General features: G+C 42.1%; 3 protein-coding genes across 5 annotated transcripts; 2 read left to right on the top strand and 1 right to left on the bottom strand.

Moving 5' to 3' along the window:
- Nucleotides 1-19,404: 19,404 nt before the first annotated feature.
- On the top strand, nt 19,405-30,583 carry ANTKMT (adenine nucleotide translocase lysine methyltransferase). 3 transcript variants are annotated; one of them, XM_075179109.1, is made up of 6 exons: nt 19,405-19,476; nt 26,826-27,051; nt 27,514-27,618; nt 27,699-27,839; nt 29,268-29,318; nt 29,596-30,583. In XM_075179109.1, exons 1-6 carry the CDS (start codon nt 19,454-19,456, stop codon nt 29,782-29,784), a joined length of 735 nt encoding a protein of 244 aa, XP_075035210.1. In that variant the 5' UTR covers nt 19,405-19,453; the 3' UTR covers nt 29,785-30,583. The 3 variants fall into 3 exon arrangements, with proteins under 3 accessions (XP_075035210.1, XP_075035211.1, XP_075035212.1); XM_075179110.1 differs by lacking the exon at nt 19,405-19,476 and adding an exon at nt 23,938-24,002; XM_075179111.1 differs by lacking the exon at nt 19,405-19,476 and adding an exon at nt 24,119-24,172.
- Nucleotides 30,584-32,033: 1,450 nt separating this feature from the next.
- Nucleotides 32,034-41,086, bottom strand: CCDC78 (coiled-coil domain containing 78). Its single transcript, XM_075179107.1, has 15 exons — nt 40,823-41,086; nt 39,632-39,763; nt 38,960-39,046; nt 38,538-38,717; nt 38,129-38,287; nt 36,567-36,617; nt 36,006-36,094; nt 35,485-35,563; nt 35,195-35,320; nt 34,538-34,740; nt 33,617-33,791; nt 33,452-33,486; nt 32,856-32,937; nt 32,476-32,576; nt 32,034-32,301 (listed from the first exon to the last, which is right to left on the bottom strand). The coding sequence occupies exons 1-15, from the start codon at nt 40,886-40,888 to the stop codon at nt 32,178-32,180; spliced, it is 1,689 nt and encodes a 562-aa protein (XP_075035208.1). The 5' UTR covers nt 40,889-41,086; the 3' UTR covers nt 32,034-32,177.
- Nucleotides 41,087-48,979: 7,893 nt separating this feature from the next.
- Nucleotides 48,980-55,307, top strand: IGFALS (insulin like growth factor binding protein acid labile subunit). Its single transcript, XM_075179106.1, has 2 exons — nt 48,980-49,107; nt 52,090-55,307. Exons 1-2 carry the CDS (start codon nt 49,089-49,091, stop codon nt 53,904-53,906), a joined length of 1,836 nt encoding a protein of 611 aa, XP_075035207.1. The 5' UTR covers nt 48,980-49,088; the 3' UTR covers nt 53,907-55,307.
- The last annotated feature ends 1,105 nt before the right edge of the window (nt 55,308-56,412 follow it).

Raw genomic sequence — 56,412 nt, 5'->3', positions numbered from 1 at the left:
GTGACCAGAGTTTTGAAGACCTACTTTCCCCCGTCTTCTCTAGAACTCACTTGTGGGAATCAGTCTATCTAGACGCTTCGGGTCATGTCAGATGCTGCTTGCGCTTCATGTTTGACAGCCCCTTAATTCTTCAACAATCGTCTCCTTCTATAGAAAAGCTGATTCCCGGAAGTGGGATTCAGAGAGGAACTTCCTGGACATCATCCGTAACCAGGGAACCAGTCAGTGCCTCCATTGTTTGTTTCCAAGGCTGCAGATAATGCAGAGAGAGCTATTCACCGCATATCTGTCAAACGGCAGCAACAGAGCAATTTCAGGCAGGAACCCGACTTCAAGTATCAGGGGTTATCCCGGTTAAGTTGCCCGACACAGCCTAAAAACCTTAATTAGGCAAAATCATTTTTAAGTGGTGTTACCCTGTAAGTTCTCAGCAGTGGTGGGGACGTGCAAGAAGGATGCACATGGATTATTTGGCATGCTTATGAAAAGAACTTGGGTGATCTTGAGCTACAACAGGGATGTAGGTATTGCACATTATGGATTTTGATATATTGTTTCACTATTATGAAACATTTTTATGGAATGAGTAAAAGTTAAACTGTAGTTTACAGTGACCTGACTAGAAGACTTCTTCGATGTGCATTTAAAGCGGAAAGTCCCTGATCGCAAATTGCAATATTTGTCTCAGCCATTGGCAGGGGGTGATGCCTCTCTTCCACCCCGTTTAAACTATCTTTTTACTACGAATTGTCATCTGTGCACTAGATTCATTGCAAACAATGATGTATAGAAATAAAATAATACAGGGTTTCCCAAGCCCAGTCCTCAGGGCTCACCAACAGTGCAGGTTTTCCATATCTCCTTGCTGGAGCACAGGTGTATTCATTAGTGACTGACACATTGTAACAGATCCACAGGTGGTCCTAATTATGTCACATGTGATCCAGAAAACCTGCACTGGGTTTGGGAAACCCTGAATTAATACATAATGGATCACTTAACCTAAAACACATTTTACCATATATTAAAGAGCCGATGATATCATACACAAGTATCTATGTAAGCGTTTTAGAAGTTTATTTTTAGAACTGAAGGTATTCAAGGTAGAGTTGGTGTTCCTGTCAATCATCTTAATGCAGGACAAATGCAGCCAGTCTCTTTTATCCCCCCTCAAAAGATGGACACCAAAGAACAATAGCTTGCACTTAGCACATACTTGCCTACTTTCGGCAAGTGTAGTCCGGGAGAGGGGCGTGACCAGAGAGCGGGAGGGGGTGGGGCGGCCAAACGCGATTCACCGCAAATCGCATCATTTAGGCTAAGCAGTTGCGGGATGCGGGAGACTTGCCTACTCTCCCGGGAGTCTGTGAGACCGACCCGAATCTCGGGAGTCTCCCGGACATTCTGGGAGAGTTGGCGAGTATGACTTAGCAGCATAGCAAATTTAAACATAATGTAAAATATCTCAAGGTATGGGAACATGTATATTTGTGAATACTATTAGTGTTCTTAAGGGAACTAGTAATTTAAGCCTGGTGGTTTTTAACAACTGAGCTTTTACCAGTTTATTTCAGGAATAATCTGTAAAATATATAATTGATAGAAAATAGGAAACAGCTATGTCCACGGAGCTTCTTAAGTATAACTTTTGATGAGAGTGACTTAAATAATTCTACTTGACATAAAACACAACCAGAGTTGACCGTGACTGAGGTCACAAACAAACGTTTGCAGATTTTTGGGTTAATTTACTGTCTCGGAGGCCAGGATTTGCAGCATTACACTGGGACATATTTGCACAGATATGTATTTCTGTTCATATTTCATAGACAATTTTTGGGAACTCGATACGCAGATGTAATCCAGCGAAGGTTAACGAGAGAGACAGCCAGGATTGTGGACCAGGTCATGTTGAACTCATACTTGGCAGAGAGAGATAAGATGGATGATGTGAAAGAGACAGATACCAGATATTACAGACAGACACACACACACACACACACGGGGTCCTGGGGGACCCCCTCCGAGGAAGAAGGAAAAGGGAGGTGAGAGGCACACAGTGTTAGAAAGAGATGGACAGTGGTAGATGAGATATATTAAGGTGATTTAGGAATTATCGATGGGCCCTGTTCTCTGGCAACAAGGCAATTTATAAAAAAATATATCATGGGGACGGCTGAGTGATCTGGCTCGGAGCGGTTATAGGGTTAAGTTACCCTTTCGCCGGGCTAATCTCTATAGATTTGTCTCTGCGTCAGCCGGCTAGGCACAGTGGAGCGGAAAGACTGGGGTTAAAAAAATAGTTTAACAATAGATAAAATATATTTTAAAAGTGAAAAAAAAAATATTTCAAATCCTCTGAGATTAAATATTGCCTTAGTTATAGCAGGGGCAAACGCAGGATTTGTAGAGGGGGATCTCCACACCACGCCGCCAGTGGGCGTGACCAGCATGCATGGGGGCGTAGCTATAATTTTAGAGAGTACTTGGCTGCACGCCAACTCTTCCTATCTCCATAATATACATAGGCAATGCTGCATGCACCAGTTAGGTGCACGCAGCACTCTCTTTTCGAGCAGAGCCGTGTGAAGTGGGGGCAGGGTCCAGCCACCTCAATTATACAGTGCCCCAGGCTTGGAGGGGGGTTTCCAGGCACTAGGAACCCCCCCCCCCCCCCTTGGTTTGCCTATGTATAGAATATGCATTTTTGAATGATTTGCATCTGTTATTGCTAGATAAAAAGGGTCAAACACACAAAACGGGGGCAGGTGATAAAATAGTCCCTTGTTCCCTCACTCTCGTGATTGTTTAAGAAATAAAGGCTAAATGGAGAAGTATTTTAGGAGATAAACATATGTGTTACATACTTGCCCACTTTTTGTACTTTCCCTTTCAAAAAGCGATAACGCGATTCTTATAATCAGGCCCCACCCACCACTTCGAAATGACACATATCAGGTCCCTGGCAAGTGGAGGCGGGGCCTGATGCCGCAAGATGCCGCCCACTACGTCACAATAAAGAGCAATGGGATCCAGGAGGGTGGGAGACCGGCACGGGAGTTCGGGAGGGATCCTCGAAATTCATGATTCTCCCGGGGCATTCTGGGAGAGCAGGCAAGTATGACATGTGGGGTGGTCCTAAAGAGGCAGTGGGGGCAATTTGTTGTCACATTTCTGGAGTATGTTTAAACACACAAATATAGGCGCACTGCCCTTTTACAGGATTATTTGTGAAGACCAGCAAGTGGGCGGGTACCTAATGCAATGGAACCAATCAGCACGCAGCGTGCTTGCCCCCCTGCCCACTTTCCTGCTGGGGCCATACCGGCTGGGAATAAGTACATTATTGCGATCAGTCTTATTGCTCGGTACATTCTCAGACAAGACGCTCCCAACTCTCCTTTAAAATTGTATTTTTTTAAAAAAAATGCAGGGATGGGCGAGTTATTATCCAGGGTATATTGTCACTCCTCCAGTATTAACATCATCTACAGACTCACAAGCTAGCTGGGCTGGAAGAACACCTAGGGCTAGATTTACTAAACTGCGGGTTTGAAAAAATGGAGATGTTGCCTATAGCAACCAATCAGATTCTAGCTGTCATTTATTTAGTGCATTCTACAAAATGACAGCTGGAATCTGATTGGTTGCTATAGGCAACATCTCCACTTTTTCAAACCCGCAGTTTAGTAAATAAACCCCCTAGAGAGCTGAAATTTATATATTCTGTGTTTATGTGAACAGATTCGATGTGTGAATTAAGAACTGTGCGTCACACAATGGTACACAAGTATTCCGGTAACACAGTTACCGATTGTACCTGCACTTTGGTTCGTTCTCATTTTCCCGTACTACAGTATAAACTCTTCTCTCCGTATTACATCTCATTTCTCTGTCTTTATAGTTTAACACAATGAAGATAATACAAGGATATAAGATGTAATGTAGACAGAAGAGCTTACACTCTAAAACAAGGGTATTAGATGTAATATAGAGAGAATGTACACTTTAATACAAACAAATGAGATTGAATACGGAAAGAGCTTAAGCTATAATACAGGAGAATGCTATGTAATAGAGAGAGAAGAACTAATACTGTAAGACAGGGAAATGAGATGTAATAGAGAGAGAAGAACTAATACTGTAATACAGGGAAATGAGATGTAATAGAGAGAGAAGAGTTTATACCGTAATATGGGGACATGAGATGTAATAGAAAGAGAAGAGCTAATACCGTAATGCAGGGAAATGAGATGTAATAGAGAGAGAAGAGTTTATACTGTAATACGGGGACATGAGATGTAATACAGAGAGAAGGGTTTATACTGTAATACAGGGAAATGAGATGTAATAGAGAGAGAAGAGTTTATACTGTAATACGGGGACATGAGATGTAATACAGAGAGAAGAGTTTATACTGTAATACAGGGAAATGAGATGTAATACAGAGAGAGGAGTTTATACTGTAATACGGGGACATGAGATGTAATACAGAGAGAAGGGTTTATACTGTAATACAGGGAAATGAGATGTAATACAGAGAGAGGAGTTTATACTCTAATACGGGGACATGAGATGTAATACAGAGAGAGGAGGTCATACTGTAATACGGGGACATGAGATGTAATACAGAGAGAAGAGTTTATACTGTAATAACAGGGAAATGAGATGTAATACAGAGAGAGGAGTTTATACTGTAATACGGGGACATGAGATGTAATATAGAGAGAAGAGTTTATACTGTAATACAGGGAAATGAGATGTAATACAGAGAGAAGAGTTTATACTGTAATACAGGGACATGAGATGTAATACAGAGAGAAGAGTTTATACTGTAATACAGGGAAATGAGATGTAATACAGAGAGAGGAGTTTATACTGTAATACGGGGACATGAGATGTAATACAGAGAGGAGTTTATGATGTAATACAGGGAAATGAGATGTAATACAGAGAGAGGAGGTCCTACTGTAATACAGTTAAATGAGATTTAATACAGAGAGAAGGGTTTATGATGTAATATGGGGACATGAGATGTAATACAGAGAGAGGAGTTTATGATGTAATACGGGGACATGAGATGTAATACAGGGAGAGGAGTTTATGATGTAATACGGGGACACGAGATGTAATACAGAGAGAGGAGGTCATACTGTAATACAGGGACATGAGATGTAATACAGAGAGAAGAGTTTATACTGTAATACAGGGACATGAGATGTAATACAGAGAGAGGAGTTTATGATGTAATACGGGGACATGAGATGTAATACAGGGAGAGGAGGTCATACTGTAATACGGGGACATGAGATGTAATACAGAGAGAGGAGGTCATACTGTAATACAGGGACATGAGATGTAATACAGAGAGAGGAGGTCATACTGTAATACGGGGACATGAGATGTAATACAGAGAGAAGGGTTTATGATGTAATATGGGGACATGAGATGTAATACAGAGAGAAGAGTTTATACTGTAATACAGGGACATGAGATGTAATACAGAGAGAGGAGTTTATACTGTAATACGGGGACACGAGATGTAATACAGAGAGAGGAGGTTATACTGTAATACGGGGACATGAGATGTAATACAGAGAGAGGAGTTTATACTGTAATACAGGGACATGAGATGTAATACAGAGAGAGGAGTTTATACTGTAATACGGGGACACGAGATGTAATACAGAGAGAGGAGGTTATACTGTAATACAGGGACATGAGATGTAATACAGAGAGAGGAGGTCATACTGTAATACAGGGAAATGAGATGTAATACAGAGAGAGGAGTTTATACTGTAATACGGGGACATGAGATGTAATACAGAGAGAGGAGTTTATACTGTAATACGGGGACATGAGATGTAATACAGAGAGAGGAGGTTATACTGTAATACGGGGACATGAGATGTAATACAGAGAGAGGAGTTTATACTGTAATACAGGGACATGAGATGTAATACAGAGAGAGGAGTTTATACTGTAATACGGGGACACGAGATGTAATACAGAGAGAGGAGGTCATACTGTAATACAGGGAAATGAGATGTAATACAGAGAGAGGAGGTCATACTGTAATACAGGGAAATGAGATGTAATACAGAGAGAGGAGGTCATACTGTAATACAGGGAAATGAGATGTAATACAGAGAGAGGAGTTTATAGTCCCGGCTGATTCTTGAGCAGAGCTCCCTCCATGTCTGGGGGAAGTGGTGGCTGCCGACAGCTGGAGACAAACCACAGTTCCCAACGGAAAGTGACAAATTCTTTGCATTCACTGGTACTTAACAGCCTCAGAGGGCCCAGAGCCCATTATCCCAGCAGCCCCGTACATGACTCTGTCATTACAACATATTACACCCTGGATGGTTTCATCCTCCACCTGCTGCAAAGCCACAGACCCAATTATATCCGCTTCTTATAGCAAAGGGGGCACAGGGGGGCTGCGTCCAGACAGGAGGGGTGGGCTGTACCCATATACACCCCCTTACTGTATATGACATATCTCCTGCACAAGAAATATTATTATCACAAGCAGCAAAATTACATCATCGTTGTGACGTCATCACCAAGTCGTCATGACGATACAAGTGCTTTCAACAACTTTATAATACACAAAACTGACAAAATATGCACAATTGTCTTACCATCTTTAATTCTTTTAGTGATGGCAGGATGGACTGGGCATGGAAGTGAGTCAATATTCCCCTGACATCATCACCGCACCACTGTAAAGTTCCAATGTATTGTAAATATTTATGTTCCAGTTTATGCAAAAAGACTAAGAACATATTTTTAAGAATTACACCCAGGATACAGAACAGGAGAAGTGGTACTGGGGCATTTGCTATATGAAGTGACTTTATGCATTTGTCCATACATAGAGATTAAGAAAAATATACTGAGAATTGTATCCAGGATTAGAGAAGTGATAATGTGAAGTTGTCCAATAAAAAAAGCAGCAGCAAATATTTAAAACCCCAAGTCTATTGCTGAAAGTAACAGCTTTTATCTATAAGCATCCTGGTACTCTTGTGCTGATCAGTGCCTCTCAGATAAGGGGTCTGTTAAATAAACTGACCTATTCCCATACTTGCCAACTCTCCCGGAATGTCCAGGAGACTCCCGAAATTCGGGTCAGTCTCTCAGACTCCCGGGAGAGCAGGCAAGTCTCCCACATCTTCCTAGGCTAAATCACATGATTCGCGGAGAATCGAGTCATTTTGGCCCCACCCCCACAACAAAACTTCATTTCCGCCATGGGGGGGCGGGACCAAAATGAAGCGTTTGGCCACGCCCTGCCCTCTGGTCATGCCCCTCTCCCGGATTACACTTGCCGAAAGTAGACAAGAATGCCTATTCCTAATTCAGCAACCTACAATTTGTAGAGGTAAAAAACAAAAAAAAAAAGACTCAATCATGAAGTTTATATCTCATGCCCAATCTTGAAGACGTAATAGATTGTAAGTTCTTGGAGACAGTAAAGTTAATGACTCCTGGTTTTTACCCACAAGTGTGGAGACCTCAATGGAAGCTTAGAAAGATTTGTTCTGTAGGGCTCTGTCTCACCAACCCCTCTCAGCGGGATAATCATTTACATCACTGGAAATGAATAACTTTGTAAGGCATTAAGCTGAGCAGTAGTTCCACTGTACCTGGAAGTATCGTCATTTGGACATATTAAAAGTCTGAACAGTAATACTCAGGACCCCGTCTTTCTAGTATGAAAGCTGGAAACATGATTTAAATAAAAAACATGACTTCTAGAGAGAAAAGACATTTTATAATACAGTAATTCTCTGCTGCTATGAAATACTAACAGGTCAGAACACCAGGCTATGCCTACTTGTATTGGGAATTTCTAACAATAGTTAGACCATATGTTTGGTCCACCTAACAGTTATTTACCCCCTGTTCCATGTTTTCAGGAATTCCTTAAATCTTGCAAGTGAATTACTTGAATGGATCAAACTCTTCATGCATGCTCACACACAGGTAAATCGAAATGGAAGCATGTCCTGTTAGGAGATTCGTGAAAAGAGAGTTGGGAAATTCTGTTTTTACAGACACGTGACATCCAATCAGACCCAGCTTGCAGTTCGGGTGTAAGAGGACAGGATCCCAGGGGACAGAGGAAGGGGTGTAAGAGGACAGGATACCAGGGGACAGAGGAAGGGGTGTAAAAGGACAGTATCCCAGGGAAGAGAGGAAGGGTATAAGAGGACAGGATCCCAGGGAAGAGAGGAAGGGGTGTAAGAGGACAGGATCCCAGGGAAGAAAGGAGGGGGTGTAAGAGGACAGGATCCCAGGGGACAGAGGAAGGGGTGTAAGAGGACAGGATCCCAGGGGACAGAGGAAGGGGTGTAAGAGTACAGGATTCCAGGGAAGAGAGGAGGTGGTGTAAGAGGACAGGATCTCAGGGGACAGAGGAAGGGGTGTAAAAGGACAGTATCCCAGGGGACAGAGGAAGGGTGTAAGAGGACAGGATCCCAGGGAAGAGAGGAAGGGGTGTAAGAGGACAGGATCCCAGGGAAGAGAGGAGGGGGTGTAAGAGGACAGGATCCCAGGGGACAGAGGAAGGGGTGTAAGAGGACAAGATCCCAGGGGACAGAGGAAGGGGTGTAAGAGAGCAGGATCCCAGGGAATAGAGGAAGGAGTGTAAGAGTATAAGATCTCAGGGGAAAGAGGAAGGGGTGTAAGAGAACAGGATCCCAGGGGACAGAGGAAGGGGTTTAAGAGGACAGGATCCCAGGGAATAGAGAAAAGGGTGTAAGAGGACAGGATGTCAGGGGAAAGAGGAAGGGGTGTATGAGAACTGGATCCCAGGGAAGAGAGGAAGGGGTGTAAGAGGACAGGATCCCATGGAAGAGAGTAAGGAGTGTAAGAGGACAGGATCCCAGGGAAGAGAGGAAGGGGTGTAAGAGGACAGGATCCCAGGGAAGAGAGGAAGGAGTGTAAGAGGACAGGATCCCAGGGAAGAGAGGAAGGGGTGTAAGAAGACAGGATCCCAGGGGACAGAGGAAGGGGTGTAAGAGGACAGGATCCCAGGAAAGAGAGGAAGGGGTGTCAGGGGACAGGATCCCAGGGGGCAGAGGAGGGGGTGTCAGGGTACAGGTTCCCAGGGGACAGAGGAAGGGGTGTAAGAGGACAAGAGCCCAGGGGGTGTAAGGTGGCAGTATGCCAGGGGGAAGTGGGCTTTCCTGGCATATTCAGTTAAAACTAAAACCTGAAATCTCTACTTATAACCACGTCCAGCCAGCTGGTAGGCGTCTGACATTACACTACGTGCCTACTGGCTGCATACAGCAGCTCCCCAGCAGACAGACAGATGTGTTGGGCAGAGGATTATGGGTAAAACAGTCTTTAGTAACTCCTTCATTGCCAGGTCTGTTATTATTATGGTTTATATAACTGCTGTGCTCTGTCTGCCAGCTGCCTTGTCCTTGAGGTACCACCTTCAGATCCATGCACCTGTTGGCTGAGAGGAACACAGCAGCCGCCTCTGCATCCTGCACCTGTTGGCTGAGCTGTCTACATCCAGAGGTGTGGGAAAAAATCCAACCGCTATCATAAAGAGCAGACAGCCAGGCTGGGAGGTGAATCCATTCCCCTCGCCCTCTTCACTCTCGGACCCCCCTCTTCAGTCAGACCCACCTTTGTCTTCGTTCATAACTTTCCCACAACCCCTGGGCCCCTCTCTGAGAATGGCTTTCATCAGCCCAGGAATCTGGGCTGAGAAGAGACCAGCGGGAGGTGCGAGTCACAGGCCCACTCACTGCACACATACATTCACTGCACATACATGCATACAGTGCACATACATACACTGCACATACATACACTGCACAAACATACACTGCACATATATCCACCGCACACATATATACACTGCACATACATACAGTGCACATACACTCACTGCACACATACATTCACTACACATACATTCACTGCACACATATATACACTGCACATATACACAGCGCACATAAATATATACACTGCACACATATATACAGTGCACATACATTCACTGCACACATACATACACTGCACATACATATATACACTGCACAAATATATACCGTGCACATACAAATATACAGTGCACATACATTCACTGCACACATATATACACTGCACACACATATATACACTGCACACATATATACACTGCCCACATATATATACACTGCACATACATACAGTGCACATACATGCACTGTACATACATATAGCACATACATACGCTGCACACATATATACACTGCACATACATGCATTGCACACATACATGCACTGTACATACATATACCACATACATACCCTGCACACATATATACACTGCGCACATTCACTGCACACATACATATATATATATATATATATATATATATATATATATATATATATATACTGTCCACACATACATGCACTGCACACATATATACACTGCACATACATATACCACATACATACATACATTGCACACATATATGCACTGCACACAGATTCAATGCATTGTATTACAGAGCACATAGATACACTGCACATATATATTCAGTGCACACAAGTACAGTGTACACATATATGCACTGCACACAGCTACAGTGCACACATAATTACAGTACACACATATGTAGTGCATGCACATATATAGATTGCTGCACTCAAGTACAATGTGCACAATACTTATCAATTAATAAAATATATAATACCTTTCCAGAATGCCCGGCAGCTGCTGTACCCAGGAAGAGGGCGAAGAAGATGTGCCCCGAGGAAGTGCCCGTTAAGAGGGTGAAGAGAGAAGAGATTAAAAACTACTCACAGGTCCTACGTTCCAGCTGTGAGTACTCCTCTTCTTTTCCTGCAGGTCCCAGCAGAAGAGGGCGACTGAGCCAATCAGGGCTCACCTTCCCCTGCTGGCCAATTGACTGTCGGATATGTGAGCCAATCCTGGCTCACCTCCGGCCATTTGAACTGTTGTCGCCGTGGAGAGCCAATCAGGGCTTGTGGTGACACCGAGGGACGTCAGCCCGCCAGCAGCTATTTAAGCTCCGCCAATTTCAGTTCAGTGCAGCAGTGGAGCCAACGGAAAAGGAAGTCGTGGGACGTCCAGAAGCAAAGAAAACGTAGACGCCGGCGTAAGTGGTAGGGAGCCCTTGTAAGGGCTAGGAGCTTCCCTGCCACGAGAAGACAGCGCAGCAAAAAAAGAAGACAACGTGCAAGTCAGAAGACACTGAGATAAAGGATAAGAAGAAATCTTCGGTGGGGAGCCCTTTTAAGGGCTAAGAGCGCCCCCGCCAAGAAGACAGCGGGGAGCAGCTCGCTGAAGAGGAGAAGAGGCGCCACCGGTTGGAGGGCCTGGAAGACCCGAAGATGCTGGGGCAAGTGGAGTATCTTGCACGGAGCAGATGAGTATAGAATACTCTGTTAGGTTGGGCACAAGGCTTATGGCACCATAGTGGGCATAAGGCCCTGGCACAGTTAGGGTATAGGTAAGCCCATAGTTAGGTAAGGGGGCACAAGGCCCTTAGTTTAGACTGTGCACAAGGCCCTAAGAGTGAGGCAGGGCACAAGACCCTTAGTCAGTTTAGGGTACAAGACCCATTAGTTTCAGGGCAAAAGGTCCTTTAGTTAGTTCATAGGACACAAGGCCCTTAGTCAATTTAGGGCACAAGGTCCTTAGCGTAGAGGATGCTAGGTCCTGTATTGTTATGAGGCGCTAGACCCTGACAAGGTAGAAGGACATTAGACCCTTGCGGGTAGAGGTCAGTAGGTCCCGGCTGGTAGCAGGGCAGTAGGCCCTTATAGTTGATAGAAGGCAAAAGATCTTGGTTTAGCAGGGCGCTAGGTCCTTGGTAGTGTAGAGGACACTTGATCCCTTGATAGTTAAATGTTTAAGTTGCTGAGAGTGGCATATAAGGCCCCTCTACCTGTCCGAAAGGGCACCTAAAGTCCTGAGCCCCAAGCAAGGTGGGCTTAACAGCCGGGGTTCAGGCCGTGGGTGGAAGCTTGCGGAACGGCTGAGTTCGAGCGGACCCGTGTGATCTAGGATGTGTGCGCAGGTGTGAGGGGTGGACTCCGTTCGAGGAGAGGAAAGGTACAGTGCGTCTTATAGTGGTCCCTCAGGATCGGGTGAGAGCTCCCACATTCACTTACTCCTTGGAGCTTCACTGCATGATCTCCCAGAGCAGATCTGGACAAAATTGACAAGTATGAGATATATAATTCACTGTGTCATCTTATAACGCATTACTTTTATTGCATACAGGGCATCACTCCAGTCGGAGTTATCCTTAGATTAAACTTGCAGAGCAAAACACGATCACCTCCTTCTACAACCCATCTACTACTCAATTTGTTTATCCACTTGACCCTTTGTCAGTCATACTTTACCACACTGTTTGGTTAACTCTTTCTTTCTTCCTGGTCTCTCCATAACTCTTATATTGCTTAACTTCCATGTTCTCCTTGCTGTATTTCCCCTAATCTCACTCACAGTTCAGTTAGTCTTGGCAATTAATAAGTCACAGTCACAGAGAGCATCCATAGACGTGACCTTTCTTGGTGTTTGCCGATTGACCTAATACTCTAGTCTGAATCGGCAGAATCAATTCATCTACCTCTTACCCCGCAGCTGGCAGTGTTTAATTTCTTCAAAAAAGATCTCCAGGTCCGTGACCTTCCGGCATGACTTTGAAGTGCAATTGCTTGCAGCCATAATAAAAACAATAGCTACATTATACGTCCTGCTTATTGCAAACCCCAGGTTTCTAGATACTCCACATTTAATTATAAACTAGCCCCTTATTTTAACAGTCCAGTTACAGTCATACCCTCTCTAGCAGACAACCTATGTCTCTCCAGCTGTTGTAGAACTTGCGCCTAAGCCTGCTCAGAATCGCATGAAACCACAAAGGGCTGGACACCAGCCACACTCCTAAAACAATGAAAGAAGTTGGGATTACAGACTAGGGATAGGGGATATTGCTCTAAATAAGCTTGGACCAACATCCCCCAGCTGCTGTCCATCACGGTGCTCCTCTGCAGTGATCTCTATTGTGAAGAGCCGCTGGGCCCTGTGGAAAGGTCATTAAGCCTAGGAGTATGGCAGTAGAACTACATATTGCTCCATCTCAAGCTTTCATTGCCAGTTTACAGTGTTTTATTTAAAAAAGAAAAATCACAATGCTGGTTACCAAACTCATGGCCATTCTCATGGACACTACACCCCCAACATGACCTGACCACTGGATATGATCATAATACAATTCTATTACACTGTATACAGACATAGGACACTACACCCCCAACATGACCTGACCACTGGACATGATCATAATACAATTCTATTACACTGTATACAGACATAGGACACTACACCCCAACATGACCTGACCACTGGACATGATCATAATACAATTCTATTACACTGTATACAGACATAGGACACTACACCCCCAACATGACCTGATCACTGGACATGATCATAATACAATTCTATTACACTGTATACAGACATAGGACACTACACCTCCAACATGACCTGACCACTGGACATGATCATAATACAATTCTATTACACTGTATACAGACATAGGACACTACACCCCAACATGACCTGACCACTGGACATGATCATATACAATTCTATTACACTCTATACAGACATAGGACAATACACCCCCAACATGACCTGACCACTGGACATGATCATAATACAATTCTATTACACTGTATACAGACATAGGACACTACACCCCCAACATGACCTGACCACTGGACATAATCATAATACAATTCTATTACACTGTATACAGACATAGGACACTACACCTCCAACATGACCTGACCACTAGACATGATCATAATACAATTCTATTACACTATATACAGACATAGGACACTACACCTCCAACATGACCTGACCACTGGACATGATCATAATACAATTCTATTACACTCTATACAGACATAGGACACTACACCCCCAACATGACCTGACCACTGGACATGATCATAATACAATTCTATCACACTCTACACAGACATAGGACACTACACCCCAACATGACCTGACCACTGGACATGATCATAATACAATTCTATTACACTGTATACAGACATAGGACACTACACCCCCAACATGACCTGATCACTGGACATGATCATAATACAATTCTATTACACTGTATACAGACATAGGACACTACACCCCCAACATGACCTGACCACTAGACATGATCATAATACAATTCTATTACACTATATACAGACATAGGACACTACACCCCCAACATGACCTGACCACTGGACATGATCATAATACAATTCTATTACACTCTATACAGACATAGGACACTACACCCCAACATGACCTGACCACTGGACATGATCATAATACAATTCTATTACACTCTATACAGACATAGGACACTACACCTCCAACATGACCTGACCACTGGACATGATCATAATACAATTCTATTACACTCTATACAGACATAGGACACTACACCTCCAACATGACCTGACCACTGGACATGATCATAATACAATTCTATTACACTCTATACAGACATAGGACACTACACTCCCAACATGACCTGACCACTGGACATGATCATAATACAATTCTATTACACTCTATACAGACATAGGACACTACACCCCCAACATGACCTGACCACTGGACATGATCATAATACAATTCTATTACACTATATACAGACATAGGACACTGCACCCCCAACATGACCTGACCACTGGACATGATCATAATACAATTCTATTACACTCTATACAGACATAGGACACTACACCCCCAACATGACCTGACCACTGGACATGATCATAATACAATTCTATTACACTATATACAGACATAGGACACTACACCCCCAACATGACCTGACCACTAGACATGATCATAATACAATTCTATTACACTATATACAGACATAGGACACTGCACCCCCAACATGACCTGATCACTGGACATGATCATAATACAATTCTATTACACTGTATACAGACATAGGACACTACACCCCAACATGACCTGACCACTGGACATGATCATAATACAATTCTATTACACTCTACACAGACATAGGACACTACACCCCAACATGACCTGACCACTGGACATGATCATAATACAATTCTATTACACTGTATACAGACATAGGACACTACACCCCCAACATGACCTGACCACTGGACATGATCATAATACAATTCTATTACACTCTATACAGACATAGGACACTACACCCCAACATGACCTGACCACTGGACATGATCATAATACAATTCTATTACACTCTACAGACATAGGACACTACACCCCAACATGACCTGACCACTGGACATGATCATAATACAACTCTATTACACTCTATACAGACATAGGACACTACAACCCCAACATGACCTGATCACTGGACATGATCATAATACAATACTATTACACTGTATACAGACATAGGACACTACACCTCCAACATGACCTGACCACTGGACATGATCATAATACAATTCTATTATACTCTATACAGACATAGGACACTACACCTCCAACATGACCTGACCACTGGACATGATCATAATACAATTCTATTATACTCTATACAGACATAGGACACTACACCTCCAACATGACCTGACCACTGGACATGATCATAATACAATTCTATTACACTCTATACAGACATAGGACACTACACCTCCAACATGACCTGACCACTGGACATGATCATAATACAATTCTATTACACTCTACAGACATAGGACACTACACCCCAACATGACCTGACCACTGGACATGATCATAATACAATTCTATTACACTGTATACAGACATAGGACACTACACCCCCAACATGACCTGACCACTGGACATGATCATAATACAATTCTATTACACTGTATACAGACATAGGACACTACACCCCAACATGACCTGACCACTGGACATGATCATAATACAATTCTATTACACTGTATACAGACATAGGACACTACACCCCCAACATGACCTGACCACTGGACATAATCATAATACAATTCTATTATACTCTATACAGACATAGGACACTACACCCCCAACATGACCTGACCACTGGACATAATCATAATACAATTCTATTACACTGTATACAGACATAGGACACTACACCTCCAACATGACCTGACCACTGGGCATGATCATAATACAATTCTATTACACTGTATACAGACATAGGACACTACACCCCCAACATGACCTGACCACTGGACATGATCATAATACAATTCTATTACATAGACATAGAACACTAGACCCCGGAACTTGACCGCTATTTAAGTATACTATCTCCTGACATTACGTTTTATACAGACATATGACATTACACCTACATAGTAGGAATTATCTGTGCTATTGCTTCTTGATTGCGTAACAAGGATAATTTGTTAGGAGAAGAAATCACGGTTTGGTCTTTATCGCCACCCGGTGGTCATACTCCTGAAGTGTAGTAGGATTACAAAAAGTTTACTTGAAATATAAATTCACTGCATAATAAATCCCTTAGAAATAGAAGCCGACAATTCTCCGACTCTCTTACAGAAATGAACCTGCTGAAGTAATAATTGTGCAGATATTTCTGGTGACACAATCATACATACCCTGAATGGGAAGAGAAGTGAATGATTTGTTTGAATATCGCAATTATTAATTATAAATATAACCGTATAAACCTTCAATTTAGAATTTTAAGCCCAAATCTACTCAATGAGTTACTTGTCTGTTGTTCCAGAGTTTGTGTCATTATAAAGGATGTGTGACAAAATGACACAACTGTGAGAAGCAACTAACATTGAAGTTATAACACCTAATAAAGGTCATGAAGCCAGGGCTTGGTAATGTTGGGCAGACAAGCTGGACACCAAGGACTTCTCTCCAGGTGATGGTCAGACATGTCCCTACTTGTCTCCTCTCAGTGGGCAGATGGTCATGTAAAGTCAGTTAATCTGCATTATCTCTTTCAGATGTTAATGTTCTGTTGACTTAGTGGTTTCCAAGCCCAGTTCCCAGTCAGCCAGGTAGAAGGTTACAGGACCAGACTTAAGTACTCACTGTTAATATACTGGAGAACTTACACAATGGCCAGAGAGAGAATTAGTATCATGCACACTAAAATAATTATTCCGCTACCTTATGTATCAAGTGTTCCCCAGACCTATTACATACTTGCCAATTCTCCCGAAATGCCCGGGAGACTCCCGAATTCTGGGTAGGTCTCCCGGACCTCCGGGAGAGCTGACAATTCTCCCGTACCTGCCAACCTCCATCATCATTTATTTATATAGCGCCATTGATTCCGCAGCGCTGTACAGAGAACTCATTCACATCAGTCCCTGCCCCATTGGAGCTTACAGTCTAAATTCCCTAATATACACACACACAGACAGAGAAAGAGAGACTAGGGTCAATTTTAATAGCAGCCAATTAACCTACTAATATGTTTTTGGAATGTGGGAGGAATCCGGAGCACCCGGAGGAAACCCATGCAAACACAGGGAGAACATACAAACTCCACACAGATAAGGCCATGGTCGGGAATTGAACTCATGACCCCAATGCTGAGACAGAAGTGCTAACCACTTAGCCACTGTGCTGCCCGGAATTGCATCATTTTGGCCCGCCCCCATGCTAAAATTACGCATTTGCGTCATTATGTCACAGGGAGCGGGTCCAAAATGACGCAATTCATAGAAACCCCGTCCCCTTATGCCCACCTCTACACCGAGACTCCCGGAGGCCAATTGCTAAAGGTTGGCAACTATGACCTATTAGATTGTAAGCTCATATGGGTAGAACCATCTTTACCTTCTGTTTGCAATTTGTATGAAATTTTATTTATATATGTATGTATGTATGTATGTATGTATGTACAGCAAAGCATAATATGCAAGTGCTTTATATAATAATAATAATATTAATAATAATACTACACATTGTGGAATCCTTCATTGTCAATTTCTTTGGCTCGGTTGAGATGGGACATTTCTTTTGACCATACCTTAGGTCGATTTGATGCTTCAGCAACATTTGAGACGCTCCTAAACGTAGCTTTAAAAATAACAATTGAATGTTTATGAAAACTGCACCCTTTTGCTTACAATGAATTGCCCAAGCGTGCCTTTATCAGACATAAGGATATAACTTTATTTAAAACATAGTGGGCCTGATTCATTAAGGAAAGTAAAGCAAAAAAAATGAGTAACTTTGCACCTTGGCAAAACCATGTTGCATTGGAGGGGGAGGTAAATTTAAAATGTGATGGCAGATTTATGTTTGGGGTAAGGCATGTCCTAGATCAACTTTAAATTTCAGTGAACAAGTAAAGTTATCATGTATTTGTGTGCTATATAAAAAAACAGCCAACATTTAACTTATGTGCAAAATAATAAACTAATTTGCACCCCTTGCATTGTAACATGGTTTGTCCAGGAGAAAACTGAACAATAAAACACATAATATTGAGGGTAGGATTATATTATATTAAATTTAGAAGCCAGAAACACATGTTTTGGTCCTTGCTACCAAAGATGGCTACTATTGGTATTGCTGTACAGTATGCAATACAACACAAATATAGCCAGTTTAAAGATCATAAGACCACCTAACCAGATACAAACCACTAATTTAGACTTTTTTTTAAGAACAAAATTAGTATTGTTGTCATTTAATTACTTATAAGATGCTATTTAAGGCGTCTGGCTTGTGGTAGACATAGCCCTGTCTACATGAGTCGCTCCATCAAACTGATATGTGGAGCAGTTTGGGCAGCAAGGTGGCTCAGTGGTCAGCACTTCTGCCTCACAGCACCGTAGTACTGGTCACATTATATATCACTGGTATTATAATTTACACACGTGCAATAAATGACATTTTGCTGCTGCTCTGGAATTCCAGTAGTCTTGTGAAGCACCCACTAGCTGACCATAATATATGGGATAATACACTATTGTAAATTATAGGGATATTAATAGTCACAGAAGAGAGCTGTGACCATATAAAACTTATAGTCCAAGTGTTTTTATACAACTCACAGAACTCGGAGGTGACATCTAACATTCACAATCATTAAAAAACTATATAAGTGACTAGAGGTATGGGCCAGACTTTTATGGTACCATGTCAAGGTGCGCAGAACAACAACAGATTATTATTTCTTAGTAAATAGAGCTGTTCTGCAATACACAGAAGGCCATATGTTACTGCTATTCATCGACAGCTACTACTAAACAGGAAATTCTTTTTGTGGGTTCGGCTACACTCTAAATACACCTGTTCATTATGTCTGTCTGAAATTTCAAAATGGCTTCTCCCATGCAGCGTCACTTCAAAGAACTCGCTGGCAAATATTTGTCAACAGCAATATCAAAAAAGAATTCTGGCCAAATGAACAGCGGGTATTCTAAAAGGTTACATTTTCATGGATCATATTTCCTTTTAAGTGACATTGTTAGTTAAGTTTTAACACCCGAGCTGACCCTTGAGGGTGAAACTGGGCGATGAGCAATTAAACAGCGGACTTACATAGGATTAAAGTCAAACTTTTTAGGCACTAAGACATCTGGGGTGAACAAGTCCCAGCACGTCCCTGTATTTCCCCGGCTCATCCCTCAGGTTAAACTGTTCTACCTATTGTGACAGAAATCCCTGCATTGTGCATCCTTTTGTCTCCCCGAGGCGGGGGGCGGAGGTAATGAATTGTTAATTGGCAATGTTATTTGTCATTACAACGTAATCCACAGGAATGACAATGAAACAAAAGATGAAACTGCTAAACGAGAAGAAAGATATTTATATATGTAAAGTATACAGAGGAAAGAGAAGGATGGTGTAGTATATTCAATAAAATAGTGACTATTGTTATGGTTAGTTAAACCAATTATCTGTTTAACTAGGTTGCAAAGGACTTCAGCAATGGCCATATTGCATAAATCAGGTGCAAGCCCTAAAACAAATGCAGTGTGTCCATGGTGTGGTATTAACAAAACGTGTTTAATCACTTTAATTAAGACACATTGTGGCATATTCAATTGACGGCGGGATTGCCGAAAATCCCGCGCTCAAAAAATATTACCATTATTACGGTAATCCTGCGCGGGAAAACCGTTAATACGGTAATTTACTCGCTGGATTTCAGCTCGCTGGAAATCCAGCGAGAAATTACCGTATTAACGGTAATATTTTTTGAGCGCTGGATTTTCGGCGATCCCGCCGTCAATTGAATATGCCCCATACACTGATAAAGATATGACTTATGTGGATTCAGTCTCAGCCGACAGTAATAGTCCTTGCTTGATAAATTTCTTCAAAATCCAAGAGCCAGATCCAAAAGTGAGGAGTTGCAGTATGCTGACAATCTGGTGCCAGGTCTAATATGCAGTCAGATATTTGGTGTCAAGTCTATTATGTAAAGCCATACCGGGTGCCAAGTCTAATAGGCACAGCCATATTTGCTGCCAAGTCTATTATGTAGAGCCGTACCTGGTGCCAAGGCTAATAGGCAAAGCCATATTTGGTATCAAGTCTAACATTTACAGCCATATCTGGTGCCATGTGTTCTAAGCAGGATCATATCTGGTGCCAAGTGTGATATGCAGAGCCACACCTGATAACAATAATATACAGAGCCATATCAGGTGCCAAGAATAATAGATAGATCTTGTAAGGGTCTTAACTGTTTGCCATCTTCTTTGGCGCACGTCTGGTCTGTTGTCAGCCATGTGCCTCATCAGGAACTGCGTCTATGTGCACGTTACTGGATGCGTCCCCCACAACGCTCAGTAAGATGACTTGTATGCGGGCTAAGGTAGGCGAACAACGAGTATAATTTTGTTTCACATGTAGGCATTGCATGTTGTAGGCCACGCTCTTACATGGATGTTCTAATATCCCACTATTATCAGGGCACGGACTCTTAGGGGACTATTCAATTAGAGGCGATGTTTCTCCAAACATCACGGCTGCACACGTTTATGGTACCTTAACATTGCGGACTTCCCCTCGCTGCTCTATGAGGGAGAAGAGAAACCTGCGCCGTGGAGTGCCTTCGCGACCAATCCGGATTGATGCCGGTTTGCCTTCTCTTCTGTTATCTGACTAGATTCTAACCTGAATAATAAGCACCAATAATTCCATGCCGGAGTCCTGTGGACAACAGAGTGCCATGAGCACATCTAAGTCTAAAGGAAAAGGGGGAGCTATAGTTAAAAAGTCCTAATAGACCATGTTATTGTGTTCACAACATGCTTTGAGGATCTGACATTACAATAGGCCTATACTATGTATGGAGGCAAATCCTGATCAAGCGTTGGCCAACCAGATCCAAGTGTTGATAAAGACGGTACAGAAACTGCGCACTGGGGTTGTTGCTTAGAAAGATGCCAGGAGGGCCGACCCGGCATCGACAGTAGTTGTAGAAACCAAGGTAAACTGATTGGTTCTCATGGGAATATAAATCATTTCATACCATTTACTTTAAACTAAGCCCTAGGTCATCTGGTACAGAGGAAAGAAATGGAAGTTGCCATATCCCATCTGGAAGGTGATCCTTAAGTTGGTGATTTTAGTCCGATACTCTCATAAATACCTTTTTTTCTGACGTCTTCTGTACGATCACCCAGATTGAGAATTGTCTGCAGAAGTTAATTTTCGTTCACATAAACAAGACCACAAGCCAGCTGAAGAATATAGTGCTAAAGCACTGTCATTAGCAACAGACCCCAGACCCCCCCTAGCAGTCAAGATTATTAAAGTAAGGTAATGGAGAAAGGAACTAGGTTTGGTAGACTCCTTTGTCTCCAGGACCACCTACTAACTCCAAACCCTCCACAGACGTCAATTCAGATTATGGCCTCACTAGCAAAAATCTTTATGTCTGATCATTTCACCATCTTTTCTTGTGGTTCTAGGCTCTCCTTGGTTTCGGTGTCAAAAACTTGTTAATGACTGACATTTGGGGGATATTGTTAAAATCAATACTGCTCCTCCTAAAAGATGCATTATTTATTCTGTCTGAACTGTCTCCATATTCTTAGAACATTTGACAGGACATCATCTGCATTTGTCTTATGTATTTAATAAGAAATGTGCAATATCTTCATAGATTTGTGGCTGCAGGTCAATGCCAGGGACTATGTCTTCAGTATTTGCTTTGGGGGAAAGTATGATGTTGTCAATGTTGTAAGGAAGGCTAAACATCCTTGGGACACCCAACTGGATGGCAGAGAGGGAGTTGAACACACAGTAAAGAAAAGAGAATGAGAGGAGTCAGGAGGAGAGGTAGATTTGGGTGTTATTTGCCTAGAGGTTTAGTGGAGTTGGAAGGGGCGCATTAGTTCCCCATGAGAAGAGGTGTAATGAGAGAGAAGCAGAAGGCAAAGAAGTGAGCCTTGATGGACCCCAACAGAGCGAGGGGAGGAGGTGTCAGAAGTAGAGACATAGAAGGAGCGTTTTGAGAGGTGGGTGCACCATGAGGCAGGAGAGACCAGCAGTGCAAATGCCAAGGGAGTGAATGATGTGCAGGAGAGCAGGGTGGTCAATTGTTTCGAAAGCAACAAAGTCAAGGAGAAGTGACCCTTCAACTTAGATGTGAGCAGATTATCGGTCACTTTAGTGAGGGAACTATATTCTGGGGGTCACTATACAATAGACCCCCAAATATCTGGTGGTTACACAACGCAGACCCCCACAAAACAAATCTCTGGTGGCTCTGCAATGGAGAATAAACTAATCTTGAATGGCTTTACAATGCAGACCCCTCTCCAACATCTTTTGGAGGATTAACAATGCAGAATCCAAATCTATGGCATACTTGCCAACTTTTCCTTGTTGGCTTCAGGGAGACCTGGGGGAGGTTGACGTGCGCGGGGCAGGGCTTGACGAATCGCATAATTTTTCTCCCAGAAATACGGGAGTCTCCCGGAATGTCCGCAACTATGCCGTTAAAGAAAAGCAGCTAATGAGTCTCTAGAGACTGAAGTGTCTTTTACATGTCTGTCTCCATTACTGAAGTCATGTTGTCTTACCTGTCAGTCTTTGATTAAATCTTGGTCTCCATGAAAATGGCCACCTCCATAGGCATCAATACATGGACATAGGACACAATTTCTGAACAGTGTCATCATGCCACAGATGGCGAAGCCAACCACGTCTTGTACTGGCTCCACATCAGGGAGAATGCCAGACTCTTCAGGGAGTGAGGGAGATCACCCCTATTTCAGGGAGTCTCCCTGACATTCAGGGAGAATAGGCAAGTATGATGTATGGTGGCTTTATAATGTACCCCCTCCATCTCTAGTTGTGAAACAATGCAGACCCCATATCCCTGGTGGCAGCACAATGCAGGCCCAAATAGATTTTCTAGTATTGTGTTGTGACGTTGCGTCGTTATTATTTCTATACTTGCTGTATGAGAAGATTTACAATGGCGCACCAGATTAATTATTTTGCTATTAATATATACTGCTTTCTCCTAACAATAGAGCTTATTTTTTTATAGATATAAAAGGATATTCCCCGGCTCCTCAGAAGACAATGTTAGTATCTACATCTAACACATTGGTCCCTGAACTTTACTTTAGAAAGTTGGATAAACATTTTCCAAAAATAACAATAAAATCTGGTTGATTCCTAGAAGTTGAGAGGAAATTATTTTTTAAAATCTCACCATGTAGTCCATTGTAAAACAGAAATAAACAACCTTTTTTTTGTGAAACCCCAAGTGGCAGTATGGCTGGCAGTGCATGCTGGGCCTTGTAGTTCCATAAGAGCTTAGAGAGCCTCACTGGTAGAAATGATTATTTTGAAAATGATTATTTTCCATAAATATGTTTGAATGTGGTTAGAGGTGGACAAGATGCACTTTCTTCCTCGGAACACAGGGCAGGTGACCGTTTTCCAGCCGGGATGAATTAGCTGGAGCGCACTTCCGGCTCAGGTAAGAGGGGTTCTGATGCTCTCTGGTTGTCATTGTGATAACATTAGGGGGATAGATAACGGACAGCGGGATAGAGCGGCCGCTGGCAGCCCGCGCGGGGGATTCTGGGATACTTTAGGAGGGGAGATGGTCCTGGGCGGTATATAATGGCCGCCCCCTGTGCTCATTAGGTTGTTATATAGAGGAGTAATGTTATTGTAAGGTGATAGTGACAAGGACATGTCCTGTACACTGGTTCCCATATGTCTCTGCTCTGCATCATATGCCATAACCAGTACATGAATAAATAATAATAAAGTCCATATGGGACCTGACCTGGCAGTAATGTAGCTTTTACTTTCTCCATCTAAAGGGATGGGCCATTAATATATAATAATATAAATGTGTTTTGATGGCTGTTATTTCAGTAAACAGATTGTACACTGAAAATTCATATAAAGCTGTTATTTGTGTCCAGTAAACAATGTCCATACGTATGACATGGCATTCTACAGAGGCGTAATGCAAAATATAATCACATAGATGATATACAGAGTTGTAATAGCAGTTATCACATTTTGTATTACTTACTTTTTAATGGAGATTTTAATGCATCTGTGTAAAGCTGGGTACAAACTACAGAATTTTCCACCAACTTTTTATGCCGATTTTACATGCGATCGATGGTCCAATAAAGAGAAGAGCGGACGTCCCTTTAGCGACTTTTTACAGCCATGTTGTTGTGAGCAATGATTGTAATTTCGTACTCACTGTTGTGGATCGGTTGGAAGTTTATACACACTACACAGCGGAAACGAGATTGGAACGAAAATATTAAACGGTACGACCAACCAAATGAGGCGACAATCGTCCATTTGGGCAGACTTTTGACCATCGTGTCACTACACACACTGACCCGACTTTTGAACGAGCGGTCGTATGTCGGCTGATTGAGCCGATTATTGGACGAAAACCATGTAGTGTGTACCCAGCTTAAGGCATGCATGCCGGGAGATGTGAATGGCAGGTATAAGAAGAAATAGCCTCGTCCATTGGGCAGGGCAAGGTGTACGATGATGCTAATTTCGTCATTATGCCTCCTGCCTGCTCAGTGATCACAGAGGTGGGCATGGCATGACGTTGGTGGCTGCTCTGGGCATTATCACGATAAGATAACCTGCAGGTGTTGCATGCCTCAAAACATTGCCTTGAAGGTAGTTAGGACAAATTTACCATGCCGCTGTGAAGCAAATGTTCCATCTTCTCTTCCCTAAATACAGCCTTGCATTGTTGTTTTAACATGATGAGCGGCGGACACTCCCCACAACTTTCTTGCGAGTCGGACTGTCCTGACAGAATCATCATCATCATCATTTATTTATATAGCGCCACTGATTCCGCAGCGCTGTACAGAGAACTCACTCACATCAGTCCCTGCCCCATTGAAGCTTACAGTCTAAATTCCCTAACATACACACACAGATTAGGGGTATGGAATTGGTGGTATAGTTGTGGACACTTCCTAACCTTGCTGCATTATATTAGGCAACCTGTTGCTCTCTAGTTATAGAACTATAAGACAAGTAATATAATTGTTAATTTTAAATTATTATTATACATGCATGTTGATCAGGTGCATTCCATACTTGCCTACTCTCCCAAAGTATCCAGGAGACTCTAGATTTTCGGGGAGCTTTCCCAGACTACTGGGAGAGAGGGTCACCCTCCCACATTCCGCCAACTTCCCCAGTGAGACAAGTGCCTTGATGATGTGGTTCTCTGTGAATTGTGTCACTATGCCCCCTGCACTTTCCACTTGGACTTCCTCAAAATTATGGTACATTCAAGTACTCATATGATATTGTTAAGGTGACTCTGCATGACAATCCTCATTATGACAAATCCACTGAACTTTGTTATAATGTAATTTTTTCTTCATATTCATCACTCCTCTTTGTTACATAATAATAATAATAATAATAATTAATAATACAGTAACAGCACCTGGGAATTCTATCTGCTATACAGTTAGAGGAATTAGACTAATACAGTTGACCAATACTTAAAAGTCGAGGCATCTCCAGGGACAAATATTTATGTATGGGGCTGTTTAAGGAAATTAGAAACGGACAACTATATATAAATGATAAATTCACAAATCCCAATATTCATTTTTTATGTTTGAGGCCGAATGGGCACGGCCATTCAGAAGGGGGTGTGGAATGTTGGTGGTTGTTATTTGTCAGATTTGGCTTGGATTTGGACAGAAAAGGTTGTAGTTTGGGTGGATTATGGGTAGGGCTTATTTTGTTCTGATTTTCCTTTTTAAAATGTTGGAAGGTAGAGTATACAGGTAGAGATAATCTAAAAAATCTTGTTGAAAGGCAAAGGTGCATTTTCTCTTTCATGATGTGGGCATACAACCCAACATTTATTGGGACAGAATAAGATGTACCCAATCACGTTCACTTTCCGAGCAGCCGTGCCTATTTTCTGCCTATGGCCAATAAACAGATGTTTTCCCCGTATACATGATGGGGTTAATGCCGGTAGCAAGATTCACTGACTTCCATAGTGTCATTCAGCAGTGTGCTCACTGTCCAATGCCCAAATTCTGTGCCCTCAGATGGCAGGGTACATAGGCTCCAACAGTCCTGGTTTTCACAGGACAGTCCCAACTTCCTGAAAGCAGGTTAAGTGCACAACTACGGGACATGGACAAGGCAGACCGGGGGCATGGATTGGAGTCATGGGTTAGGGCACGGATTAGGGTCATGGGCATACACTGCACAGAGCAATCGCTTGGCTAATAATATCCTGTTGTTTGTTTTTGTTCTTTTCCAGGAACGTTGGGAGGAACAATGATGGAGGCAGCGAAATACTAACGGCTGTTTTTTTCATTGCAAAAATGGATGAAGATGGGGCCCAACAGGTGGCGTCGGAGTTAGAGGGGCGACAAATAGGAGGCTGGGGGCTTCTGCAGATAGCAGGATGCACCGGACTAACTGCCTACTCGGTTTGGGCATTTGTACTAATGCCTGGCTTCAGAAAAGTGCCATTAAAGTTACAGGTAAATGCCCCCCAGGCCGTATTAATCGCACGGTACAGTCTGTTGAAAAATCCATACCTGTGATGGCACGGGTAATAAATGTTCTGTGCCAGAAACAGGCCAGCTGAGAAACAAATGAACACTGTTATAGAACATAGAAGTAATTGTTGGCTTAGAGTGCACTTGTCACCTACACACTGTGGAGGCAGCCATTTTGTGAACTGAAATGGTATTCATGAGTAGTGGTGGCTAGGAATGGCTGAGGCATCGGGCGGAAACCTCAGTGATGTCACAGGGTTCTAGAGAACTGATAGGCTGCATTCTCAGTGATAGTGGTTGCCTCCACAAAATGGTTGCCTCCACAAAATGGCTGCCTCCACAATATGGCTGCCTCCACTGTGCATGAACGACTAGAATTTCATTTCATGTATGTCATATACTGTTAGATGTACCAGTATAACAATAACACTTTCTCATGCTCAGGTGCCTTATATGCCAGCCAGTGCCAAACAAGTGAAGAATGTAATGACGTTACTGAGGGGCCGTTCGGGGAAGATGGTGGATCTTGGTTCTGGTGATGGCAGAATTGTGAGATATTCAGTTCACATCATATTATCAGACGAGTGTTGTCTCATTCGGTGACTGGTGTCTTTATAATTGCACCGCAGGTCCTGGAGGCTGCCAGGCAGGGGTTCTCTCCGGCGGTGGGGTACGAACTGCACCCCTGGCTAGTGCGTCTGTCATACTTCTACGCCTGGCGGTCCGGCTATCACCGCCGGGTGTCTTATCTGCGAGAGGATTTGTGGAAGGTAAAACTGCTGGGTTCCCATTACAGTGTTCCCGTTATATGTATGGTGATATAATGTTACTTACACTTTTTTTATACTCTGTAACCTCAGCTTATCAGAATGTCCTTAGGTATGAAGTCTGCAATAGTCTACAGGTGCCCTTAAATGCTGCCATTTGGACTGCTAATTTTGGTTTGCAGCATCTGTTTGAGCAAAAAGACATCCGATCCCAAAGTATATCTGGTGGGGAGCCGTGAGATGTTGGTAGGGAGGGACGGTAGATGTGGTCAGATAATGAATATTTGTCATAGTCCAACTGCGCTAATGTTACCCCGTTGGGTCATTTTCATATTGCCCAATATACCAATGGTCTAGCGGTCTGCTTGACTCCCATTTGTTGAGCTTCATCGTTCCTTTGAAGCACACTAATGTTCACTTCCTAACCGCAAGGAGTTATTTAGGAAAATAAAAAAAATAAAGATTTGTAGATCTGCACTCCCGTCCCCAACATTTCCACAGGCCCAAGAGGGACGTTTTCTATTTGTAATAAAAAGACAGAACCTTGGCAGACTTTCAGAGACACATTGCTATAAAACACTTGACTAGAAACAACAGACACCACACTGCACTAAAGCATATGATATGATATACTGGGTAAATGGATATAAACTTAGGAAGAAAAAAGAGCCTTGGGGACTATTAAAGGAGATTTGTCACGCAGGACTTTATAATAGACCCAAAAGAGGGACAATTTAGGTTTAAATTGTTATCTTTTGTTATAGCCAAGGTGGAGAAAAGTGAGTAATCTTCTGAGACAATGGCCCGTTGGCCGTTTTAGTCCATATCTAAGTAGTAACTAAGATGCAAAGGGAGGTTTGGGGAGGCTTTAAGGCCTTGCCCGCCCTCCCTGGTGGTCTGTGTCACCCTAACATGGTGGTAGATGTGGCTGGGTTTCTGTAGGTAGTCAGGCTAGGTACCTGATTGGATGTATGATTTTACTGTATGTCCCTATGTAGCCTTGTAGCTGTGTGCCCGGTAACTTTGTATTCTGAAGTATCGTCAGGGAGAATTGTCTCCATGTAGTCTTCTGGTGTTTATTGGGGTTCCGTCTTGGTACACTAAAGACAATACTTAGAGATATTTGGGTGGCCAGCAGAAGACTGATGTGGTCTAATCTCATCATAAAGTTACATTTATGAAAAGCTCCAGTCTCCCAAAGTCTCTATTCCTAGCATACAAGGTCCACCAAGTGTTGAAGGATTGAGCTGGCCCCTAGGTGGTGTCACCCATGTTCTGCTCTACATCTAAGGGGAGCCCATTCAGTGTGTGAGTTGTGGAGGACATTTCACAAACCTTTGTAGGTACCAGAGCTCATTGCGTTTAGAATCACCCTACGTTATGTTATACACCAATCGCTGGAGATCTAAACATCTTGATTTCCGCTTACAGGTGAAACTACAAGACTGCGGGAACATATCTATATTCCTGGCCCCAAGTGTGGTAAGTGAGGGGTTGGTTCCTTCTGACAAATTTAGGAGACATCACCTCTGTGTTCAAGAGATCATTAAATGCTATTGCAACAAACCCTATGACTTTCTTACCTCATCCATATTCCAGCACGTTAGAAATGAATTCTTGTGGGTCTGTCAGACCTTTGACTTGCAGACAGATTAATCCTATTAATGCCGGGTAATATTCTTGTAGACTGTGTAAGGAGGGACAATTCATTCAACGGTCCCGCTTGCACAATGGCTTGAAGCTTTGTCTCTCCTGACAGCTCACGTTGCTGGAGACGAAGATGCTGGCGGAGCTCCCCGACGATGCCCGCGTGGTGACTGGCCGCTTTCCTCTGCCAACGTGGGTACCCAGCGACATCATTGGAGAAGGCACGGACAGGGCCTGGGCTTATGATGTTAGGACTGTACGGCAAGCTGCACCGGCCAATCAGCACGGGACTGAGGTGTGACTGCTGAGGATTATTAATACTTGTTAATGCTACCTCCATGGGTCATGAGCGTTCCTAAAAGCTGGAAAAAGCTAAATACTTGGGTGACCCTCTTAGGGTTCCTGATGAAGATCATTGGTGGATGTGTTTTTATCCTTTATCTATATTGCAGTGGGTGTATGTACACACTAAATACAGGGGGACGGTGTGAGGAGATGGTACCGGTGGTTGTAGACTGGTGTGACAACACGGTGACATTTGTGAAAACTATTTTACAAGTAACAGTGTAGAAAAGGTGGTGTTGTCCATAGCAACCAGATTCTGCTAGTTGTCTAGTACAGTGAATGAAAGCAACCATCTGATTGGTTGCTATGGGCAACACCACATTTTCTACACAGTTCTCTGTAGCACAGTTTTCATTAATCTTCTCACTGAGTCTTATATACTAACATGTTGCTGTAAAGGCCAATGATGTGCTGTAATCCATATCAACCAATCAAATGTCAGCTTTTAGCAGCCTAGTGTATGACGCTAATATCTGATTAGTCGTTGTGGGCTACAGCACATGTTCTGCCTCTACATGCAGCGATGTCACTGGTCCCTATAGAGGCTTCGGATCTTCCGCAAAATGGCTGCCTCCACTGTGTGTCAGCACACGTAGTGCTCTGTAAAATGTTTTATATTTATTTTATAACGAATAATATATTAATATATGCATGAATGGTTTTATCATTTTAAATTCTATTGTAATATATCTATTTATACAAAAAAAAAAGGAAACTTATATTGAAGCCAACAATAAATTATTCTGAGATCTTAACGCAGTAATTTTAGAAATGTGTCTATATTATTTGTTACCGTGGTCTGACAAAAGATACATTTGGAGAACCCCCCACCCCAATTCTGGTACATAATAAAATTGAGGCACACTTATGTAAACTGATCACAGTATTTGTATCCCGTAGCAACTAATCAAAGTTGTACTTTCATTGTCCAACCGTTACTAGGATGATGACAGTGAGAATCTGGTTGCTATGGGTTACAGCTCATTATTCTGTGCACAATTTTCCATAAAATACTTTTAAACTGGGGCTCATGAAAGGATGGTGTAACTGAAATCAACCAATCAGATTATGCCATTTTTTGTCTGACTAAATGTGGCGTGTATTTGCCTGCTTGTGGTAGGGAGTAGATTGTAATGCCTACTAAGGCAGGGACTTAATAATAAAGTCCCATATATAGTTATATGGTGCTATATATAGTATAATAATAAGCAGTCTACACCAGTGTTTCTCAAACCTGAGGTCCTGATGTCTCACCCACAGACCATGTTGTGTGGATCTCTTCTCAGGAACACAGGTGAATATATTAAATTGGTTGAATAATTGCTTAAGGCAGAGCCTGAAAACATGCCCTGCTGGTGAGAGAAACACGTGGATTGGCAAATTAAACAGATAACATCTGATTGCTTAATCTCAGTATGCTACTGGTACACGGTTATTTGACATGCCTTCTAGAATTACGGTTCCACAATACAATCCAGTTCAAGAAGCCTTGAACGCTCAACGATGCATCCAGAATGGTCAACTGGAACCAGGGCTATGTATTATTATTTTGTTTGTGATTCTGTACTCTGGGAACAATGCACCAGGTACACCAAAAGATTTTGATTCTATTCAATCTTCAACTGTATGTCATTGACTTAAATTGTACATCTGTGTCCTATTTATGGTGAAATGCATCAGAGAGAGTGTGTTCATGTGCACTCTTCACCAAACCTGGAATAAAGTGGTATTAAGTGCATCGGATATGCAGGATGCTGCAAGTTTAGCATATGATTTCCCCAGTACTCCCTGTATGAAGACAGTGATCTAGATTTAGAATGTTTACATATTCCCGACACTGGCTTAATGTAGACCACACCCTGATCTCCCCCTAAGTCTACCTCAGCCACCCCTCAGACAGGTCTAATAATGTGTTCCTTATTTGTACCTAAAACAAAGCTAATACTGTGATTATTATGAAATTAAATCTGCTCACACATTAGTTGTAAGTACCAGAAACTGGCAAAGTGAGAAAATGTCTCTGATGCTGCCTCAATATCATGAAATATCCACTGTAAAAGGTCTTATGGGTGCAGACATAACACCCTGCATTACTGTATCATCTGACATGTGTGCAACATGTATGTACTGCTCTGAGATATCAGTATGCCAGTTTCAAGTCTCAAAAAGTCCAATATATGTACAAAAAATACAAAAAACACGGGATGTATGTAAAAATAAATAATTTAATGACTATGATTATAAAATAAATGTGATCAATCATAGGTCTTGTAGTTTGTATTCTCTGTCTATGACAAAGGCTTTAGCGTCCAATCGTCTGCAGTACTGGTGAGAGCCACTAGAGGGGGATCACATCTCGTGGCTACTTCTCCGTACAGCCCGAAGTAGAAAAGACTGGGGGGCATCAGCGCTGATGGCCCTGGGACCCTCGTTGCCCAGGAGTTTCCGCAGGCGCATTATCTCCTGTTTGTACCTACAGAAAAAGAGATACTCTATATCAATATACCAGAAACAAAACACCTTCTCTCCCGCCATACACGGTGCAGGTCAGCCATTGTGCTTGGATCATAAATCGCACTGCCCAGTTGTCTTGGCTAAACCTACACCACGGCTGCATGCCTGGCAAAGACCATAGAGTTCTACTCACCTTCCTAAGTGTTTGTCTACATACTCCTGGAGCTCTGCCACCTGTTCCTCTGCTACAACCGCTCTCGACAACAGCTGACTCCTCTCCTTCTCCAGATCCTCCTTAAGGACACAATCATGAACAACACAGGCGCATCAACTGTACCATCTGAATGAGATTAGATCTTCCCACCACCCAATGGCAGCTGATGTTGGGGGTCTTCGTAGCTTCAGAGAGGGGGGACATTTACAAAGGAGTAGTGCAATGTATACGTGGTCTTGTATAATGTCACAACACTGCTACTATGTGTAAATAATACATGGTACTGCCCTTGGGGGTTTACAGCTGCAATGTGGGCGAGAGGAGGCAAACCTGACTGTGTCATAGACACCGGTACACACCTGGGTATTGTGGGTGAATTCTCGCAGCTGTTTCCTGATCTGTGCCCAGTTGTCTTCATTCATCTGCCCGTATTGTCCTGCTCTGCACAATGAGACGATCATTTCAAGGAATATAAATAACACAAATCTGGTGTTATACACAGGATCCTATGCTGATGTCTCTCCGTCGCTGTAATTCAGTGCAGTGTTATCCCATAGACAGGAGAAGAGTTAAAGAAATAGTCCATGGTTTGTATGCAGTATGAATCTGCTATATCAGTAGGCGACAAAGTAGGTGGGCAATTTATCAAAACAAAATGTCACCGATCAGATGGGTTTTAACAGATAAGAGTTTTATGATCTGAGGTTTAGGAAAATAGATTAATAAATGAGATCACATGCCTCATATTGTATATTGGTCCAGCCAGATTGTCATGGGAAAAGTGCTTAATTTATATCATTAGTTCTTCATCATTTGCTTGGCCTGGCGTAGTTCCTGGTAATAATTTCTTGCAGCAACTGCTGCTGCCTCTTCTGTCCGTTCCCACTTCCTACCTGGTCTTTCCTCTCGTGCACCACTGGCCCTAAACAAAACCTCATTATGACAGTATACTTACTGTTTATTGGAGGCAGTATTGTCATGTGATCTTCTCTGCAATATAAAAGAGAGCGCAGTTAGAACACTCCTCTTGTCTTATCACTTTGATGTACCAGAGCGGATGGTAATGCTGTTATTGTAACCTGGTTAGGTCTTACTGATGATCACACCATCTATTACCAACCTTCTCCTTTAGATCCTGGATCTGAGATTCCAGCAGGGCCTTGTCCTCCCTTAGTCGGTTTAACTCCAGTGTGGACTGAGACTGCAGATCGGGGTCAGCGATGGTGAAATGATGTTCCGGAGGGCCAGGATCCACATCGCTATTACCCATGACCAGTATTTGCTCTCTCTGCATGCTGGAAGACATGGGGGTGTACTCGTCACTGGTGTATCAGGGGTCCATTCCATCAATTCTTCTCTAAAATCACTAACCTTAAGCCAGACACATTCCGGCTACTCAGCCTGAGCGATGAGCAGCAGGATCAGAGCACAATTTGGCCCCACACCTAAGTGACCAAATTGGACAAGATCCAACTGTGTGGTGCTCAGGCCGGGCAGCCGAGCTTCTTTCAGGCAGGGCATTGGTAGTGCAGTCAGAAGATGCCTACAGATATAGGCCACAACCGCATTTACCAATATGTCCGATAATGAGCCAATTGATTTTGATTAGGATTATTAACAGACATGGTGTCAGTCATCTTGTCATAAGGATATTAACTAATGCATGGGTAGTGCCTATAATGCAGTCAGATGATGGTGAAAGTTTTCCTGACTGTCCGTAATAAGTCAGTAAGATGGAATAAACCAGCGTGATGTTGGTGTAGCTCACTCAAAATTCAGTCAATCTAAAGAGTGGGGTAACTACTCCTGTCAGTCAGAAAATAACCATTATTAGGTTGGTGTAAGTACTCCTGTCAATCAGACATGAACTAGTCTGAGGTTGGTCTAACTCTTCCTGTCATTCAAAAAATAACCGTTATTAGGTTGGTGTAACTCCTCCTGCCAGTCAGAAATGAACCATTATTAGGTTGGTGTAACTATTCCTGTCAGTCAGAAATAAACCTGCATAACGTATTTTTAAGGGACCCGAAGCTGCACTCACCGGTAAGCAATAAGCAGGCTCTCATGTTTCTTGATCAGACTCTGCATCCGCTTCTTGTACTGCCGCGCTGCGCTCGCGAGCTGTTCCTCTCTGGACCTGTGAGAGGCTTTGATGTCGCTCAGCATACTGTCCACAAATTGCTTCATGCGAGCTGGGTCCACCTTACCGCCGGTCCCCCCTCTCATATTCCCGTCCACGTACTCCTACAGACAACACAACCCAAACCTGTGCATCAGCCACATCCTGACACTGGTAAGTTTGGACTGATTGGATCTGGTGACATTTTTACCAATAAATTGCGGCGGCGGCGGCGGCAAGGAAAAACACAAATCAGCACCAAACTTTTGAATTCGAATAAACTGTATAATACATCAACATTATTACATGGTAACATTCACTAATGCAGACTTTTATAGCACGGAGATGAGCGATTTAAACCAGTTCCTTAAATTTTGCTGCCCTCAAAACCTGCTGCTTCGGACAGCTGCCTGGTTTGCCTCATGATCAGAGCACCCCTATAGTAGAGGTAGGTATTGTTTAATTATCCCCATGGAATTGTTCTCTAATTCATTGAGCAATCATTTAAGCCACCATGATGATTAACTGGCTATGAATGGAGCAGAGCAGCTTGTCCGTTTCCCTGTGAAACATACTTACGGCCAGATCCGTGATATAGCGGTTGAGCCGAGACCGATATTCTTCATTGAGCTCCTTCAGCTGCAGTTGGAGACGAGAGTTTTCTGCTTCGATTTCCTTCAGCTGGCTCTGAGACGTCAGGAGAACCTGGGGTAGAAGATGGGATATTAATGTTGCCCGCAGGATAGATAAATCCTACCGGTCTCTGTTCTGGTTGACTGTCAGGCCGTACAATCAAGCGTTGCCTTATCATAACAGGCAGAGTAGAATTTGGTAAGGAGGGGTCCTTGCACTACAGAAGTATCACTCACCGCTGATTGTTCCGCCATCTTGTGCTGGGTGTTGCGAATGGCTCTCTTTGCTTCCTGTAGCTCCTTGCCCATAGCCACCCTGGATATAATAAGAGCCCATAGTTATCTTAAATACATTGATTCACCTGCCACACTCTCATCTAATGCCATTCTTAAGAACATTAAGCATCTAAAATCCTATATTTTATTTTCGAGTTTTAGGGGCTTAGCAGCGCTAAAGATTTTAGAGGTAAGGACTGATCATGTACACAGTACAATTAAATTATCTCAAGTTCTGTCAATGTATGGGAACTTTTACATATATGCAGTTTGTGGGCCAAAAAACTCAAAAGCACCCATGTAATACCACAGCCCCTCCCAAAAGTCCTGTTTTTCTTGGGATAGTCCTTTTTTCCCATTACAAAGGGTTGTGATCTAATGTGACGACTTGCAGCAAGATTACTGTGGTGCTGCCTAGTGTGTCCTGATTTTTAAATCAGGATGGATGCCAGGTCTGGCACTACCCTTATGGTTTCACTTACACTCTCTCCTCTAATTTCTGTTGCTGAGTGTTGTGGATCTTTTTCATACTCTCAATCTCTTCTTTAATTTCATCCTGGTTTCCGAGAAGCTGCAATGACACAAAATCCAGGCATTTCCTGATAAATGGATGGAAATAATGGTGAGGATTCTGCTTATCAGAAAAGGGCTGGATACCTTGTTGACAACAAGCCTTGTGGAAGCCAAGGCTACAGAATCATGGAGGACACAATATTACATTATCTGTCTACGTAATAATGGAGGACACAATATTACATTATCTGTCTACGGAATCATGGAGGACACAATATTACATTATCTGTCTACGGAATCATGGAGGACACAATATTACATTATCTGTCTACGGAATCATGGAGGACACAATATTACTATGCAGCTGGCCATGTGACCAGGTCATGTGACTGTATTAAGGGGAGATGGAATAGCACAGTCTGGCATCTTTAATTTGGACACTCCTGGTATTGCTGCTCTTTATTATGCTTTGTATACTATGATGAGAATGACAACATTAGGTTAAGAATAGGTTCAAAAACACAACTTACATTTCTCTCCAATTTCCTGCGCTCGTGTTCAGAGGCAACAAGCTCTTCTGGCTGAAAATATATGATTTTTAGGTTTAAATTCATGTTTTTGCACAACATCCAACAAACAAGTTTAGATGGAAATAAAAAGTAAAAAAAATGATAAGGCATGTGTCAAAAAAATCTATTTATGAGGTATTATTGCCATGCTTAACTAACCTGTGGCTCTCCAGTGGTTATAGAACTACAAGAGCCAGCATGCCCTGCCAGCCGTTGAAAGTGATACGTATGTAATATATTTTGCATTACATTAGTTCTACACTCATTTACTGACTGTGAGGGGCCATGAGGAGGTTCAAAAGGTGGGAGGCAATGTGCTGAATATTCTGAGAGTAAAAAAAAGTCCATGATAATGGAAATAGTTTGTTCAGATTATATCGCCGTGTGTTTTTTACCAAAATATGAATTGTAAACGGGTAATAAAATGACCTGATATTATATACAGCTCTCTAAATTGGCAGTTATGTATCAGACTGAAGTCAGGGACATAAATTGTGGTCTGGATTTCCTCAGAAATATGGCAGCATTCATTTGGTTAACCGTTAAACAATGCTATTCTGACAACCTTTGGGAGGTGCTGGCCGTCTTCTAATGGAACATGTCTAAATATTTCTCAGCCCTAGAACCACGCTGGACCAACATTCATGACAAACTCATACAGTAATTTCATCGGTACCCATTAACACCACTGAGACATGAGGCACTTTATGACCTCATGCCTCCAGTGATGTCACTAGTTCTAAGAGACTGATAGGCTGCAGTCTCATTAATATTATTCTAATCCACATAATGGCTGACTGCCTGTGTTGGTGACACTGTACATAGAGGACAGGCGCACATGGATATATATGTAGAATGCTTCATTCATTTATGAGGAATTCTGAAAAATGTTTCCACAGGTTCATTGAAAATACTTGAAATTGTATTGCCCGATAAAAAATTAAGATATTTCTAGTTTGCGAACATGAATGGATTTTAGCTGTAGTTATTTTTAAGAGCAAGACTTTTAAAGCTAATGTATTAAGTTATTCAACTTCTGGTTGTGATGTTTTGTGAGGATAAAGACATATTTGGACAGCACGGTGGCTAAGTGGTTAGTGAGTTCAATTCCCAACCATGGCCTTATCTGTTTGGAGTTTGTATGTTCTCCCCGTGTTTGCGTGGGTTTCTTCCGGATGCTCCGGTTTCCTCCCACACTCCAAAAACATACTAGTAGGTTAATTGGCTGCTATCAAAATTGGCCCTAGTCTCTCTCTCTCTGTTTGTATGTATGTTAGGGAATTTAGACTGTAAGCCCCAATGGGGCAGGGACTGATGTGAGTGATTTCTCTGTACAGCGCTGCGGAATTAGTGGTGCTATATAAATAAATGGTGATGATGGTGATGATGATATTTCAAAGAAATTGGCAGAACTACTAGAATAGTACACAATGAGATAAAGAGGAGGGATTGACAGAACTACTGGAATATTGCACCAGGAGATGCGCCATATTACATGTCATCTCCAGCTCAGGCTTCCATACCTTGATCTTACGTGCGGACATTTGGTTGACCATAGCTCGAACCCTCTCCAGCTCTGCAGTGGCCTCACTGACGAGAGCGTGAGACTGTGAGTAATTCTCCTCACGTCCTCGGTTCGCCATATTGAGAAGTTCCATGCTCAGCTCATCATTCTTGGCAACCTATATGTAAAGAATGGGTAAGGTGGTTTGAAGACATCTTGGCACACAATGGGATATAGAATTTTGTATGTTTGTTTAGTGTGGTAATCCTAGAAAATAAAAGGTAGAGAAATGAATAAAAGACAAGGATACTGAAAGGACAAGAATGGGCTAACAGTCCACCAAGGAAGGAATAGTCATCAGATACTTCAGAGATGAAACCTGCATCCCGTGTTTTGGACTTATAGAGCATCCAGAACACTGTCCTTACCTCTCGTTCATGCTCTTTGCTCAACGCGAGGTAGTTACTCTTCAGAACAATGTATTCATCTGCCAGCTCCTTACGGTTAGTCTCTACCGACCGGAGACGTTCTTTCACAGCCTCGTACTCACCACTTAACTTCTCCTTATGAAGCTCGACAGACATGAGCCGGTTCTCTAAAGTCAAGATCTATGGGGAATGAGAGGTCATTACTAAAGCCTCTTTTGATAAAACAAGCCGTAGTGAAAATGTGCCAATTAGAAGATATTATATTTTGTGATCCCTACATATCTTGGCACTCATTGATCGAAGGTCCACTGATTGGCCAGAACTGACAGTGGTCAGTATGGTGAAGTGGACATGACAGTAAAATCCACCATCATCATTGGGATACTGGCAATGCTAGGTGCAGCTCCGATAACCCAACTTACCGTGTTCTTGAGTTCAAATGTTTCAGCCTCATAGTGTTCCCTTATCTTGTTGGTCTCAATCTGAAGCTCAATCAGCTCCTTAGAAATCTGCAGAGAAGGGAATGTATTTAGCACTGATATGTATGGTGGGCTAAAGCAACCCTACGAGCACTTACTATAAATAAACATGAATACCTTTATTAGAACAGAAGGTACCAGGGAAGCACGGTAGCTCAGTGGTTAGCACTTCTGCCTTACAGCACTGGGGTCATGAGTTCAATTCCCGACCATGGCCTTATCTGTGTGGAGTTTGTATGTTCTCCCCGTTTTTGCATGGGTTTCCTCTGGGTGCTCTGGTGTCCTCCCACACTCCAAAAACATACTGGTAGGATAATTGGCTGCTAATAAATTGACCCTACTCTCTCTCTGTCTGTGTGTATGTGTATGTTAGGGAATTTAGACTGTAATCTCCAATGGGGCAGGGACTGATGTGATTGAGTTCTCTGTACAGCGCTGTGGAATTAGTGGCGCTATATAAATAAATGGTGATGATGATACCTTTATTAGAACAGGTTAACATGCTTATAGCAGGCTAAGACCAGTTCCACAGGAGTTGGGGAGGTCCACAGGTTGCCTAACCCTGCCCAACACTATAACACGTAGAACGCGTCCTATGACAGGTCCCTCTCATACCTTCAGCTTTTCCTCCTCACTGAGCACAAGTCTGGATGACAGATCTGTTTTGGATCCTGCAAGCCTCCCCATCTTGTCCTGCAGTTCTCCCAGTTTGGCATACAACCTCTCATTGCGATCCTGCAGCTGTACCTGAGAGGGCAAAGAGTTAGTGCCAGGTCCCGCTGCAAAGGCATAAAGGCAAACAAGCTGCAAGGTAGAGTCAAGTACACACAACCACGCAGTGCTGGCCCAACTTGCTGCAATGAAATCATTCATCTGGGTAAAGTTGGTCTAACATCAGCCCACCGTAAGCCATAGGCCTATTGCGATGACCAGATCTGTACCATACACTTGTGGCCACAGATCATTGCAAAATGTGTGATCATCAGAAACATGTTTATGCAGTATTAAAGGACCTTACTGCCACTGTTGACAGCATGACATTTTCCAACTTTCATTGCGTAGGACCTAAGGCTGCAGTTTGATCACAGGGTGATTCTAGGAGTTTGGTGAAGTGCAAGACGAGCTAGGTGGAAATATAGTTACTGGATCTAAACTCAATATATGGCTCTCTGGGTGTTGTGAAACTACAAGTTGTCAAGGTACGCTGGAAATTGCAGTTTTGCAACACCTGGAGATCCACAGGTTGGCCAGGCCTGCAATATTGGCTAAAACATTTATTTATTTATTGAGAAGGCATGGTAAAGCACTTGAGCCTGCACTGCAAACAGAATAGGCACCAGTGAAGGAATATTGTAGCACTCTCTAAGAAAGTTCATTTATTAGTTTATTAATATTATTAAAAATAATATACAGCAATTAGAAATCACCGTTTTACTTAGTGCTGTACAAGTAACGGAAAAGTTGTCACATACAACAGAGTATACGGAGCAGCCTGCTCATTAGAATTTAGAATCAGGGAGTTTATTTATTTGTAACTGGAGAGTGAAAATGATCTAATATAATTATATGGCACAGGAAGACCAATGACACCAGTCCTCTGGGGGTTTTGTTATTTTGCATTTATAGTTTGCTGCTGCAGACACTTGTAACTGATATTGTATAGTTCTATTGCATTTTTCCTGAATTGTAGCTGTTACAGGGGAAGTTAAACAATAATAATGACACATAATAACAATAATGTGTATTTACTTATAAGGAGAAGTAGACGCAAGGTCTTATATCTATGTTCTGATGTGATATACTCACATTTTCATTGCTTAGCTGCCTGACCTGTTCCCTTAAAGAGATGTTGCTGTCTTTAGAGGCATCCATGATTACAGTACAGTCAGGATACCAGGCACCAGGCTCTGTATCTGTTTACAGCAGAGAGAGGAGTTGCTATGGAGGTCTGTTGTGCTTACATGCAGGATGTCCCTGCTGGCTGGGAGGAGCTGGTGACTGTACACAAGAACATAGGGGTAGCAATGCAGGCACTGACACAGTGCTGTGACCTAAGATTAGACCAGTCACACTTTACACTGATTGGAATCAGCTCATTTGACTTCAATAAACAAGTGGTAAAAAATAATATATTTTCTATCATCTACTTTAATTTGCAATTTTAATTATTATACTTTTTATTTTGTGGTCTGTGCATGTGTTTGGTGTTGTCAACAGATGACCATTTGCACCAGGGTCCATATGCAATCACTACATTTAACCTTGTATATCATGTGCAGCTTTGTTGTACACTGATGGGGAAGGGAGAGTTTATGAAACATGATGATTGTATGATAATAGCATATATAAGCTGTTATTATGTATGCATTGGGGGTGTGACATAAACGGGTCACGTTGTATACAACTAGTATAGACACAACCTAACAATGTAAGTGCTCAAACTGTGAAGCTGAGCTTTTGGTTGCCAGGTAACAGTGATTTCCGGTTACAACCCGGAAATGAGAACAAGCTTGCGTTCCACAGACAGAAGCGTGCGTGTCAGGCTGCTTCGTTGCCTAGGAAACCGAATCACATTGTCCAGGAACTTGTTTAGTGAGACTGTTGCCTAGCAACCAGGTAAACAGACAATGAACCAGCCTGTAGCTGATGATCAGCATTTTACAAATGGGCTGTATATATTAGTATTATCTGGGGACTTTACATCATGCTGACCCAGTGATATATATAATATTAAAGGGCAATAGGTTATTGTCTTAATACTTTCCTTTAACCTTTAGTTCTAAAATCAGCTGGGAGAAATTATGCATATTTTAGGGTCAAAAATCAATGTCAGTGGAAGAGTATTAGGCTCCCTCCCCCTTAGGTGCCCTCTCTCTGAGAATATCCCACCCCAGGTGCTGCCCACTTCCCCTGAAGAAAGAAGAGGCAACATCACTACGGAAATTATGTTGCACTCAAGGTAATTATTATACACACACCCTTATTGTCAGTGGAAGGGCAGCGCAGGGAAAAATAACACTAAATGAGTGGCACAATGCCACTCAATCAGTGTTCTGGGCTCCCCAAAAATATTATCACTTTAGGCAACCGCCTTGGTTCGACTAATGGTGGCACCGGCGAAACATACTGAGTGTAACAGGAGGCACTATGCTTCCAGGGCACCCTGTCAGCCTACCGGCTCCAAAAAAATATTTGGCTGGTGCCGTTAAGCTCTCCGCAGAGTGGGTTCCTCGGAGCAAGCACAGAGGTAGGTGGAGCGAAAACATCAATTTTTGGTTGTAAACAATTGTTCAACTGCTGGAAGGAAACTTTGTGACAACACTACATGATGATAACCCGATAAAGCAACACATCTTGCAACTATTCATCATAGTCGCAAGAAAATTAATTTAATGTTATTGAAATAAAATTTTGTTTACTTAAAATGTTATTTTAGTTCTCTAATCAGAGCTTTTGTATATTTTCTAAATAGCATGTTTGGTCTATATACCAAATAATTTGCTAATATATAAAAACTGCTGCACATCAGACCCATGCAATGCCAGGTGACCCTGCTTATATATATATATATATATATATATATATATATATATATATATATATATCCAGCCTGCGATAAAATGAAGTTTGGAGATCCTTTTTATCCCCACAGTGCATAACACAGGTGTGGAGGTGTAGTCTAAGGGCTAGATTTACTAAGCTGCGGGTTTGAAAAAGTGGGGATGTTGCCTATAGCAACCAATCAGATTCTAGCTATCATTTTGTAGAAGGTGCTAAATAAATGAAAGCTAGAATCTGATTGGTTGCTATAGGCAACATCCTCACTTTTTCAAACCCGCAGCTTAGTAAATCTAGCCCTAAGAGGTAACTGGTAGTACAAGTTATAATGAACAGAACAGAGTGAATTTTAAAAAGTAACAGAGATCTACGCCATAAAACAAACTGATTAACTTATGTCGGGGTCTCGCATAAATTAGTATGAATAAAGTTATATTTTCATGGCTAAATGTTCAGGTAAACAGTGAGAAAATAAAGATAAGATATTTTCTTGGTAGAAAGGCTCTTATTAAACAAGCTAATCCATTGGAAGAAATGAAAATCTGCATTGAGCCTGCATTATTGTTCACTCATTCCTCGAAACAGTCTATCGGAATGTGTGTCCTTGCTCGTAGATGTAGGTCATTCCCTGGTACATGATGTTACATATAAAATCCCGGAGAGGACATGCCTGGTCAGCTCTTTATCTAACCCTTAAACTGATATGATGTTCTGTAAACATGAACTTATCCTAGATCTATATCTTACCCACTGCTGTATCTTGTGTTTCCTGGGACCGGTCAGGAATTTATTTCTACTAATTCTATCAAGATTTGACTTGTGTAAAGTTCCACCAGTTTTATGTACATGATGCAATTGTAAAATCAACACACGGTGATCTTTCTGGTGGAAATGCCAGTTCTCTAGCTCTATGTGATATATTGACAACATGGCCGCATTGGCAGAAGAGTAGACCTTTGCAGAAGGGAAGAGTTAGGCAGAGATCGGTTCCCACTCAGATACAGAACAGGCGCACTGCGATTCATTCTGCGGGCCAGTGCAGAAATGGAATTAACATATTGCTCAGGGTGATGATGTAGGAGGTTCAGTGCATTTAACCCTTTCACCGCTGAGGCTTCTCTCTCCCCTGTGCTGAGTCCGTTACTTTGCACAGTTTGGCTGGTCATGTTCCAACATCAGGATCAGTAATTTATTAATGCAGTACCCACACAAACTATACCTTGTTTGTTTGTATTTCCAGAAGATCTTGAACTTGCAGTTTATTTATATCTCCTCACGTAGAAAAAAAAAACCTACCCAAATTGGCCGAAAAAGTGTTTTCTTTTTTGAAATTTCAAGGAAGTAAACTAAAAGCAAATGTGTGTCTTTTTCTCTAAACAGCACCAATACTTTGTGGATCTTGCTTTGGCATCAATCCTCCTTTCCAAAACAACAAAAAGCAAGTTTAAGTTGTTTTCATAATAATGTTTTGGTTTTTTGCTAGTTTGCACTGTCTTGAATGAAATGTATAAATGTGTAGGAATAATAGCCTATTTGTTTAAAAAACAACAACAACACAACCTAGTGCACCAAATGAGTGTATCCCTCAGTTTATTGAAGCCAGGATAGGGAAGATCTGGGCATTATAACCATCTTTGGGCTTCTTAACACTTTCTGTAATGTCGGGTGTTATTGTCTGGTGATCACCAAACAATAACTAATAATGGGCTACCTCATTTTAAAGAGGGGAATATCCTTTCCTCTTCTTCAAATGAGGGTACCGCTGTGTTAATTGAAGCCAGGGTGGAGGGATATGGGCTTTGTAACAGTGCCCTCCGTCCTCATTGGTTGATTCTTCATCGAGTCCCCACCAACAAAAAATACCGATGGGGGACAGGTGAGTTTTATGTTTTCAGTTTTTAACCCCATGAGCGCAAAGGACAAGTCCCACTTTAGGAGATTCTGCTTGCCCTTAGACTGAAGGGGTTAAAAATATCAACAGAAAAAAAAAAGAAATATTAAAACATCAAGTAATTATACAGCAAATAGACCATTGTTTTATCCGTGTGCCTCCAGATGTGAGACACGCTCTTTGGGCTAGATTTACTAAACTGCGGGTTTGAAAAAGTGGAGATGTTGCCTATAGCAACCAATCAGATTCTAGCTGTCATTTACTTAGTGCACTCTACAAAATGACAGCTAGAATCTGATTGGTTGCTATAGGCAACATCTCCCACTTTTTCAAACCCGCAGCTTAGTAAATATACCCCTTTGTTTTCACAAATACCCGTAATTATGTATCTCACTAAACGGATGGTGAAAATCAGTAAAAATATTGACAGACTTTCCAGGCTACTTGCACGAATAAGGGCAATTATATCAGTAACCTGGGCTGACAACACTGAAAACAAAAAGTTACTTTAATTGACTTGTTGAGAAGATGCTGCTCCTACAGAAACTAGAGAGGACTGAAGTTGCAGCAGGGTGTTGCTGTTTACAGGCGCAGAGTTCCGGTGATAAGATCCCCGAGCTCCATTCTGCAGAAGGACATTCCGCATTTTGTCTGTACGTTCTGTGTCTTGTAGAGCTGGGGGAAGCCGGTGTCAACTCATTCTGCTGTGTGCGGAGGTCCAAGGGATAAGTGCGGGGGGGGGGGAGTCGATGCGATTTATGTCACCACGGCCCAGCGGCAGCTGCATAAAGATGTGATTCGCATCATCTAGCTGCGGGGGTCATGATGACGTCATTGCATGGAATCTCAGAAGAAAGAGAATTCCCTGAAATTCTGCAGTTTCCCGGTCATTCCGAGAGGGCAGGGAAGTATGACATACTTGCCAACTCTCCCTGAATGTCAGGGAGACTCCCTGAAATAGGGGTGATCTCCCTCACTCCCTGAAGAGTCTGGCATTCTCCCTGATGCTGAGCCAGTACAAGACGTGGTTGGCTTCGCCATCTGTGACATGATGACACTGTTCAGAAATTGTGTCCTATGTCCATGTATTGATGCCTATGGAGGTGGCTATTTTCATGGAGATCAAGATTTAATCAAAGACTGACAGGTAAGACAACATGACTTCAGTAATGGAGACAGAAATGTAAAAGACGCTTCAGTTTTTAGAGATTCATTAGCTGCCTACTCTCTTGGAATACGGGAGACTCCCGCATTTCTGGGAGACCTCCCAGGCTCCCGGGAGAGCAGGGCAACCTCCCGGTTCTCGCCCCGCAGTAGATAAATGGTGGGGGGAGCTTAATGATGCAAATATCAGGTCATCTTAGTCGTTTAAGGGGTGGGCCAAAATGATGCGATTCCTCAAGCCCTGAGCCCCCCCCCACCCACCTCCCCCAGGATCTCCCTGAAGCCAACGAGAAAAAGTTGGCAAGTATGAAGTCTGATCTACTTTGATTGAAATGTCTTTCATATTAGTAATTGCACTTTTATTTGTATTACCGTAGTTTCACCTTAACCCATTTAAAATGTTATAAGTACGTGGTTCTCACATAGTCATGTGTCTGTAGGTGTGTCTGCATTATAAACACTGGTACGTTTTAGAATACTGTGTCCTGTTGAAGACCTGATGATATTGTGAATAGCAACCGAGTTCACCGATCTTCTCTGGGGGCAATGACCGTAAAGTCATTAGTGGACCCAGCACTAACAGGGACACAGCCCAAATCACACATAGATCAAATGCCCTTTGGACGATTGAAAGCTGCACTAAGTACATTGCTGGGGTAATAGCCGTCTCCGTTTGTTTCATAGGAAAGATGTCACGTCGAGCCGAACACTACTAACATACCAGCAGATCTAACAGGGGTTTATCTCTATAGCACCACCATATTCCATAGCGCTGTCTGTTCAGAATATATTTTTGTTTTCTCTAAGCAGAGCATTAACACAATAGCTGTTACTAATGGCTGTTATTATGCTGGCCACACATATATACAATACATCGGCCAATGTGTTCAAAAACATTAGGCTGCCAGAATTTAGACTGTAGGCTCAATGTACATCGCACATCGCTGCGTTGTATGATGGCACAGTATAGATAAACCTTAATATATAAATAATTATGTCCAGTGCCATGGTAAAAGGAACTTACCATAACACAATAGGGCTGCATCAGAGGAACTATGTCGCCTCCACATGGCAGCCCAAGATCACTGCGGTTAAGTGAAACTTTTCATAATAATTGAATCACCATTTTATTTGTAGTCATGTGAACACGACTGCACACTGCAATCAGTCTGATATTGAAGAAAATTCGAAATAGTGACTCCTTATCAAGACAACTGTTTGCAAACAAGGTCCTTTGGCCGTATTCCCTAAACTCGCTATGTACATATTGCTGCCCCTTGTACATATATGTCTTCCTGTTTGCTATAATGAATGCCCATCTTTAGCTCGGGAATTCCAGTCTACGATCCATCATTAAATGAGGGACGTTTATGTGGCAACGTTTTTGCAGAGGCCCAGAGTGAATAGGTTAATGATTGATGTCTTTCACAGAACCCGGTGGGAGATTACAGATTAAAGCGTCTCATTCTGGCAGACATCCGTTCTGCAGCCGCAATAAGACACGCTGGTGCCAGAACAATTTTCCCCCTACACTGGTAGTGAGTTAAAAAGACTAACTTTCCCAGCTTCCTGCTACTGAATAATTTAATCGTTTAATGCAGAATGCTCTTGTCCAAACCCAGATTTTTTTCAATTCCCTGGCAAGGAGTGGGTTAATGCTCACTTGACTCATTACTCGGTCTGTTTCATCTCTCTGGGAATGAAGGGGTTTGTGAAACAAGTCAATGGATGGAACCCAGTCTTTTTTTTACTGTTTCTACCTTGTATTGAAAAAGTTAATGAGGTGTTCTGCACAAGATCTGCGTCTCTCATCCACCCTCATTATATCTTCCCATTCCCGGCTACAGGACTTTTTTCGGGCTGCACCTACTCTATGGAATTCTCTCCCTCGCACAATAAGACTCTCCTTTGGTCTACAAACTTTCAAATGCTCTCTGAAAAGCCACCTCTTCAGACAAGCTTATAATATTCCTCAACCACCCTCTTATTATATTTGTTTATAGAGCGCCACTAGGTATCCGTAGCGCCGTACAGGGACAGACAGAATCACAGTACAGGGTGAGACAGCACGGTACAGTTAACAAAAAGCAAAGTAACTTGGAAGCTCAAAGTACAGCTAGATGACAGGTGCGAGTCCCCAGAGAGAGGGGTACCTTACCCTATTACCACCCGTTACACAATTTCACACAAGACAACTACCCATTGTCCAACATTGTTGTGTGACGGGATCATTTAGCTTATGAGTCACTTTTACCTTTGCAGCCTGGCTGGGCCGAAATGCAAAATGTAGACTTAACCTCATGTATCAAACTCCCATTGTCCCATAGATTGTAAGCTTGCGAGCAGCGGCCTTCTCACCTCTTTGTCTGTTTTACCCAGTTTGTTTATTAGTTTACTGTGATTGTCCCCAATTGTAAAGCGCTACGGAATATGTTGGCGCTATATAAATAAATGATGATGATGATGATGATGATGATGCTATAAGCAAAAATAACTTTTTCTGTCTGTTGCCAGGGCATAACCCCTTTCCTTTTCCCTAGTAGTGAAGGAGTTAATGAGGCAAGCTCTTTCCAAAGCACAATCCTTTTCCAGGTTTCTGGTTCTGCGCAGGGATGCTCACAATTGTTTCAAAGTGGTTCTCAAACCGGTTTGTCGAATCGGCTGTTAAGTTCAAACATAAATTCTCAAAACTTCAATTACACTAAAAAATTCCAGCTAAATTCAAGCAAGGTGAACAGGTTCAAACGTGTTCAAGCTTAAATCAGTAGGTTGTGTAGAGTCTTCAATGGTTTTCCATACAAATAGCAAACTGGAACACAGCAATGTTTGTTGTTCACAGTAAAAACGTTAGAAATACTATCAAATATACCCATTTAAGTTGGGACGGCCAAAATTATAGGTTGTTTTAAACTTTTGTTTTAACAACAAGCTGGGAACTCAAACTTCCAACTGAGAATTGGGCTGCAGCAGTCAAAGCGAAAACGAACTGGCCTGAAAAGTTATGATCGTACTGCAAGTTCCAGGCCCTCAAAGTGGCCTAATTTGATTGTATTTTCAACCAGTTCAAATAATTTTAGCATTTCTATTGGCGACTCAGTTAATGAGGCGAGCTTATTCAAGGTCCCTAGTAGTGAATGGGTTAATGATGTGTGTAAATCGCCAGCTCGCTAGTAGTGAATGGGTTAATGATGTGTGCTTTTGCCAGCTCCCTGGTAGTGAATGGGTTAATGAGGCGTGCTTTCGCCAGCTCCCTGGTAGTGAATGGGTTAATGATGTGTGCTTTTGCCAGCTCCCTGGTAGTGAATGGGTTAATGAGGCGAGCCACTTCTAGGACCCAGCCTTTTTCCAGCTGGCCCAGAAGAGCTCTCTGTTATCACCCTGTTCATTGTCCACAGTCTCCTGAGTGGGAGCAGTGACCCTGTGTGACTGCAGAGTGCAGACTGCTATGTGACAGTCAGCATGGGACACAGAGGTGCAGGTAGGTGATCACTCCCTCTTATTCCCGGAGGAGAAGCATTGTTGTCCAAGCCTAGGGCTGGGGCAGGGTGGGATGTTGGAGAAGTCGGAGAGATGGCCCCATAACACCTTCCTTACTGATCTGTGTAGATGGGGTTAAAGATGCTTTAGAGGTAGAGAAGATTCAGGTCTACCTGCTGCTAATGATGTGAAATTCAGGGTGTGTCTGAATATAAAACGTCCATTTAGAGGTCCATATTAACTCCTTTGAAGCTGGAAATATTTGCAGTTCGTTGTATCAAGCACAGATAATGTGTTAAAACTTAGATCCTTAGATTGTTAATATGCTAATATTGTGTTTATTTTCCTGCATCGAAGCTGTCGCTTCAGCGATGAGTCTGTGCTCGATTCAGGATTCCTCTCATTGTCCGAACATGTCTAACATTACTTATCCAATAATACTGTACATACGTTACAGAGGACCTCAGGACGAGTGTCAGGAAGACCCCTAGGGTGGAAGTAGTGGGAGAGGATTTGTATACTCACGCTCAGTAATCCACATTTCGGTATAAGGGGTAGGGGTCTCTCTTTCTCCAGGAAGTTTAAAACTAGAAGCATTACACAACTATTTTTATTTTCCATAGTCAACCTGCCTGCCTTTGTGATGGTGACTAAAGTTACATCTACAACCCTGTTAAGGGGACAAGAGTCGATAGAAAAGTAATTTGGTTTAAAAAGAATTTCACATTCTAAAAAAAGATCTAATATATTGATTGAAAGAGGAGCGTTTAGCTGCCCTGTAAAATACTTCACACATAATATTCTATCTTAAGCTTCAGCAAAACATCAAGTTTCCCAAATAAGGAGAAGCTGCATGAAAGAGTTAACGAAAACCCCTCACACCCCCCAAAACAATATTCCCTCCAGCAGGCCCACATGACATGCTGAGTCAGCACAGGCCGTGGCGATGCCAGCAGTCTGACGCCTTCCCAAATTTCAGGCATGATAAAGGGAATATTGTCTGCTAATAAAATAAATGTTTGGTACGCTAACGTAAATACTCATAAAGGTTGTGGTGTTTACCGTTAGTGTATCAGGCAGCTGCTGTGTCTATAAAAATAGCATTCTGCTAATCTTATTTTTGGCTGCAAACAAAGTGCACACTCTTTAGTTCTTAAAACTTCTGCATGCGGCCAAAATCCATGAAAAAAATGGCAGATCTCCATTGCCATTTTAAAGAAGCATTGGCACACTGCATAAAGGGGTGCCCACAATTTGGGGGTTTCTTTCCTGGCACTGACGGTTATCTACATATCACTTCCACTGCCTTTGTATGCAGAAGGCTGGAGGACTGAAGATCTAGAGTGTGGAGGACTGTGAGGAATACATTCATGGTCAGGAGGTGTGTAACGAAAACGGAGTGGGCGCCGATTGGACATTTGCTCAGACCATCCAATAAGAGGGTGTCTTTTGCCCCCAGTATGTGAATGTTGCCCACAGCTAGAGCCCCACAAGTTCCTGGTCGTGGGTCAGTACTGCTACACATGAGTTGGGGGAAGGGGATTCTGGAAATGGGACATTTATATGGAATATAGAAAGCCTAGCAATAAGTGAACACTGTAGGCCTCCCTCCCCCAAAACAGCCCGACATTAAATCAAAAGCATCAACGTTTTATTATTAGTCCTGCCTCCCGGCAGCCAGCCCACCAGTAAATTAATGGCATTCACTGTTTATAAAAGATATATTTCCCTCCAAACAACCCCAACATTAAATGAAATATTATCTCCCAAACATTAAATAATTGGCATTTACTTTTAAGACATAGCAATCCTTCTCCCCAAACTCAGCCACACATTCAATTAATACCACACAAACCACCCCAGCATTTAATGAATAGTCCCATCATCCCACCCTAAATTAATAGATCCGCCATGACCTCACTATTAAATTAAACAGGTCCCACCAAATACATATTCCCCCACCAATAAATTAAAAGCTCCCATTAAATGATTAGCCCCCACTCTCACCCTACTATGAAATTAATAGCTCACACCCCAATCACATTACATTAAAAGCCCATCAAAGCCAGGCTTCATTTTTAAACCAGGATCTTAGTTGCATAGAATATTTTTTTGGGGTTCACCATCTACAGTACAGTAACTTTGTAGTCATAACTACATACATAAGTATAAATATTACCTGTTTTATGGAGATCACAGCAAAATCAAATGCTGCAAGCTATATCTACACTGGAACTATTTGTACGTAAACATTAAATCCCCCACACTTACATTGAAAGCTCCTTCCCCTCATTGTGACACACTTAACCTCTTCATCCAATGCTGTATCTGGACTCCCGCTGTCTGCACACATGGGAAGAGTAGCTACTGGCAGTGGGAGAGAAAGATGTGGGGGGACTATGGACAGTGTAGAGAGAATGTCGAAACGGATCATAAACAATCAGCGACCACAAGCTGTAAAGTGACCGGACCCATGGGAAGGGACAGCCTCTGCAAGCATAGCACTCTCTGCAAGCATCTATCTAATATCTATATACCGAATGTCTATCTTTGTAGCTCATATCTATCTCTCTCTCTCATTCTACCTATCCATCTATCAATCTACTAAATGTCTATGATTGTAGCTCATATCTATCGCATATTATATAATATCTATGTTTGTAGCTCATATCTTTCTCATACTATCTATCCTTCTATGTAATATCTTTCTATCAAATATCTATCTTTCTAGCCCATAGCTATTTAGCTTTCTAAGATCTATCTTTTTACCAAATATCTATCTTTGTAGCTTGTATCCATCTCTCTCATACTATCCATCTATATAGCTAATATCTATCTACCAAATATCTGTCTCTGAAGCTCATATCTATCTTTACATAACTTGTTTAGAGGACTGTTTATGTACGACTCTATACTTGCTGTATAACATCATCTGGTCTTTCTTCTGTACCATTAAAATTGCTCCTTCTTTTCTTCCATACAGAGATTGTGGCAGCAATAATTTTCTGCAGTTTTGTCGCAAGTCATGCTTTGGCCTCCGATTCTCAGCCTCCTGGTGGAGAGACATCTTCATTAGCTCCTGAGTCCAAATGTCCACTACCATGTCTCTGCAGCTACGACTACAATGAGGACTACAATGTCTTTTGTAGCGCGCGTGCGCTATACGCTATTCCTGAACTCCTGCCTACAAATGTTCAATCTCTGTGGTTGGATGGCAACAACCTCACAACGGTGCCAACTGAAGCTTTTAAGAACTTATCTCAGCTTGACTTTCTCAACCTACAGAGCAGTCAGTTGGTTAGTCTGGAGCAGCATGCCCTGCACGGTCTTAGGTCTTTGGCCCATTTGCACTTAGAACGAAATTTGTTGAAATTCCTTGCTCCCAACACTTTCCTTCATACCCAGAATTTGGTCTCTCTAAGCCTCAACAACAATTACTTCACAAAAATTGAAGATGGCTTATTTTCTGGTCTCTCGAACCTGTGGTATCTAAACTTGGGCTGGAATTCATTGGTGGTGCTGCCAGATACTGTGTTTCATGATCTACCTAATTTGAGAGAGCTTGTTTTGGCTGGAAATCGTTTGACGTATCTTCATTCTCCATTATTTCTTAGCTTGGGCGAGCTAAAAGAGCTGGATTTAAGTGGGAATATTCTAAGAGGAATAAAGGCTCACATATTCACACAATTATACAAGCTTCAAAAGCTGTATCTAAACCACAATATTATCTCCACAATTGCTCCTAGAGCTTTCAGTGGCATAAAGTCCCTTCGCTGGCTGGATTTGTCTCACAATCGTTTGTCTGCCCTATCAGAGGACACATTTTTTGGCTTATTGAGCCTCCACGTCCTGCGATTGTCCAACAATTCTCTTACAAGCCTGAGGCCTAGGGTTTTCAAAGATCTACAGTTTTTAGAGGAGCTAAACCTAGGACACAACAAGATTAGGACTCTAATGGAACGGGCATTTGAAGGTTTGGGTCAACTGGAGTTTCTGTCACTCAATCACAATAGCATTCAAGACATCCGACCAGGAGCGTTTTCTGGACTTCTAAATGTGGCAGTGATGAACCTCTCTTGGAACTGTCTAAAAACGCTTCAAGAGCACTCATTTAGAGGGCTTGGCAAGCTTCATAGTTTGCACATGGAGAATAGTTGTATCAGTAAGATAAAGCCAAATATGTTGTCAGGCCTATCAAATCTAAGGAGGCTCTTCCTCCAACGGAATGATATTTCAGTTATTGATGATAATAGCTTTTCCCACCTACACGATCTACTGGAACTAGACCTCAGGTTCAATAAGTTGATCCATCTCTCAGTTAGATCTTTCACAGGACTAAAGAATCTCTCCTACCTTCTTCTGTCCAACAACCAGCTACTGACGGTTTCTTCAGAGACCTTCAGTCCATTTCAGAGGCTACAATGGCTTGACCTTTCAGACAATCAGTTGAATGCTGTAGCTACAGACACCTTTCAACCTTTCTCTCATCTTCGGTATCTCAGTCTTCAGAAGAACCAACTGAAAACTATTTCTGTTAGTTCCTTGTTCACTATCTCCCCAATACAGCAGCTGTGGTTAAATGGAAACCACTGGGATTGTAGCTGCTCCCTCAAAGATCTCAGAGACTTCTGCCTAAGAAACGCCACTGCTGTCCCTCGACTTGTACAGTCTGTGACGGAGGGTGATGACACCAGTCCACCTAGCTACATCTACAACAACATCACCTGTGCAAGCCCTCCAGAGGTTATAGGACACGACTTACGGGATTTGAACGATGAACACTTTGCTCATTGCCCCTGATAGTGTATCAGATGATACATTAAGGAACAACATAATTCTAATACCAAATATAAAATATCTATTACTGTACCTAAAAATCTGTGTACAAAGCATGGCTATTATACAACAAATCTGTAAACGCCTTGGGCAGCCTCACACAATGACCGATTGTCCGAGCTTCATGGGAATTGTAGTCCCCATAATGTAGAGATCCAAAAAGTAGTCTACTTAACCTTTTTAAATATTTACACTGGAACTAATCAGAAAAAAATGAATGCATCTGTTTTAGCTTTTCAAGTATAAAGCCTTTGAAAGGGACACATGCAATTGAGGACAAATTAGGCCATGCCCATTTAAGGTGAGATCACGCACCATTCCTGAAGGCCACACGCCTATTGAATGCAGACGATCGGGACGTTCAAACACAAATTGTGATTGTTGGCAGTTATGTACATGTGGTATTGATATGTTGATATACAGTATACATCAGGGGTAGATTTACTAAAATGTCTTAAAAAGTAAAAGTGGAGGTGTTGCCCACAGCAACCAATCAGAACCTAGCTTTAATTTTCTAGAATGTACTAGATAAACAATCCCTAATATCTGATTGGTTGCTATAAGAAACACCTCCCCTTTTCTTTTTTTAGAAGTTTTATCAAATCTACCCCCACATCAGTCGGTTGCTGTCATTATAATTTCTCTCAGAATAGACAGAACTTTGTCATTGTGTCTATGCTGAGAACAGGGAACAGTCCATGATAATTCCAGTGCATACTTTTCTCTAGTTGTCATTCAGCAGAGCTGATTTATTAAGAAGCAAATTAGCCTGCCAGTAAGTCTTTGGATCGAGGAAAGCAAAAGACCCAGAGGAAGCTAGATCGGAATCGTACACAAGGCAACAATGCTAACCGTTGTGTCACCCCAAGACATTTCTGTCAATATGTCAGCATCCAGCTGTAAATAACATCTGACCACTGGATTCCTACAAAAACATTGCTGGAAAATAACGAAAAGTCAAACTGTGCAGTTCATATACAACATGGATAAATATATAGAATTTGACTTATCAATTCAGTGGGAAGTAAAGCCATCACTGAAGTGTGATTATGTCAGTAGCCCCTAGTGAATCTATAGGCTGAATCCTGGCTGCTTCAAATGACTAAGTGACGGGGGGCATTTTAATACTGTTGCCCTTTGCATAGAAAAACTGATAAGGATATTTTGCTGCAAGTTATACTAAGAGCCATCTAGCGCTTTGTACAATAATATCATTATAATTTGCCAAGAATATAGAAGCTTCATCTAACAAGAGTTGTTATGATTTGTTTGCGAGCTCTAAAACGTAGTTCACCCGATATACACTAGAGAGAGCTGCTGAGTTTGTTTGTCAATATTTGTCTATTAAAGGAAAAATATCCTGTATTTATATAGCTTTTTTTCTATATATGTTAAGGAATATACCTGTTATCTTGTAGCAGGGGGTGGGGTTCTGATTTGCAGCATTTGCCTTCTAACTAAAGTTAATAGCAGGAATTTAGCAATTCACAGTTGCCAATTCTCCCTAATGTCAGAGATAATCTCAAGTCTTCAAGATTTTTTCCCTGGAAATTTTATTTTACTTTTCAGAACTGACCAACTGCACAATAAAAATCCTGAAAAAAAATAAAAATCTGCGTATTATAAGTTTTCATTTTTACCATATATTCTAATTTCCTAGGCCATAGAAGTTAACATGCCCTGTGTAATATTTTGTTGGCATAAAGGAGTTGTTATTCTCATCTTGTTATCATAAAGAAAAATGTTATCAATATTTAATTATGTTCAAGTACAGATAGGTATTAATTAATGCTTTACATATCCCAAATTACATCCCACATAAAAAAAACACTGGAATACAGCATTGGTTCCCAAAGTTTTGCAGTTTGTGGCACCTATAGAGTCTCCATAATTTTTTCAAGCCACCCCTCCAAAATGATTACCGAGCAGTTCCGTTTTATAAGTAGTTGGGTCAAAAAAACGTAATAAATATTTAGGTCAGAACAGAAATACTTATTTAGTTGTATGCAAAAACACACATAAATCCAAGGGAAAAGAATATTTATATATATTTTTTTACAATTATATTCTGTCAAAGAATAATTTACAGCTAACTCAGTGCCCTCCTTCATCTCCACACACTCTGCCGCCCCCTCCCCTATCCACACTTTCTACCCCCCGCCAGATTGGTACATTTGTTTTTTTCTTTTCTCTTCCTGCCCGCAACACCCCTGTGACAGCGCCGAGCACCACTGGGAGCCCTGCGCATACTTTGGGAACCGCTGGTCTACAGTTTTATTGTGAAGTCCAGGGTCCTCTCCACAAGACCATGGACTTCTCCACAATATAAGAGGCAATACAAAGTTTTGCTTACCATATTTCTGTTGTTAATCTGGTGAAAACCCTGTAGTGTGTACCCAGCCTATCAGGCCAATCACACGATAAACGACCGATCGGCCAAATATCGAATTAGTGTGTATGTTCCAAAGCA

Source organism: Mixophyes fleayi, chromosome 7, assembly GCF_038048845.1.
Source record: "Mixophyes fleayi isolate aMixFle1 chromosome 7, aMixFle1.hap1, whole genome shotgun sequence".
Classification (NCBI taxonomy): domain Eukaryota; kingdom Metazoa; phylum Chordata; class Amphibia; order Anura; family Limnodynastidae; genus Mixophyes; species Mixophyes fleayi.
The sequence above is the reverse complement of the archived record's forward strand: the minus strand, read 5'-3'. Positions and strand labels throughout refer to the sequence as shown.

Excerpts from the sequence above, each read along its gene's own strand:
- CCDC78 (XM_075179107.1), bottom strand. The coding sequence starts at position 40,888 with ATGGATGCCTCTAAAGACAGCAACATCTCTTTAAGGGAACAGGTCAGG. Across the intron at positions 35,321-35,484 it reads AGATGGCGGAACAATCAGCG|GTTCTCCTGACGTCTCAGAG; the intron begins GTGAGTGATACT and ends CTTCTACCCCAG. Across the intron at positions 32,302-32,475 it reads GTAGACAAACACTTAGGAAG|GTACAAACAGGAGATAATGC; the intron begins GTGAGTAGAACT and ends CTTTTTCTGTAG.
- ANTKMT (XM_075179109.1), top strand. The coding sequence starts at position 19,454 with ATGAACAGCGGGTATTCTAAAAG. Across the intron at positions 27,840-29,267 it reads TGCGAGAGGATTTGTGGAAG|GTGAAACTACAAGACTGCGG; the intron begins GTAAAACTGCTG and ends TTCCGCTTACAG. Across the intron at positions 29,319-29,595 it reads TATTCCTGGCCCCAAGTGTG|CTCACGTTGCTGGAGACGAA; the intron begins GTAAGTGAGGGG and ends CTCTCCTGACAG.